This window comes from Euleptes europaea, chromosome 4 (genome assembly GCF_029931775.1).
Source record: "Euleptes europaea isolate rEulEur1 chromosome 4, rEulEur1.hap1, whole genome shotgun sequence".
Classification (NCBI taxonomy): Eukaryota; Metazoa; Chordata; class Lepidosauria; order Squamata; family Sphaerodactylidae; genus Euleptes; species Euleptes europaea.
In genome coordinates this window covers 90,296,109-90,362,649 of record NC_079315.1, presented here as the reverse complement: position 1 = coordinate 90,362,649, position 66,541 = coordinate 90,296,109, and the positions used below count along the sequence as shown (strand labels likewise).

Genomic DNA, 66,541 nt, shown 5'->3' with positions numbered 1-66,541 from the left:
CCTTGAGCTAGTCACACTCTCTCAACCTCACCCACTGCACACGGTGTCTGTTGGGAGGGGAAGGGAAGGTGATTGTAAACCGGTTTGAGTCTTCCTTAAGTGGTAGAGAAAGTCGGCATATGAAAACCAACTCTTCTTTTTCTTAAGCTCAAGTCCCTTGTATTATCGAAACTTAGCCTGGGCAATAAGAAATCCTGCATGGCAGGGATGGGCAGAACATCATTTGCAAGCGACCAGTCACTTGCTGGGCACCTCCTGGCCATTCTGCCCATCCCTTCCACCTGGTGCTACTGTGGTCGTTATTCTTATCCTGAGAAAGAAACATCAGCAGCTCTGTGCGGAAGAGGTGGAGATAAGGTTGAGAATCATTTGTGGAATGTGCTACAGCCCAAAGTCATCAGAAGGTAAGATATCAGGGTGGGCTTTATATTTTCCAGGTGGTTGTGAAAGGTTTCTTTAATGTGAAGCCTTCTTTGACGTGAAGCCAATATCCCAAGAAGAGTCTGATCTAAATGAGCGAGGAGATTTACATTCATAGTCTACACTGCATCCTTCCTAAAATAGTAAATATACTGAGGCAGGCCATTCCTGAGCTCTAAGGCTGAAAGAGCTCAGGAGGTGCCCAAGTGGCTGCGCTGGCGCTGTGCAATTTGTGTTGCCAATACTGGCACAGACACGCGTTGGGAAGCTTATGCCGGCCTCCCTGGACTGCTGCGGCAGTGTGGCCCTGGGGTGCCAGCTCGGCCTCCCGCTGGCGTCCTACATCCCCCAATCATGTGAAGAGAAATTGTTATGCTGGGGGTGGGGGGAAAGACTTCCCTTGCTGGGAAACTCAGACAAAATGTTCCCTGGGAAGAGCACCCTGGTAACTGGCTGTCACCCCTCAGGGACTTCCAGAGAAAAACAGTGTTGCTTATCTGTAACTGTTGTTCATCTAGTGATCTGTGCAGGCACACACGGGTACTGCGCACGCGCAGGCCAGCCGCGGAGATCTTCTGGAAAGCTCTAGAGCTTCGGCTCGCTCGCGTCCCCCTCCCCTTCCAGGGCCCTTCCCACCCTTCTGGTCATGTGATAGGGGAGGAGTGAGCGGCCGTCCCTCCTTTTCTATTTCGCCGCCGCGGAATTGTCCTGTAAGGAAGCAACCCACGGGATGGAGGGAGGGATGTGTGCCTGCACAGATCACTAGATGAACAACAGTTACAGGTAAGCAACACTGTTTTTCATCAGCGTGGCTTCTGTGCAGTCCCACATGGGAGAATAGCACGCTAATAAACCACAGGAGGCGGGAGTAAGGTTGCAAACTAACACCAATCTTTATTAACTCCCTACAGCACTGTGTTCAAGACTGCCGTACCCACTGCAGAATCACAGCGGGCACTGACATCCATAGAGTAATGGCGTACGAAAGTGGCCGGGCTGGACCAAGTTGCAGCCCTACAAATATCAGGCAAACTGGCAGAACCCCGGAATGCAGCTGAGGCTGCCATCGCCCTCGTGGAATGCGCCTTCAAATCGAGAGGACACTCCTTACCTCCCGCTTGATAAGCGATGGAAATGGCCTTGGTAACCCACCGGGCAATGGTCTGAGCCGAAGCTCTGCAGCCCTTCTTTGGGCCGAAGAAGCACACAAACTATTGTCTTTGCGAAACTGCCTGGTTCTGTGTAAATAAAACAGAAGTGCCCGTCTTACATCCAGTGTGTGCAGGCATCTTTCTTTATCCGAACTGGGATCGGGGAAAAAGGTGGGTAGCACTGTGTCCTGAGACGTGTGAAATTTCGACCCCACCTTGGGAAGAAAATCTGTACTGGTACGGAGGACCACCCGATCACTATGTACCTTCAAAAACGGAGGGTCATGGCGCAAAACCGATAAATCGCTGACCCTCCTGGCCAAAGTGATGGCCGCTAAAAACGCCACCTTGTAGCTAAGGTAATACAGGGGATAGGATGCTAACGGTTTGAAAGCCCTGACCATTAGTTGAGACAGAACCCTGGTAAGATTCCACTGCGGTAAGGGCGCCTTAACTGGAGGGAAGACATTAAGACCCTTCAGGAACCTCTTGCACAAGGGGTGAGAAAAGAGGGACCGAGTCCCCACCCCGTCATGTAACTCCGAGATGGCTGCCAGGTGGACCTTCACTGACGAGTTCGCCAATCCCTTCTCCTTAAGAGCTAGGAGATACTCCAGAACCTGGGGTAGTGGACATGAATTGGGGTTAAGTTTCCTGTCTAAGGCCCATATTTCAAAGTCCCTCCACTTACTAGTGTAAGATCGTCTAGTGGAAGGTTTCCTGGCCGCTACCAATACCTCAGTGACCTTACTGGGGATGTCTCCCCCTACCCGGTGAGCCAGGCTGTCAGATGGAGCAATGCCGGATCGTGATGCCACACACTCCCTATGGAAATCAGATCTGGGCCGACAGGGAGTTCCCAGAACCGCCCCCGGGCCAGCTTCCACAACAGTGGGAACCATGGCCTTTTCGGCCAGAACGGGGCTATCAGGATTACTTGAGCCTCCTCTGCCACAATCTTCCCCACCACCCTGTGGACCAACGGGATTGGAGGGAATGCGTACATCAGGCCCCCTGTCCACGGGATCTGGAAAACATCTCCCATTGAGCACGGATCCCACGCCGCCCTTGAACAAAAGATGGGGCACTTTGTATTTTCCCTTGAAGCAAACAAGTCCACCGAGGGAACGCCCCAACGGTTCATGACCCATGCCAGAATACGATCGTCTAAAGACCACTCGTGTTGCCTGTCCACTTCCCTGCTGAGAGCATCGGCAACTATATTTGACTGCCCTGCGATATGGATTGCTGTTAAGGAGGCGCCATGCTGAACAGCCCACTCCCAAATGAGGATGGCTTCCTCGCAGAGAAGGTGCGATCCCGTACCATCCTGTTTGTTTACGTAGTACATCGCGCTCACGTTGTCTGTGGCAACTTGAATCCGTTGTCCATGGAGCGGCCCTGCGAAAGAAATCAGATGTATCTTATAGCCCTGAGTTCTAGCAGGTTGATATGAAGTTGTGTTTCTTCTGGGGACCACCTACCCCTAGTATGCAACTGACCACAGTGTGCTCCCCATCCCATCAGGGAGGCATCTGTAAACAACTGGATATCGTGAGATAGTACCCCAAAAGGGACCCCCACCAGTAGATTGAAATCTCTTCCCCACCACTGCCCTGGGGATGAAAGCATCTTCATCTGGCTGGCTGTATTTGTCCTAAAATTTGTAAAAGCCACAATTGGAGTGGTCTCATTCGCAGTCGTGCCAGGGGTACCACGGCGGTGGTGGGGATGCCATTAATCCGAGCAGCTTTTGTATCCGGACTGCTCTCTGGAACATAGTACGCTGAAAGGCTTCCACCATGGACTGGATTGCCCGCACCCTCTGGATGGGGGGAAATAGTCTGGCCTGTTGGGAATCCAACACTGCCCCAATGAACTCGATGGTTTGTGTGGGTTCTAACCTAGATTTTGTGTCATTAACAATCAGTCCCAACTTATCTAGAAGTTGCAGAATCTGGGCCACACTGTCTCTGACTTGGTTGGGAGAAGACTCCAACTTCTTTTTCTTTTTAAAGGACGGAGTAGGGGAATCCTTAGCCGAAGTTGTCCCCAGCATAGGAAAGAGAGATTGCTGATATAAATGGGCTTTCAGCTTCAACTCTCTATCATGACGGGAAAGATGAGAGAGCGACCTGCAATGCCTGCAGGATGCGGAGTTATGGGTTTCCCCTAAACAGTAGATGCACTTATCATGGTCGTCCAGTTGCGACATTTTATAGCCGCAAGAAGAGCATTTCTTGAAAAGGGCCATCATAACTGAGTTGTGACGACGCAAGAAATACTAAGAGCTAACCAAAAAACCGTTCTAACCCCGCGGCGGCGAAGAAAGAACTGGAGGGACGGCCGCTCGCTCCTCCCCTATCACATGACCAGAAGGGCGGGAAGGGCCCTGGAAGGGGAGGGGGACGCGAGCGAGCCGAAGCTCTAGAGCTTTCCAGAAGATCTCCGCGGCTGGCCTGCGTGTGCGCAGTACCCATGTGGGACTGCACAGAAGCCATGCCGATGAACATCTAAACAGACCCACAGAGAAGGTCTCTTCTAGTGCAACACTAGTCTAATAACGAAGTAATAGGGTAGCAACCCTGGAAAATAACTTACAACAAACGACGTAGCACCTGTGCGAACTAGCATGTGGAAAACAATTGAGAACTTGGAATAGGCAAATTTAGGATCTCCAAGGCTTCCATTATTGGAAAGTCTAGGTGTAATTCAAGGTGGATGGGTTGCAGCCTCACAGCAGACGCTCAAGAAGAAGCAGCCATGTTTTCTAGATGTTCCACTAGAAGTCATTCCATTTCTTTTTGTAAGAGGTGAAGGTAGTCCCCTGTTATGTTTGCTACTTTTGTAGTATATATGGTATTTCCATTGTCTGTAGTCTCCCAAACCTGCTTATTCTATGATTGTTTAAACAACTGGATGGAATAGATACATAAAATATAGAACTGGAGCTAAGGCTACATTAATAAAAATTAAATAAAATTTAATTAGATATAGGTGTCAGTAGTAATGTGTAATAGCAATGATAAATACAGTAGCATACCATTCTTTAAACTACACAATGTAGCATTATAATACATAGCAACCAAAGTTAGATTCTGTTACAGTTCTAACAAAAATATAGCTTATACATTTCTCTGCATGGAAATTATATGAATGTTTTACATTATTTTACATAATTGGATACAAATCATTGAAAAATCTTGGCACATTATATAAGCTACAATCATGGTCATTTCCCCATCAGTAGTCATACTATACATTTACTTTGTCTGGTTTGTTTTCCTGGACTTAGCTTAAAACACTGGGTAGAGCCCAGATTAATATAGGTCCCCTTTAACCTACTTTGGTCTTAACCTTTAAAAAAAACCTGTTTGCCTACAGAAGCCAGATGAATTAAGGAGCCCTATGAAAGGGACTATAACCTTCCACTTTTTAAGGGCAATGTAGAACTTTCTGTTAAATCACATGTAGTTCAGTTTTTTTATAGCCACTTGTAATCCATGATGTTAAATATTAAAGGTAAAGGTAAAGGTCCCCTGTGCAAGCACCGAGTCATTCCTGACCCATGGGGTGACATCAAATCCCAACGTTTATTAGGCTGACTTTGTTTACGGGGTGGTTTGCCAGTGCCTTCCCTAGTCACCTTCCCTTTACGCCCAGCAAGCTGGGTACTCATTTTACCGACCTCGGAAGGATGGAAGGCTGAGTCAACCTTGAGCCGGGTACCTGAAACCAACTTCCGTTGGGATCGAACTCAGGTCGTAAGCAGAGCTTGGACTGCAGTACTGCAGCTTACCACTCTGTGCCATGGGGCTCCTAGGTGTTAAAAATTAGCAGAACAATTAGAAGGAGTTAGCATCTAATAGCCAAATAACGCGATGATGGTATAAGCTAGTGGTCTAAATAAAGGTACAATACTTAGAGAATGCTACTGTCCAAAACGAATAATCATGATACTCAAAATCAGTGGCACAATTTGCTAGAAAAGTCTCCTACATAAACCCTATTGAAAATGAATTAAGAATTGCACAAAAGTACGGTTGAAACCCTGCACAACTCCCATTCCTTTTGATAGTGAAGCCTGTGCAGATAGCATTCCCAATGAGATCAAAGGGAATACAAAAATATTTGTGCTTTGGTAGCTGCAGCATAAACGTAATACTTTAAAAATAAATGGAAAATGTACATTAAATGTTTCCCTTAGCACTGTTAAAACAAACTGTACCGTATTAGGGCTCAATTATTTTTAAAAAATTATTTATAGTTAGCTCTATTGCCCTTTAGCAGCATACATCAAATAATGGTACAATTGTGGGTTGTCAACATTACAGGTCTCATCATGACCTTGTGCTCCCAATGTTAAGGTCAATACATTATGCGTAATTGCTAAGGCTGCAATCCAGAACACCAAGGCACAGGGGTTTCCTGTCTCCGAGAGAGACAATGCATGTGCAGCTGTTTCCCTTCTCCTAGAGAGAGACTAGGAGGCCTCTGTATGGGTGTGGATTCGGGAGACCTTTTTAAAATATGGCTCATGTATAAGGGGTTTATTTTAAATGTATGGCTCGTATGTATTCTCTGCGCCTAGGACCTGTTGCACTAGTAAATTAAGTATTCTAAACATGTGTACTGAAGAGGAAACATGATGTTTTACTGCTGCTGCTGCAGGCAGGCTGTTTAGAATAATTGCTTGTATAAACTTTCACATTATGGCTCACTAGGTATGCCAGACTCCAGGTGGGATCTGGGGATCCCCTGGAATTACTGCTCATCTCCAGATTACAGAGATCAGTTCCTCTGGAGAAAATGGATGCTTTGGTGGGTGGACTCTATGACATTGTACCTCACTGAGATCCCTTTCCCCCTAGGCTCCATCCCCAGATCTTCAGGAGTTTCCCAGCCAGGATCTGGCAACCCGATCCCCCATCCCCTACTAGTGGCCAGAGAGGGACCTGGCAACCATATGGCTCACTGTCACCTGTTACAAGGCAGAGAAAAGTATGGATTGGATTACATTTGGAAACAGTAATGTTTCCTACTGTTAATTTTATAAAGCAAGCAAAACAGACAAATGCAGGGGTTTCTTATGTACCCAGAAACTCCACTGAGCACAGTGAGGACCCAATTTTCCAAGGACTTCAATTGTGGGCACATCCCTATTGTGCATACAAACAGTTCCCTGACATAGACTTCCACAAGGAAACCTGATAATATAGGAACTCAATAGTCAGGCAGATTTAGAGAAGATTGTGTGCAAATGAGACAGAACAAAGTTTGACATTATTGTGTGACACAACTGTTCTTACATTCAGTAAATGTTAACAATCTTTAATGAATGCTAGTTTAATGTGTTGCTTTTTTTCTAAAAAAATTATCTCCTCTCTCTCTCTCAATCACGTTTTGCTTGAGCTATCTGCGGCTTCTGTAAAATTGCAAGTTTTATCAAATGCTTTGGGCTGCCACTCCAGCTAAACATGTTTTTAAGATCATGCTGCCCTCAAACATGGGATTCATATGCATGACAAATTTTCGCCTGCAAACAAAATTATAACAGTTGCTGAATTAAAACAATTTTATAAAACTATCTTTAAAAGGACCTGTTGTGCCGCAAAAAAGACAGTAATTCTATAAAGCATTCATTGGTCTCTAGATTATCGTCTTTATAAAAGTAAAGTTTTGTTGAATTTAGTATTATTTAAAAGTGAGAAACTATTTTTCTCCTTGCTGCCTGGTTTGTTACTTCATTGTGAAGGATATTGTGTCCCACTTGGGTCCATACCAGTAAATGATTCACAGTGAGTGGTAGGCTATGATGTCCCATTTCTTCTCTTCAGCTTCCATTGTTGTTCTCTGAAGGAAGCCTGAGGCTTCTACATTTTAATTCATCCAATGTTTTCCAGTGTTTGTAATTATTTGCCAAGTGCTGCATCAGAACAGGTAGGTGTGCAAATGCTGAAAAAGAGAAGCAATGCCATTCTGCAAAAAGCTGAAGTGTACAGTGTAAATTTCAGGAAGCACGCCTTCCTATTCTCAGAAGGACCTTTTGTGTTCATCTGCAATTAACTAAAAATGGATTGTAACTGTGGTACCACACAACACATAATATAACCCTTTATGTTAATAACAGTCCTATAATCTCCATCCCCATATGCAAGATCTTAAGTACAACACCCCATTAAGCGACAAAGTAAGTATTCTTGGGACTATGCCTTCAATTAGAGGTCTGCCTGTTTAAAGCAGTTTTTGACTTTTCCAGCAGTTTATTGAATTTGGCTGTTGATTCTTGAAGTGTTTTCCTCCTAAATATTAGTGCATTTGAGGGAAAACTGATTATGTAGTTTTAAAATTATGGTCAAACCTGAGAGACAGAGGGGTCAAAGGACCCAGCATTTAGGTGTGCAGATGTCCAAAAGGCAGACCTATTTGAAAGAAGGTGATGGAACAAGAAAGAATGCTGGGAGAATGACATTTTCACAGTGGAAATGTATGATATACCATGTTTTCAATAAATAAATAAAATTGTTGTGCTATGTTATTAGGAAAGACAAGAGTTGGACTATATGGTTCATATACAAGAAAGAACCTCCCCAAAAAACTGCAACCTTAAAAAATGTATTTTAAGTCTCTGAAGAATCTACTGAAAATAAGAGTAAAAAGTAAACTTGTGCTGTGCTGAGAGAGTAGTAGTTAGGACAATTTCTGTGCTTTCAAGAGAATAGCACCATTTCTATTGTTTTACTACAGCTGTCATGTAACAGCAACCTAAAGCTATAGTTTGGGTATTGTATTTTACAGTAAAATCAGCAGAATGGCTCATCCTTAAGTGAGTATAAAATGTGATGAGGCTATTTTTTTTAACCTATAAAACCACCAGTAGGGAGTGATCCTCAGGTGTTCTTTCTGCCCAGTTGTATTCTCTCTACCATAGATCCTTCAGATTTGTTTGTGTGTGTGTTTTTGAATCTGGTTAGATAGAATTGTAGTCATATATACTGTTTCTATTTTGGGAAAGCTGCAAAGAATTAGCTCCTCAATAGAGAAAAATGGAACTTCTTACCATCCCAAGCATCAAACATGTCCATTATGAAGTAATCGATGAAGGATATCTGAGACTTAGGGATGCTACATGTGTTTCGGTCAAATACTGGCATAACAACTGGTAGTCCTTGCCTTTTTTCTTCATCTGTCTATAGAAAACAAAACTAATTTTAGCTGCAATAACAAAGTAAGTATTAGGCATTTGTTGAAGAATACAGCTATCCCATTGCCTAGTTAACCATCATGTTATAAACTGGCCTATGCACAGTGCATTGGTTTGGCTCATTCTTGGCAGTAAAACAAACAAACCCTTAACTAAAATGGGAGCCATGGTGTTGTGCTAATTTTTACGGAAAAATGCTGATTCAAGCCAAACCATGTAGAAAAGGTTTCACAGGGGTTTTTTTTGTTGCTATCTTTCACACATTTACATGGATAAGGCTTCGGTCCTAGGAATGAGAGCCAGATCACAGCTTCAGCCTCTGCCACTGAAAGAAAGTTGGGCAGGCCAAGATAAGGAAATGTGATTGCACTGGCACTTGAGCACTACGTAGAACCTTTGTGCCTTCACAAGCAGAGTACCTGTGAGCAACAGATACTAAGGGAAAACAGAAAGATCACATCCTAAATTAGAATCTTCCCAAAAGCAGCTCGTTGGCTACTCTGAGCAGCCAAATACTAGACTAAGTGGACCCTTGGTTACATTCAAAAGCATCCTTCCTACATCCATTGTGTGGGACAGCATTAAGATCGGCTGCAGTGAACTTCGTATGTCTGAGGCTGAATAGCTCAAGAGGTTAAAGACAAAACTCAGAACATTAAGTATGCAATTTGCTCTGAGTAAGCGATTATTTAAAATGGTATCCTCACCTACTGTTGGAAGATATAAGAGAATTATAATATGCCATTTAATTTTGCTAACTGGTCTAAGTTCAATGTTGCTTTCTATTATTCAGTTACAGAACAAAAAAAAACTTCCGTACCTGTGCAAAATATTCTTCTGAAATCCTGCCAGCCCATTCGATACACAGTTCTAGAGGTCGACATGGATTTGCAACATCTGCACATTTAATCATCATGCGCTTGATCAGTGTCTGATTATCTGGAAAATTCTTGAGATTGGTTGTACAGTCACAGTCGCTACCCTCACTCTGCAAAACAATAAAGTGGGACAGCCTTGCTGCTCACAGCCACTGAACTCGTGGCCATTACATGTTTTTAAATTATGCTATAATGTAATTTTTCTCCAAACTTGGGGGAACCTCTCAGGTTTGCAGAAAAATCTGAAAACCTTAAACAATTATATTGGGGTGGGATTTAAATCCCCCCCCAAATAATAAAGCTGTCTGCACAAGAACAAATAATTTACACGAGCAGCCTCCTGAATCTTCGCTGCCTGGGACCCTGCTGCCAATGGGGCAGCTCTCAGGGCAAGGCCCCAGCAGCCCAAAAGCAGGTCAAGATGCAGAGGGGAGAAAGAGACATTGCAGTATTTGAAATAGGGAAGGGGAGAAATAGAGGGGGGAAACTGACAGATGAGGGGGAGAAAGGAGTAGATTGTCAGAGAAGGGGAAGGGGCAGAAAGAGATGGGGGAAGATTGTCAAGAAATAGAGGGGGAAGATTGATGGAAAAGGAGTGGGGATGGGGTTGCCATCTCCAGGTTGGGAAATATCTGGAGATTTTGGGGGTGGAGCCTGAGGAGGGCAGGGTTTGGGGATGGGAAGGATTTCAAAAGGGTGTAATGCCATACAGTCCATCTTCCAAGGTATTTTCTCTGTCGCTTGGAGATCAGTTATAATAGCAGGGTATCTCCAGCCACCACCTGGAAGTTGGCAACCCTAAGTAGGGGAGAGAAAGAACGGAAGGTTGTTAGAGAAGAGGGAAGAGATGGAAGCAAAGGAGGGGATATGTGCACCCTCATATGTTTCTTCCGGGTCCCCACTTGTATGTTCTAATAGCAAAGTCAGCCAAATTTGGGGATGCTTACATCCAGTGATTGGAGTTGTGAACAGACAAGACAGGTCTTTCTACAAACCTGAAAAAAACTCCAGGTAAAAAAAAACCCTGAAATATTAAAAAATATATACACAATTTTTTTTTAAAACCCAGCATGATAAAAGCACATGTTGCTTTAAGAAACATATCTTCAGTGGCTGTTGCTAGGCAACCATAGCATTCCAGACTTGGTTTCTCTGTGTAAAAGGTAGGGGGAGGGGCAGGCCTTGGAGGGAGGACTCATTGGAGCCAGTCCTAATAGCAACCACTGGGTGACTTGATACCATTTGACTTGCTTGATTCACATAGGTCTGGCTGCTTGCTACTGTTCAACAGCAGCTACCCTATGAAAGCTAGTGTGGTGTAATGGTTAGAGCTTCAGAACAGGATCTTAGAGACCCAGGTTTGAATCCCCATCTTGCTGTGGAAGCTCACTGGGTAATTTTTGGCCAGTCACATACTTTTACCCAAACCAACTTCACAGGATTGTTGTGAGGACAAAAAGAATGAGAGGAGAATAATGTAACTGCTTTGGTCCAACTGTGGAAAAAGGCAGGGTATAAATGAGGTATATAAACAACAAACATAGCTGAAAATGAGAGGTAGATAAAAGGTAGGCTGGCTGATGGGTGGATGAGAGGATGAGGCAGGGAGAAGATATGGGTGTCGCCACAAGGAAGGAAAGAAGTTATAGTGATACAGGGAAATAAGGATACAGGGGAAAGTGAGGTACCCACCTATACAGATCCTGACCATCTGACTGCTGTTACAATACATGTGAACAACTACCATAGTAAACAGTAAATACATCAACTGAAACACATCATCTTTTTCAGCTTACGCTCCAGCTCCTCTTACATTGGAATTGTTTTCTTCTGAGGGCTTGATGATACTGTTCACAAACTTATTCACATGTTCAAAGTGTTTTGTCATTTCTGTTGCCAAAACCATGTCAATAATTGCCTGACGAAGAGTCCGATAATGATTTCTGGAAAATACAAAAGCAGTCAAACTATAATTTCACAGAACATCTATTCACAGAACTGAGTATCTTTCTGGATCTCTCATTACTACTATGTGTGTGTGGCATCAAGTCACAGCTGACTTATGGCGACCCCGTAGGGTTTTCGAGGCAAGAGACAGACATTCAGAGGTTACGCAAAAGTATTAGGTCTTTCTTCGTGTGTCTGTGTATGTCTTCTGTATGACTGCAGAGAGCCCACTTGAATAGTAGTTAGCAAGTGTGCAACTCTCCTACCGTATATACTCGCGTATAAGCCGAGTTTTTCAGCCCCAAAAAAGGGCTGAAAAAGCCGGCCTCGGCTTATAAGCGGGTCAATACGGTAGAGAGGGGGGAGGGAGGAGGGAGGGGGGAACTTACCGCCGCCATCTTTTCCAGTCCCGGAGTGGCCTCCAGAGCCCCCCTGCCGCTGCAGGGAGGGCACTCCGCCGCCCCCGCCGGGCCGCACCACTTCCCGCCGCCAGGAGCGGCCTGGGGGGGCCTCCTGCAGCTGCAGGAAGGCCGCCCCCGCCGGATCCGCCGCTTCCCGCCGCCAGGAGCCCAGAAGCTAAGTCTGCGGGGGGGGGGGTTATAAGCCGACCCTCGGCTTATACGCGGGTGCCTAATTTTTCCCCATTTTTGGGGAGAAATTAGGCACCTCGGCTTATACGCGGGTCGGCTTATACACGGGTATATACGGTATATATTTAGATAGAATTTGCAATCTACACTGTTTGTGCATTTACAATATGTATACCAGGTGCTGTAAAGTTCAATAGATATTTGATGGAAGTCAAAAATTCTTAAATCTTTTTCACACCAATCTATCAAAACAGTGGAATACTATTAAGATGTTATATACATAGCTACATAAATATATAATACAAGGTTCTTCCTTACTTGAAAACCGTCGCAGTCTTTAAAAAAAGAATATTGGTGTTTTTCCTAACATAATTTCTTAAGTGTCAACCAAGGGAAGGAAATCAGCCAATATCTTCGATGGTGAAGGTGGGGAGATAGCAAGGAAATATAAAGGAGAAGGGAAAATGGAGTAACGGAAGGTCAAGTAGAAGCAGCCATAGGCAAGGGGTTAAGATAAATTTTACTGAAGACACAGCTTTGAACTGGGATTTGTTGGCCACTGTGTGAACAGATTGCTGAACTTGATGGGCATTGGTCTGATCCAGCATGGCTTTTCTTATGGTCTTATGTTCTTATGATAGGGCTGCCAACCTGCAGGTGAGGCCTGGAGATCTCCTGGAATTATACCTCTCTGAGGTCCCTCTGCAGGCCTCATCCCCCAAATCTCCAGTAATGTTCCAACCCAGAGTTGACAGTCCTAGATTTGGAGTAAGGGGTTGGACCAAATGGCTTTCAGAATAGTTCCAATGAACTGAAGAGGAAAATGGCTTGAGGAAACAATAAGGCAGATCTTGTTTCAAGTGATCAGCACAGCATAAGGTATGGAGGTGAGAATGGGATATCCTGTTGTAGAGACTCAGATGTTTAGAACTGGAGTATCTCTCCTAACTGGAGATTAAAAAATATATCTACAGACATGGTCTCATCTAAGAATTTTTTGGTTTGGCAGAATTGCCAGTTTAAAGATGGCTGATCTTACAAAAAATACTATTCATATTTGAAAATATTCCTAAATATTTATCAAAACAATTAAAAAATGGCTGGCAAAATACATTATCTACGTTTATCTGGCAATGTTTTTAAAAAAGAAAGAAATTTAGCCAAGCAACAGTATGTTTTACTCTCTCCACCAGGCCATTCATAGATTTCCTTTAGAAATGAGCTATAAGATCAGGTCTCCCAACCCTACTTTGGCAATCCAGGCTCCGAACTCCACTGTGAATACATCCATTGTATTCAAATTCTCTTACTGGTTTAAGGTGAATGTTATCCATCTATGTAATTCCAAAGAACAGGCAATGCTGTTTCTCCTAGTATAAAATAAACCGATATCTCAACCTCCCATAGAAGAAAGATATGTACGAGTATTTTCCTCATATCTCATTAACTTTGAACACGTTCAGTACATACCACACGGTCAGAGGTTTTTTTTTAAAAAATATATGCATCTTACAGTGAATATATTTTGAATGATGTAAATAATTGTACAGTGTCTCTTAGTCTCAGACTTAAGAGGGGGGCCTATAAATGCAGAGGGATAGAAAGTCCATGTGAACTTTATTTCCTGAGCAGCACATAGACATGCGGTTCTGCTGTGTTAAATACATACTCTGCAACAATAATTACCTTTGAATGCTGACAAACCCAGATACATTTTATGATTGCCTGAAGATAGTTATGGATTTCCCCACTTCTTCTCACCAATGAATGCTAAGCAAGCACAATTAGACAACTGCCTACATTCACTGATGTATCTTTGAGATTTTGTTAGACATTTACTGCTTCCATTTTATAAAATTTTGGAGGAGTCAGATTTCACACACAATACACATGTAATATCTTCAGACATTCTTTACAGGCTCAAAACATGGAAGAAAACTGAAAATGCTAACCTGTCGAGATTTTTGAAAATGTTGCACTTGTTGTCTTTTGCTGTGAGCTGGAATGCTAGAGCTGTGTGGTGGCTTTCCAATACTGCAGTGTCATTGTAGAGAACAGCTAGCTCACTGCTTGCATTGCACAGGAAAGAGTTGGTCCGCCCTGGATGATCCACATCATGAACTGTTGCAGCAATTAATGCAGCTACTATGTCTAAATGATCAAGGCTTCCCTGCAATTAAGAGTTTTATTCACCAATATTTATCAAAACATCTTTGGGAGATCAGCAATTATGCCTTGTAAAACTAGTGTGTTGGAGCAGTTAAAGCGTTTATTTATCAAATTTATACCCCACTGTTCCCTTGTAAGCCACCCTGAGCCTCGCTTATCAACAAAGTAAAATACAATTCTACCAGTTCGTATGTATGCCTTGTTTGAAGTACTCTATGACTTCTCTCCTGTTTTGGTGTTACTATCAGTGAGAAGACTGCCTCCTCAAATGTCCTAAAGGGATTAAAAAATAGAACTTTGTTCAGGAATCTCCTTTGGTTTCTATCCGTGGCCCATGACTGAAACGGTCTGATGCAGACTTCCAAATCTGGCTGGTTCACCAGTGTGCTAAGCTTCCATAACCTGTTGCAGATGGTGAACTACCATTTGGGAATCACTGAACAGCTATTACTGTCCATGTTCTCGTGTTATGAATCTACAGATTACATTATGGTGTGAGATCCAAAAATACAATATGTGTCATACATACAGATTTAAGAGCTGAAAGAGAGACTGGGCCAGTTAATAAAGATCACACAATGAACTAACATGTCCTACATTGTATCACCTCAGAGCCAAAGGTGGAGGTTTGCATGTTTGAAGGCAACTCCATATTAAAAAACAACTAAACATCAATACTCCCTACACAAATAATAGCACTATGTCACAAAGAAGGATTCAACCTAACCTCCTTTCTCGTGGGCCATTTTTCAAATAACAGAGTTGTCTTTGTGGCAGAGCTTTCAAACATGCAGTCTCATCCGCTGCAGCCTGAAGGGATAAAATCCAGGAAATTTTTGTCACATGATGCTGCTGATGGTATAAATTGGCCTGTTGTTCCAGTCCTGCCCTGAGACAGATTATCATGTATGCAAATATTGCTCCAATTCTTCCTTGGAAGCTTCATCGCAAAGTGAAGTGACATAGAGAGCCAGTGTGGTGTAGTGGTTAAAGTGCTGGACTAGAATCTGGGAAATCCAGGTTTCAGTCCCCATGCATGCCATGGAAACTTGCTGGATGACCTTGGGCTAGTCACACACTCTCAGCCTAACCTACCTCATAGGGTTGTTGTGAGGATAAACCAGAGGAGAGCAGAATGATGTAAGTTGCTTTTGAGGGTTTTTTTCCCCAATGGGTGAATTCTCTTATATTTTCCCTAATGTAATCTGCTTCTATCTATCATTTAAAACCAATCCTGCTGGTCTTCCTTCCCTTTCTTCTTATAAGTATTCAAAATCATTATTTACAACTAATCCTGCTTTTCTTCCTTCCCTTCTTATAAGTATTCAAAAATCGAAGAAGGGTTAGTAATACACCAGAGATTGTACCTTAACTCTGTCTTTCCCCAGAAAGAACGCAGTAGCATGCAAGACGTCAGCTGCATGGGTGGAGTTATGGTAGGAATTGGAGGAATGATAGTTGGCTTCAATCACCTGGAACCAGGCTCGTAGTGTGGCTTCCGAACAGTTTAAAGACTCGCAGACACCAAAGCAGGCAAAAACTTTCATCCCTAGATAAACCAGTGGCCTGAAACACAGCAAGAAAACAGTAAACCAGGTTAGAATAGCCAGTCTCTCTCCATCTATCCATGTTGTCGTCTTTGGCTGCATTCTCATGCCATGACAAACAGGTTTGTCTATTGGAATGAGCACCATTTGCTGAGGTGCTTGTGTATTTCCCTCACTCCTCCCTGGACAGGTGAAGACATCACTCAGACTGAAATTCACTATGACACCCAAATGGAGGCACCAGAGTGATCTGGAGATTCCTCCCACGTAACTCAGTTGTCTGCATTTTCTAAAATGAGATTTTTAAACTGAGGTTTAGAATGCCAGCTTGTGGAGAAGAAACAGACTCTTATTCAACCACATGACTGCAGCGGGATGTTATGGAGAATTAGGGCTTGATTCAAGGCTTCCCGGAGTGTTCTGTGCATAAAGAAGGAAAGGGAGATAAAGGCAGAAAGCAGCAAGGGAAGCACGTGAGCAAAGCAACAAGATGTGTGCGTGCCAGTCATGGACACACCTCTGTCATGACATCTGAATGCAGCCTTTGAAGGAAGCCTTAGGTTATTAAATAATAATGTCATCTCTTTATTATAAGCAATAATGCAGAAAGCCTATAATCTAGGTTTTTTTACCATTAATAGACAAAAAATGGCTGGGAAAAGCATGAGCAGTAAGGCTAAAAGGGAAGAGTAACTGCAAATGTAGATACATATTCTTGGGCTGGGTTTCAGTGTTGAGGGATATACGCCAAAGTCTTCATGAAAGAGGTGGATTTTGAGGAGGACTTTGAGGAAAGCGAGGTAGGTGACATTATGCAGGTGTACTTGGAGGGAATGCCGGGCATACAGGTAACAGCGAGTGGGTGCATTATACCCAGTTCACGTTAAACCAACTAGTAGTGAAATGTATATGGAATAAAAATAAAAAGGTATTCCTGGCAGCTTCAGAAGTTATATCCATTTCAAATATTACAGAGTAAGTACAGAGAGTGGAAGCATGAATTACTCCAAATTACTCCTACATCAACATTTATCATTGGGCAGGGACAGACTGATAGATCCAAGCAAATTATTCACAGGCTTCTTTCATGTCACTACTACTTCAGTGATTGCCCTCCTCTTTCTGTTTCTATCTATCTACCCAGGCTTACCTTTTATGTGTGACAGCTTCCAATTCAAAAATATTAAAGTCCCAGCTCTCTTCATTTTCTAATAGGCGTGCAATACAGGGTGGAACATCATTGATGGTAACGGGCACTGAGAGGTGACCATGGCTCTGGGTCATATCTGCCCAAATGACAAACAAACTAGTTATGGTTATTTAGAGTTATTGCACCACTCAAATAATATTCAGTAAAATTTAAGACTGCGCCAAACAAGCTTTGACCATGGAAGTTTCATGGTTAAACATGGAACCACCCAATCATTTATAAAGAGGAGAGAGGGTGATCTTAGTGATTCTAGGGCCCTGGGCAAAAGTCCAGGGTGGGGCTCCAGAATCACTGCCATCCCCCTGCCCAGCCTGCTGGGGCCAAGCAAGGGGTGGCCCTTATCCTGTGTGAGGTGGGTGGGAACCACTGCTGCCACTGGAAGCCAGTTACCTGAGCCCCAGATGTGACAGGTACAAGTGGCAGCAGAAGCCTGTTCTTATTATTCTTTCACCTCCTCCTTTTGGGGGTGGGGCTGTGGGCGGTTGCTCCCCAAGTGTGGGGCCTGGGGCAGCTCCCCTGTAGCCCATTGGCTAAGACTGAAGCATAATTATTGAAGACTCTAATTCACATCAATAAGTCGTTTATGTAAATAGCTCTTAGGGCGAAAACGCATGGTCGCTTTAGCCTCCTTTATTCCCTGTTTCAGCCAGGATTCAGCCAGGATCGAACGCATGTTTGGCAAAACGCATGCGTTTGATCCTGGCTGAAACGGAATAAAGGAGGCTAAAGCGAGCATGCGTTTTCGCCCATAGTTTCATTTTTTGTGCTATGACAAAGATGTTTCTCTGTGTTTCCACCATAGGTTGAGTACATTTTTTTAAATAAGGAGATGGCCCAGGCTAGCCCGATTTTGTCACATCTCGGAAGCTGAGCAGGTTGGCCCTGGTTAGTGTTTGGATAGGAAACCACCAAGGAATACCAGGGTCGTTATGCGGAGGCAGGCAGTGGCAAACTACCTCTGAATGTCTCTGGCCTTGAAAATCCTATGGGGTCACCATAAACCGGCTGCAACTTGACAGCACTTTCTACCACCACCACCATGTTATTTTGGCGTAGTTTTAATGGTTGTAAGGTTGTGTGTTTCTTTCATTTTAATGGTTTTTAAGATTTGCTTTTATTGGTATGTTTTAGTTGGTTAGCTGCCTTTGTGGCCCTGATGAATGCAGAAAGGTGGGGTATACATTTTGTAAATAAAATAAAATAAACTTACTTTTAGAAAATACATACTCATTTCCTGAAAACTTTCTCAAGCCATCCTACAATAAAGCAAAAAGATATTGTCTGTGGTAGGTTTTTATATGGCAACGAAATAGGTAGGAAAATGCACTCTCAAAAGCTGAAACAGAAAAGGGCCAGGACATCCAAAAATAAACAATCCAGAGTATTACTAAATCTGTCAACTATGCAATTTAAATAATGACCTCCAAAATATTATAAAACCATATACGGTTCTTTCTTATATAAATACTCTTGTTTCTAGAAAAAGCAGACTGTTGATATACATAAAATCAAATACATTCTACGGATAATACAATGCAGTTTTAGGGCTGTCCAGTATCCAATCACTACTATTCAAAAATAAAGTCAAGCTTCTCTGTGGTCTGATGTTCAGTAAGCTCTGTATTCTTCTCTGGGTGCCCATCCCTTTGCTGTTGTATTTTGCAGCCTAAAATGTATAGAAAGCTTTGTATGGCTGTCATGTAGCAGGACTTGAGGACTCTAAGCTGGTACTAGGATCCAGTCTCTAGAATTAAATAGAAGCGATACTGAATTTTTCAGCGAAAGTGAGGAAGTAGCTAGCAAGTAGCAAGTAGCTATTACATTTTCCAGGTTTGATGGATCTCAAACTGACTTAGGAATTAATGGAAGGGACACTATGTCTTCTTTCATGGTTATGTACTGAGATAATAGCAACAGTTACTCTGAGCATATTCTTATGGTACGTATGCACAGAAATCCACTTTGGCTTAAGATATTCTTTCTAGTGAGTCTGTGTGTTCCTCATGGTGCTTATATAAACATCATCATATAAGCAGAGGTTCAAGTGTTACAATTCTTGCCTGTGTATAGCCTGTTATTTCCCCCCGCATTTCCCCCATTTTCCTCTGTTGCACTGTACCCAGGAATGTTATAAATAAATTAAGAAACTGAAATAAAATGCAATTAAGAGATGTAGGTTTTGAGCAGAACCTCAGGGCTATCATTACCAGTGTTCCTTTATGTAGGAAAAGTCATGTTAAGACTGTGTATCATTTGTGAAAACTCACACTAGTGTCTGTTTTCTTGTGAAAATCCTGAGGTGTGAAATGTAATCCTGGGATATGAAATCCAAATAGGGAGCCTCTCTTGCCTTACCGAAATGGCCTGGAGCCAGGCATGGGCTGGGAAGTTTACAATGGCTCTAGTAGTGCTAAGAAAGGCTACTGGGACTTGGCTCGGTTTGCTCCCGGTTGCCAGCAGCCCTCCAGTAGCTCACCAGGAATTTCTCTGTAAATTAATTGGCCAGTCTGCTCTTGTCTGGAGCTATGCTCTGAATCTGACACTTGAGTTAACCGCCTTGTTTTGCTTTGTAGTAGATGCTGATCTGGAACAAGAGACCCTCCCTCTTTAGAGAGAAAAAAAGAGGAGTCACTGTAGTTGTTGGTTCTCAGTCAGAAGAATGTGCATTTTCAACAAATAGTTCTATATTGTTTAGTGAAGTTGATTGCTTGAATATTGCCTTTGTACTCACAGTCATCAGACCTCCAACAAGATCACTAGTGTGAGGATCTTCATCTTTACTACCTAGTTGAGGAGAATAAAGTTCTGTTGTCCGTAAGATTTCCAAAACTCTATCTAAAGCCTCTGCAACAGTTACAGGACTGTTCTCTTGAGCTGAATTGATTATATTAATGACCTGTAGAGTTACAAAGAAGTAAATTGTATTGTACATAAAAAACTTGTTGTTGATTTCAGACATTTCTTATATATAAACAGAATGTAAAAAGGCTGCCAACAGCTTAAGTGATTGATCGCTTTAGTTCTTTATTGTGCCTCAGGCAGATTCCCTGGAAAGGCAGCATAATTTTCTACTCAAACAAATTAATTAATTATTGTGAGCAGCTTTGAGCTCCCTCTGAGGAAAAAAACAGTGTATAATTTTTTTACAGAAAATCTTTAAAATATTTCTGTCCTTTCTGAGGATATTGAAAATGTGAGGTAATTTAAAGTTTAACAAAGAAAATTATTATTCTTAGAGAGAAAAGCCATATTAATATTTTCTTTCCTATTTCAATGAGAAGCAAGAAAGCTATAAAACATAATCTAGTGTGTCCTCAACTCAGCTCCACTGAGGATGAGAATTTGCTTGAACAACTAAAGGTAGGCCTTGTCAATCAACCATTTGCTATTGTAGGAACGTGTCAGCTGCCTGTTTCCTGTGAGTTTACAGCCAAAGACATTTGAAAAATAAACAGCACTGCCACCTTTCATGAATCTGGTAAACAAAAAGTTCAAATTTCCCTAGCTTCGACTTTTTTACTACTTTCATCCCTCTGTTGCTAAGAAAGTGAGGAAAAACATATTGGGTAAGTTCACATGTAATAATAAACCATGGGTTGGATGTCATGGATTGCTTGTAATTCACAGTGGATTGCTTGTGCAAGTGAAAATGCAAAAAATGAAGTTTGTAGTCTGCTTGCACTAAGTGTAAGCTATTATACAACTTTCCTTTCTACATGTGCAAAACAAAACCAAGGTATCTGGTGGAGTCAGTACTGTATATTCCTTTCTGTTGTGAGGACATTGTTCTGGAAGTTACAGCAATCCACTTCATCATGGCCCCCAGAGAAGTGTCTTGGAAACAGAATGAAGTTGGAAATTTTTCAAAGCTTTTCTGTATTATGAAAACGCACTTTGCTTTTCTGTTTAATTACTAATTTACATGGAACACACAAGGCAGTGCCAATATATGACTACACAATGGTACAGCTACATGCACACATTCTGTGCCCATTAACGGTGGCAGACTGATATACAAGATGGGATTATCGCCTGAAAAATCATCACTGTATCTTCCTTAGATGCAAATGTATACGAACTACAAATTCACAAGAGAGGCAGCCAAATATAACCTTTTTGGCTGAAAAATTCAGGACTTCTTTTCTGTCGAGCTGTCTGATATGCCTTGTTATGCCCATTCTTAGAAAAGGCTCAGAACAGCCTCAGAAAATATGTTACTCCTACCTTTGTAATCGGAGCTTCTATTGTCATGGAGTGAATTCTTGCCACAGATGAATACCGACGATTCTGTAAGCTTGGGGCTGCCATTAAGTATAAATATTTGGGTTTTGAGAGCAAATAAAAGCTGTATTTTCATAAATCCATAGTTTCGATGAATGGGACTTATACATTCAAGCACTTGTTTGAAAGCAAAGGTTACCAGATATGGGACAAGATCTACACCCCGGACCCCCACACAATGCATGATCAGCAAACACTCAGGAACAAAGGCAACATTTTCTTATCAGAGGTCACTCTGGCGGCCCCCAAACCACGTTAAGAGCCTCAGGACGGGGAGAAAGCTACCACTTCACAGTGGGACCCCAAATATCTTTGTGCACAAGTGCAGCAGCTTCTGGCCCTGATTTGATCTCAGCCAGTCTTAAGTAGCCAGGGAATTCCAAATGGTTTTACCACCAAGAGGTGATCTGCAAAATGTTTTCTACTGTTTATTTAATTGCTTACTTTATCTTCTTACTTCAATACAGCTCAGACAGTAGGGAGCTGATTGTCAGGAAAACCATAAAAGACTAATCAAATGCCACTCTCTTGGATTTTAGCAGTAAAAAAGTTTGCTGCTGTTACAAGATCTCTGGCTTTCTAGTAATATGTATTTTCTTACCATCACTGCTTCGAGAGGTTATTGATTTGACATCAATGGATTCTTTCCTCCTGTTCTTGCATCTGAAGGAGTGAGATTCTATAAATATTACAGGAAGCATTTTAAAAGTGGTCAGATTGGGTGTCAGCCACATATGCCCTTGATTAATAGTGTAAATTTTAATTTTCTCACTTTTACAGGCAAATAAGTTTATATCATGAAAATATCATGATCTACCTATGATTAGAAGGTGTGTGTGAGGAGGAACCAACAAGAAATAGAACTGAAACAATTTTCTTTTAGTTCTGAGCCTTAAGTCTTACCATATACGAATCTTAATTTGATATGTCAGTAATGTGTAGTAGTTGCAGGAATAACTATTCTCCTTTACAGCTGGTCACAACACAAATCAAAATTATCAGGCTTCAGGATTATTGCTTCTATATAACTACTGTAATCTCTGCATCATGATCAACGGAACTCACTTATCTCATAAGAATTATTACTCCTCAGCATAATGAGTTGCTTCCACACTAGGACACTTTTGTCTCAATCATTTCTGAGATCAGCCTCCAGTGAAACTAAAATACCACTTAATATAATGCAATAATCTTGTCCCTACGGGCAAAATTCTACTATATGCTTACAAGAAAGTAAGCCTCCTTCATAAAAGGTTCTATTTCTCTCTGCAACTGTCCATTTATATTACACTCTGTTGCATTAACTGTCACTTTGGTTTCTCTCCTTAATTAGTTACCCCCTGTTCTCTTACACTCCATGATATTTCTGTATTAATGCTTAATTATTGTTTCTTGGGAGGGAGGGTTTTAATTATTACTTTTCTGTTTGCAGCCAAAGTATTGCTCATTAATTTTTATTTCTCATGATTGCGATGTTGTTATTTTTTTAATTCCTATGATTGCAATTAAGAAAATTAAAAACTAAATCTGTGAGCAATCACTTTCCCTGCAAAGGGAAAACAGTAATTAAATCATGCCTGTGACCATGGATCAAGAACTCATAATTAAGGATTGCTCTAGGACTGCTATGGTCAGCATGAATGAAAGGAGATAACCAATGAAGCAGTGAAAAAGAAACAGCTAAACAGAAAATGTACAATCTCCATTCAATTGTCCTCGGGTTTTTTCCCATTATTTTAAAAAACTGCCTCTTTCTTCCAGTCTGCTCAAACGATATGTATGAGTGCACGGACAAGGTTGAATCAAACAGTGTTGACTGAGTTTAGCAAGGCTATCAAGAAAACCTTCTGTATGGCCAGCTTCACACTAGAAGAAGAACACGTACACAGAGGTTTATAAAATTATGCATGGGGTGGAGAAAGAGGATGGAGGAATCTTCTCTCTCTCTCTCTCCAGTTATATTAGAGCTTGGGGGCATGCAATGAAGTTGATGTACAGGACAAACAAAAGGAAATACTTATTTACTCAACATGTAATTGAATTGTGGAATTCACTGCCAGCAGACATAGTGATGACCACAAGTACAGTTGGCTTTAAAATATGGTTAGAGGGATTCATGAGAGGGAGGGCATCTTGGCCATCTTCTAGGCATGGAGTCGGGGTCACTGGGGGTTTTGGGGGGAGGTAGTTGTGAATTTCCTGCATTGTGCAGGGGGTTGGACTAGATGACCCTGGTGGTCCCTTCCAACTTTCTGATTCTATTATTGTATGATTCATGGATAATGCATCAATGTTGTGGTGAGTTAAGGGAACCTCCACATTCAGTGCTAAAAGGCAACACCAGGGAAAGTCTTGGCAACCACGCTTTGTTGTCCCTCCAGAGCAACTGGGTGGTCACGGCTCTTTTTTTTGTTCTAAGCATTTTGTCATGTGGACAATTTCCAAGCAATAGAAACTACTGTCACACAGAAGGGCTTCTCAGCTGTCTCTATGGAGGTGCCATTCAGAACAAAAGCAGGTTTTTCATTTTCCACTGAGGCCATATAAGGAAAACCCATTTTCTAACCTGGATGAAACTGGTCCCCTGAGCACTTCCCATCATGATGGATCTTGTAGTTCTGGTATTACATGAAAACGGAAAACAAACACATAATCATCTAAATCTGCTAAAATTGAACTCCACAGACAGTCATATATCTACAAACTGCCTACTATGTGTGTATGTATATTGACTTCCTATGCCTCTATTTGCAAATATAAACAATTTAATTATCTGCAGATCCAAGAGATAGTTATTTTTCCATTCCTCTGAATGATGAGTTCCATATAATTGTAAAAACTGCATAACTTTCAACCACTTTGGATATCCCCCTTCACAGTGTCAGCTATAAACCAAAGTGGCACCCTTGAACTTAGTACCAAACCATCTTGCTTGACCAACTAATAGGGTTGCCAGGTCCCTCTTTGCCATCGGCGGGAGGTTTTTGAGGCGGAGCCTGAGGAGGGCAGGGTAGGGATGGGAGGGACTTCAATGCCATAGAGTCCAATTGCCAAAACGGCCATTTCCTCCAGGTGAACTGATCTCTATCGGCTGGAGATCAGTTGTAATAGCAGGAGATCTTCTGCTATTACCTGGAGGTTGGCAACCCTACCAACTAAATCAGTGGTTCTCAACCTTTTTTTGCTCCATTCCCCCCTTTCACCATTGTTCAGAATATAATTCCCCCCTTCCCAAGATAGTCTAACTCAAAAGGTGCATCCCAAATAATATGCATATTTGCTGAACAGTGGTCTCAACTCCCCCCCCCCCCCCGTAAACCTAAAATCCACCCCGGGGGGGAATTCCCATCTTGTTGAGAACCCCTGAACTAAATGTTTATCTCACTTGCTGAATTTTCTCAAAATAACCTGACAACATTTAGATTTAGAATGTTTATATATACTTTGTTGCTCCAGAAGAAAAATTGTTAATGAAATTGGCAGGTTATATAATGTAAAGTGAACATGGTACCTGTTTGTTGCTTTCATTGGTGGAGCACAGCTTCTTGATAGATACGAAATGTCTGATTTTCCTAGCAATATAAAATAATCCATTGTTACTAACAGACATAGTGAGCCCCATGGCGCAGAGTGGTAAAGCTGCAGTACTGCAGTCCAAGCTCTGCTCACGACCTGAGTTCGATCCCGACGGAAGTTGATTTCAGGTAGCCGGCTCAAGGTTGGCTCAGACTTCCATCCTTCTGAGGTCGATAAAATGAGTACCCAGCTTGCTGGGGGTAAAGGGAAGATGAGTGGGGAAGGCACTGGCAAACCACCCCGCAAACAAAGTCTGCCTAGTAAACGTCGGGATGTGACGTCATCCCATGGTTCATGAACGACCTGGTGCTTGCACAGGGGACCTTTACGTTTACTTTTTACTAACAGACATAATGAGATTAGAAATGGTGATTAAATTAACTTGTGGTTAGCCATTTGTAAAAAAAAATTGACTGGATCACTTTTCATTATTGGGTTGGATCTAGTGACTTCCACTAAATAAATACTTTTCCCATTGAAGAGTGTCCAGCCCCTCCCCCCCCCCCGCCAGCGTCTGTGCCACCCTGGGCAGTGTAAGTGGCACAGGTGCCGGGGGCCTGAACACCAACACAGCCCCTTCCTGGCCTCCTTTCATCCTTTAGGCTCAGGAATGGGCTGTGAGTGTGGAGCCTTGTAATAGTTAAGCCTGCCTTTAAAATTCCTGTGTGCACTTCTGCTCATTTCACCTGAGTGTAGCTACAGAAGTCACGTTACATGCCTCCATGTCTTTGCAGCTCTTCCCCTGCATTTACATTTTGTATTATTGGCTTTCCAGATGTTTGGGATTCTTGTCTGAGGATCTGGATCTCTGGAACTGCTTGGATAGGTGCAAGCCCTGCGTCACCAAGCCACCATCCTGCGTCACCATCTTGCTTTTGTCTCCCCTTCTTGAGTGATACATATTACAGACTGTGTATAAGTGTTTGAAATTGTTGTATCTTACTGTGGACATTCTAGTGCTAAGTATTCTCACTGTACCCAACAACGCAGTTCCAAATATTTAAGGAGCACTTCAGTTTTCTTAAGAGGGGAGAAACAACTTATACTGATTCCACACTTCTGCTGCAGCCTACTGAGACCCACAAAATTGTTCCTAGCAGACTCTCAGAAACAGCACAGAGGGCAAAGCTAGGAACTTCAGTGGGAGGAGGGAAATGGCAGAAATTGTTGTCCCCTCTTCAGAAAGCTTAAGCGCCCTTAAGGCTTCAGGATGTGTGGTTGGGTACATGCCATTACTGTGACTCACTGTATGTGCTAATCAGTTGTCTTAGAAAGCTATCACTGATATTACTGTAATCAGGACCTTAGTACTTAATTCAGACTTGCACTGGGAACTTTGTTACTTAGTAAAAAAAAAAAAATCCCTTGATAGCCATCTGAGTATAGCATTGCTCAGATTGGACATATTCTCTTAAACCAGGTATAAAACCTAAACTAAGAACTCCTAGGAGTGAGAGGCAGATGGTTTCCTTCCTTAGGGTTTCCAAGTGTGATATTGGTACCAAACTGGAAGGGGGGCTCCATTCATATGTTTGTATGTCTAGGGTACAGGTTCTTCCCAATCATACGAACATTATGATGTGATTGACGTTAATGGAGTTGCACTGGGCTTAATGGAACTTCCTAACTCTTCAGTCAACATGCAAGGAATTCGCAATGCTTCTTCTACTTCTTACTCAATTAGTGATTAAAATGTGGAATTCACTGTGAGAGGATATACTGATGGCCACAACCATAGAAGGGCTTTAAAAGGGGACTAGATAAATTAATGGAGGATAGGTCCATCATTGGCTACTAGCCATGGTGACTAAAGGGAACCACGTGGAAAGGCAGTAAACCTCTGAATACTAGTGCTGGGAGGCAACATGGGTGGAAGGTAGGGTTGCCAGGTCCCTCCTGAAAACTGGTGGGGGATGGGGTGGGGACTTACCACCTGCAAAGGGAGGTTAGCGCCAACGTCACTTCTGGAAGTGACATTATCACATTGCCGAAGTCGTGAGAGATGCTCTGGTATTTGGGGAAAAACTGTTTGAAGCTATTTTTACCATAGAATTTTGCCCAAATACCACAGCATCTCCCATGTCACACGCAACATGATGATGTCATTTCCGGAAGTGACATCATCACATTGATGGTGACCAGGTTGAGGCCTAAATTTACCACTGTGTCGTGGTCAGCAGGGACCAGGACACTGAACAGACAGAGCTCCCGGATGAGTTGGCAGCAGAGGCAGAGGTTGGGCCCTCTACCTCCTCGGAAGTTAGCAAATGGTCTCTATCAAAGGCTGAAGCCCCCACTCCTAGCATGAGTAATGAGGAGGAGAGACAGCTGCAGCTGGTAGAATCACCCCCGCCTGTAGCTAGGCTGAGGGAAAGACTACGCAAAGATTTAGACACCCACCGCAGGAATGCACGGGAGTATAGGCTAACACAAAGCCCTGAATACTGACAGAAGCCAGGCTAGGTAATTAGTGGGGCAAAGGAATGCACCACCAGAGAACCATATATTCCAGGCTGTTGGGAGGTTTCTCTGTGGAAGCAATGATTCAGTTTCTGGACTGCTTCGCATCCACTTCGGCTCCTGACCCTTCCTCCGACTGGCTTGAATTCCTGGAACTCCGACCCCCGGCTTGATTCACGACTCTTCTTCTGGACACGTTTGGACTCCTGTTTTGATCTCCACTGACTCGACCTTGGACCGCATGACTACTCAGCCTCCTAGCCCTGCCCGGGACCTGACACACTGTTAAGTCCCCTGCTGGCTGGCTGAATGGCATTGGGGGAAGGGGGCCCAAAGCAGGGAACCCCCTGCGAGGGCCTGGCAACCCTAGTGGAAAGCCTCAGCCGCTATGCCCTGTTGTTGGTCTTCCAAAATAACTGGTTAGCTACTGTGTGAGAGAGGATGGACCACTGCTCTGATCTAGCAAGGCTCTTTTTATGTTTTAAGTCCACATTAGTAACACAGTGGTGTTTGTGCATGCGTGCGTATTTAGTAACAATTGGTGTTTGTGTGTGCATATTTAGTATGTGTACGCACACACATTGAACGTTGATTAGCTAAATAGATAACACATATATACACAGAGTCTGGTTACCAGAGGAAACAAAATACAATTTTTAGTTAACACACTTACCCTCCTTGGCCAGTCACAGGAGTTATTTTCACATGTTGTTGAATATTGTCCCCTGATTTCCTCCGTGCATAATAAACACCTTGCCATTCCTAAATAATCAAGTAAAAGCAACACACAAGGCAGCTCACAATTCTGTTTTTAAAAAACGACAAAGCAAATTTGATAGCATTTAAGATACTACATCCTATTAGCTCAGCCCCAAGTACCAGCCAGTTTATGAACCTTTTAAAGATTCCTAGCCATAACAAAGAATGGAACATGAAGACCTTTAGTCTGTCATGTTCTGTCATAAATTTCTAGCAAAAAGAATGGGTGAATTCATGCTATCTTATGGGATCTTATCACAGATATCACATTTGTGCTCGAGCTAATTACTTATCCCTCATCTTTTAATTTAGGTAACATTTACTATATGGAAGGCTATATGGTGTAGCCTTTAAAATAGGACTTTTAAATCAAATCTGATGCCAAAAAAGGATACTGATGAGATTAGATGAACAAGAAACCCCAATTTCCAATAATAGCAGCTTCATGAATAAGGGTGTGCAAAACATTTTGCCCCAATAAATTTCAGGTTTGAGTTTATTTGCCCCATTTGGGGTGGGGGGCGAAATAAGCTGAATACCAATACCAGTAAATGAGTATTTGGCTTTCTCCCACAAAATTGGATCCATTATAGCCTATGGAATTTATTTTCGAGGCTCGGGGGGGGGGGTGTTTTTTAAGGTAGAGTCATCAAATTTGCAGCATAGCTGCAAGGGACTCTCCTTAGACCGACAATGAAGTTTGGGGCAAGGGGTCTAATTTTATGAGCCCACAAAGGGGTCGCCCCCATTCTCCAGGCATTTGTGAGAGCTGAGCTGTCATTCGGTTTTCAGGTTCAGAAGGTCAGCGTTGATGAGGACGGGCAGAAAGATCTGACTGGCAGGCTGGCACCTTTGAGTCTGGGGGCTCCATTTGTATCTGGGTTGCTTTGCATGATGTCCATGCAAATTAGTTTCCAAACTGAGGGAAATGGCTTAAATGCAAGAAAAATAAGGCACAGAAAACATTTATTTTGGTGGCAAATGACATTCTGTGAACAGTCTTTTAATATAGTCATCAAAATCTGATTTCAAGAGATGGTCGCAGTGTGGGTAAACGAAGCCACTACTCATGGCGACCTTCAGTTTGAGAGCAGGTTTTCATAAGAAGGGGGTGATATCAGAGCCAGCCGAAGTCTCGACCAAGGCGACTCTTCTGAAGGAGATTGCTTATCTGTGTGGGTGAGGGAGTCCTTTAGAAGCCTGATCAGCAGCTATTAAAGCTGCTGCTTTCATTTGGGGGGGGGGGTTATCCCTCCAGATGGGACTGGGTGAATCCCATCTTTTAAATGACCCTTCTGCTATCCAGATTAGTCTTCTGTTGGGTGATTGATCTGGATAGTTGGTTAGACCAATTTGGCTTCAATTACACAACCCCTACCTCAAAAGTAACCCAACTATTGGGTCCAGACAAGGTCCCCTCCCAAACAAAACCAGTCAAAGATAGAAAAATGGAAGAAGACACAGAGCCGTGCATCTGAGCAAAGGCGAATTGTCCAAACCGGAAAAAGCCGAATATTTTTTTGGCTATTCGGGAATCGCCTATCCAGCTTTGTTCAGCTTCCCAGTTTTTAGTATTCAGCTGAAATTAAACCCCATAAAAGCAGTTTATTTTTGGTTCGGGTTTACCGATATGTACAGCCCTATATGAACCTCCACTGGCTCTTTAAGTCTACAATATTATGTTATGATCGCCAAAGATAAAATGGGTTAGAACCAGGAACGATATGTCCCATGGGTGGTCCACCCATATCATGTAGAATGAGGATATCTACTTGGCAGGTAGAATCTAATTTCCAGATTCCATGCAAAAAAGCCAGGTTCTGTTGTAAATCTCAGTCTTGCACATTTCAGAAGTATAACTATTCAACTTCAACGTGTACAATGTGTTGCATTATGTTGGTTGGTCTTAATCAAAGGTATTACATGGTTTCTGTTTTCAGTTTGACTACGGACCAATGTGGCTGCTTTTTTTGTTTTGTTTACTATAACCACTGGCATTACAGAACAAGTAATGGACAATGTCTTCCATCTTCTCTATAACAGATCCAAGGCCTAGCCACTTGTATGTGCCATCACATTGATAGAGCAATAGCTAAGATGAAGCCTCGTTCTTAATTTGTAATTTACCAAAAAGGAACCGAGGAGGAATATTTTCAACTCCAAAACAAAACACAGCTTGATAGTTTAAGGATACAGGTGAAATTTAGTCACCTACTTTTCCTCTTTTGATACATGTGTTGATTGTGTCCAGTAGGTCTGCACGGTTTTTGTCACTTTTTGGAAGCTCAGTAAGCTCCTTTCCTATTAGCTCTCCTTTTTGATAGCCCATCATTTGCTCAAAAGCTGGATTAACATACTGTAAAAACAACAAAGTCATGTCAACAAACAGGTAAAGCTCACAGCTTAGAAGTGAATCCAGCAAGTGTATGCTATGTTCAGTATCCAGTACGCATCCTATGTGCACATTTGATTGTAAAAAACCCTTCCCAATAGCTAATCAAAGAGCAAGGTGAAGACATAACGAAAACCTAAAGAGATGACAGAAACATGGGGCAACAGATAAAAATTGTGCCTTTTCCATACCTGAATTACATGATCATCACTGGTTATTTCTATAGCTTCATGACAGTGGTCTAGAGCTGTAAACACTGAATTACAAGCCCTGCAATTAACAAATGATTATATACTGTTAATATTGGTAAATATACAGGACAGAGTTACATTAGTGCATGGATCAGATAGAGGGAAAACATGAAAACCTTTTCTATTTTTTTAAAAGTATTTCTGTTTAGAAGATATTGGTTTAATGCACACTCTTTAATACTTTTTGGTAACTCCACTTCCAGTAAACTTTAAATAGCTACAGCTGCATCCTTCTGAAAACAACAACAACAACCCAATTGTGCAAGACATGGGTCCAGTGGATTTCCTTTGCCTAAAATGTTTCCACATATGCTCCTATTCTTAACATTATCAAACCTGTTTTTCATGTGAAGCTTTCAGAATATACTGGAAACATTCAGTATGTTTTAATTTATACTGAAGCTTTTCTTTAAAAAAAACATTATTTATCTGTCTATCTAGAGAGTAATCTACATTAACAGGAAGGAACTAGAATTTATGAAGGAAATCTGTCTTGCTTAACCTTTCCTCACCTCCTGATTCTTCCCTTCAAATGTCCCCCTTTAATTAGTTTTTATCCCCAGACATACTCCAAAACCATACCTAAGCTTGGATGAGGTAAACACAGCAGGGAAAAAGGAATCTGCAGGGAGAAATGGAGTGTACAGGGAAAAAATAGCCCCCCCCCCACACACTTTATAAGTGACCTCTCCTGTTTTCCCATTATCATGGCACAAACAAGTTTCAGATTATGTAATTTCTTAGATAATGCTTAGTTTCAGCCCCACATGCTTGTTTAACACAGATTCTCTACTTAGGCATGTAGCTCAGTTCAGGAAAAAATATAGTCCAATCCTGGTAAGTAGAGTTGCCAACCTCCAGGTGGGGCCTGCAGATCTCCCAAAATTATAACTGATCTCTAGATAGAGTTGCCAGATACCAGGTAATGGCGAGCAACTGCCCGTCAATTAAGGGGGTTGCTTGCTGTGTCTCAGCTGGCCGGCAGGAGGCATGGACATTCTTTAATACTTTTTGGTATTGGCCAGTTGAAGGGGGGTGATTAGCGTCACTTCTGTGGTAAGCCCAGAAGTGATGGGGACGCTCTAGCACATTTCTCCAAAAACCTCTATGATTTCCATAGAGTTTTTGGAGGAATGTACTAGAGTGTCCCCATTACTTCCGTGTTTACCCTGAAAGTGACGTTATTGCACCGATCACACCCCCACCAGCACCGCCACAACAAAGCTCCCGCTAGTGGCGAGGCGGGACCCGGCAACCCTATCTCTAGATGACAGTGATCAGTTCTCCCTGAGAAAATGGCTGTTTTGGAGGGTGAACTCTATGGCATTATCCCCAGCTGAGGAGCCTCCCCTCTCCTCCAAAGGCTCTCCCCAAAATGTTCAGGAATTTCACAACCTGGAGTTGGCAAGTCTATTGGCAAGTAAGAAACAAGAGGAGGGGTACGTGGTGTTTTATTGTAGTTTGTATTTTTATCACTTGAATTTGTAAACCGCCTTGAACTATGAGAAAAAGGGGTATAAATATTTTAACAAAGTAGATGGGCATGGGAATTGGAGGAAAGACATGAGGGAGGGGAAAGGGGAAGCCACCTGAGGCCTAAGTCTCCCCCAGGACCATAATGCCAGAATGGTGGCTAATTATTTACCCATACCCCTGCCCTCCAAATCCTCCAAATATATACATACAAGGGCAGTTCTACCCTGCAAGTTCCAATTCTCAGATAAGCTACATTACACATTGAGCCTGTAGCCAATATGCAAGTCCCACAGATAAAAGCATTCCCATTATGTATTATGAATCTGGTGCTTCCATGAATTTCCCCCCATATATTTTGACGTACCGTAGTTTGAATTGTGACCGTACCTCACCATATTCTATTTGAATCAGTTCATTGTAGCACGCAATGATGCTGCTATTCTCCAAAAATACCTGGGGAGGGGGGAAGAACGGGAAACAGAAGAAATTGATACACTTGCCTTTTAATCAAGTATGTGTAGTATTAAGTTTCCACTTAGGATCAAATGAAACGTTTAGTGTTTTTAATGAGTTTGGTTGGAGTTCCTGTGACCTGACTCCCATTGTCCTCAGTCAGATGGATGAATCTGCCGTATATTGAGCCCAAGCCATTGACACGTGTAGCCCAGCATCACATATTGCAAAGAGGCAGATGACTTTCCTGTCCCCTACTACCCGAATTCCTTATAACTGGAGATGCCAAGGAGTAAAGCTGGTGCTATAACCACTTAGTTATGGCCTCTCCTGGCACAGTACATTGTTTTCACGAGCACTTTGCAAGCAAATAATATATGCCACAATCTAGTATATAAAAATATAGCTTATCTGTAGAATGTTCAAGACTTTTTAATAAGAAGAATTTCAAAGTGTGAGTGCTAATCACAGTTTGACTGACGTGTTTACATGAAAATCACACATTGCGTTTGCCGAAGTGGGATACTGAGGGACAAACTAAACATGGTGGCAGAAGCAGACCATACTTAAATCAGAGTCTGCCACAATCATGTATTAAGCACGATTGTGTGTGTGTGTGTGTGTGTGTGTCCAATTTAAAGAGCAAAACAGACACGTAGTGGGAGAGTGTGCTGAACTCTCTCTCTCTGACTGCTGATTACCTTCCTGCTGTCAGTCCCCAGAAGTGATTTTCTCCACAGCTGAGTTCTGATACCAAAAGTGAGCCTGATGGGATAAAATCACTGCAGGGAACAATCTGAGGGGAGATAAGTAATCAAAGGTTCAGCACCCCCACCTATGTGCCCATTTTGCTCTTTAAATTAGAACCTCTATTCCCTCCTTTATTGGGGAAGGCAATTTAAAGAGAGAGAGATTTGCCATCATCCCATGCAGTCTGGTCCTCAGAAAACCAAGTATGCTACAAAAACAATTTTACTGTACTGCCTTGCAAAATATGATTATTTTTTTGTGTGCCTGGCATTTGTTTAGTAGAACCTCAGATCACTGGAAATACTCAGAATATGTTCTGAACTCTTAAGTTTACTGCTATTTTGGGGGCAAACCAGACAATACATTTTGCCATGAGTAGTATCAGGTTCCTGACTGCACAGAATACTGCATGTGCAGCCCGCCAAAAAAGGGCAAATAATATCCCTGAGGCTATTTGGGGTTAGGAAAACAGTGCACTTGAGGGGGGATGAAGCCCCGTCTCCCCCCAAATGCTGTGAAGCCAGTTCGAATTGTGCCCTGGTGTGCTTGGGAACATAGTTCCAAGAAGCTGTTGAGAATCCTGACCCAACTTGTGGCAAAAAGTATCTTCAAGTTTGGCCCTTGGTTCATCTGAAGATGTAGGCGCTCTAGTCTATGAAAGCTAACACTGCAGTAAATTTTGGTAGTCTTTAAGGTCCCACAAGACTCCTGTTTACTTCTGCAGCGGCAAACTAACTTGGCTTCCCCTCTGGTATCTCAGTGGTTTTCAACAGAATCAGTCCTATGCTGGATTTTCTTATTGCTCTCTTTTTTGCAGTGAGCAATCCCCTATTCCTCCAGCATTGGGTACTACATTCCAAGTTTTTGCTTAGGATTGTACAGCATAAATCACAGCTTTGAAGAGAGAATATAACTGCACAAATGTGCCACAATTCTGCGAACGTAGAAGCATTCACAGCAGCAATAAAGCATCCACAGGATCATTTGTGCAGTGAATCTCCTCCCTTCTAGCCATCTTGCAGCCTCTCCTCCCCAATTATTTCCAGAAGATCTGGACAAAAAAACGGCCTGCACCTTTTTCCTTATATCACCACAGCAAAAAGGTCTATAGACCTACTCTAAAAATGAAATACAGGAATTCAGAGGAACTAGATCATAGCAATAGATCATCGTAACATCATTATGCTACAGCACTATAGCAACTACCAATTTAAAAAAAATAAAAAAACCTTCTGGTGGTCCGGCAGGGAAAATGGTGGCTCTGAGGCTGACAGAATGAAAATGGTGCCAGCGTATCCTTTGCAGACAGCATGCAAACTCACTTGGACTGCATACTTTCAAAAAAGATTGGGGCAAAGCAGGTTTGGAAAGAATTGGAGCAAACCAGGTAAAAAACTAGAGAGTGGATGATTAGAGGATAGTGTCATGTGGATTATAAGGGTGGGGGGAAGCATTCCAGTCTGGAAGCAATGGCAGAGCAAAATATCCATGTGGAAGCAGCCTTATTGTAGGGAGGGTGACTGTGAGAGAACAGGATCAATCTGAAGGGCTCTTTTTCCTTCAGCAGGATCTGTGCATGCTGGCACATAGCGACTGCAAGAAGAAGCAAAAGCCTTCAGCTACAATCCTGTCCCCCCCCCCCACACACACACACACACTCCCAATACATGTGCCTTCCAACATTGACATATCTGGGGGCTCTGTACTTTGTGTGTGTGTGTATAGGAGCTGACCACCTTTGGTTTAATAAATGCCACTGACCATCTGAAAGGTGGACGCTAGCCCAAGAAAACATATTCTACAGTAAATCTGTTAGTCATTAAGGTGCCACAAAACTTTCCCTTAGTAATAACCATTTGGAAATTCAATGTATTCCTATGGTATTTGGAAGAAATAAATGCAATGTAATAATCCTTTGGTATCTTCTGGGGTGGTGTAGTAGTTAAGAGCGGCAGACTCTAATCTGGAGAACTGGGTTCAATTCTTCTGTTCAATTCTCCTGTGCCAGGAAAGGCAATAACATATAGCTTGCTGGGTAATCTTGGGCCAGTCACAGTTCTCTCAGAACTCTCTCAGCTCACATGGAGGCACACAATGGCAAATCACCACCGAACATCTTGACAGCATGCATACACACATCCTCCTTTTTTTAGTATCTCCCAACGGTAACGGGTGAGAAGATTAGGAGGCTGTCCGCTGCCGTGTATGAAAGGCAGAAGGGTCAATTGGAGATCTGTGGCAGCGGAAGGGAGTAAGCCTAATTCTGCACTATGCTGTTATATACTTTTTCCTCTCCTGTTGTGGGTTTGCCCTGGCCAAAGCACTCTTGCTCCTACTTTCTGTAAATATGATATTCTGGAAAACTGATCTTTTCATAACTAAGAAGCCTTGCATTAAAAATGGGAAAAGGAGGTATCACACTTCCATCCTGAAAACCCCAACACATAAAAGAACTAAGAATCTTCAGAAGGATAAAAGCTTCAGTCCTGAAATCAGTCACTCGTTAATCAATTAAATCTGTGAGATTAAACTATTGCTCTTCACCCCACACGAGGCCTACAGCTACTGAAGGCTTGAAAAGTCACTGAAAATACTCTGGAAACCCCCACACGCAGATATTATGAGAAATCTAATCTTTTTTTAAAAAAAATTATTAGAAAAAAACCAATGACAATAACAACTAAAAAAAGCAGAATTACTGACAGTCTTCTTAATTTAAAATACAATATATATATTGTTTCCTTCTTTATATATATATATATATATATATATATATATATATATATATATATATATACACACACACACACACACACACACACATATATATACACATACATACTTACATACATACACATAATAAAATAAGATCAAGTCTCCCATGCTACAGCTTATTTCTGTGTCTTCATATTCATCATTACGCCCTGACTGAGCGCAACACATTCCTCTTTCCCGCCCTTATTTACCTTGGCTGATGGTCTCCTTCTTCTTTGCCTACCAGCATAAGATTTTCTAAACTTCCATTTGTTGGTGGCCCTTATTCATTCTTTATTCTCTTCTTCACAAGTTTGGTCTATAAGGTATACAGGTATATAGCAACACTGGAATTTGGGCTCCTTTTGCTTACTAACGCTATTTTCTGGGTTTTTATATTATTATTTTTATAGTTGATCACATTGTGTTTATATTATGTTGTAAGCTGCTTTGGTTTGTTTTATATACCGGATATGCTATTTAACAAAGCCACATCTTGCCTTCGAGGCAGCTAGCGTGAAAACAGCAACTTGGTGTGTCACACAGAAACAATCCCTGTACACAAACCTGAAAGGCAGGAAGTGCCTCTGGAAAAGGCAGGCCGCTTCTTCCCCTTGCACTCCTCTGTACTGGCAGCACACATCAGCTTAAACATATTGAGGAGTTAATTCTGTGTTAATCTTGTGAGCTGGTACAGGATCAGCTAGGGAAGAAGCCTCTGTTCATATGGAATGGAAGGCATCTGGACACACCGAGCAAATCCTTAAAATAAATGCCACGCAGATTCCCTCGTAATTAAAGTGCAGGTGACAGGATGTGCCACGTTTGCCATTCACAGCGACAGTTGCATTCTGCATCAGGGCAAGTAAGAACCTAAATAAGGGCTCTAGAGATTAATTTCACCTTTCTCAAACAATTCTTAGGCTGTCAGATAAAAATGATACTACTTCCATATAATTAATGCTGTAGAGTAAGTCCCTTTCTTATAAGAATTCCCTTTCTACTAAGGAAATGAGGAAAATCAGATAAAGCAACTGCAACCGCTCTGAGCCCAGTCTCAACCGGGGACAGTGGGGTAGTAAGTTGAAATAATAATAAATAAATCCGCAGCAAAAGTACGATGCTGTCAAAACATGTTCTACCAAGTTGATGAGGAATGGTGGATAGAAATGGAGACAAGAACATACCTCTAAAGAAGAGTATCAGAGGGTTGAAAGGCACAGTAGGTCAACCATCAGAGAGGCCAAAGCTCAGAGTGAGCTGAGGTTTGTCAGGGAGGCTCATCACAACAAGAAAAGCTTCTTCAGTTATGTGAGGAGCAAATGCAAGGTAAAAGAGGCCATAGGCCCACTCTTGGGTGAAAATGGAAACTCTGACAGAGGACATAGAGAAAGCACAAAGGCTCGATGCCTATTTTGCCTCCGTTTTTTTCCTGAAGAAGAGAACAGGTTCAATAGGCAAGCAACGGTGTCTGTGCTGCTGGTTAACTGTGCTGCTGGACAAAAAGATTGTTGAGAGGCACCTGGCTGCATTGATGTGTACAAATCCTCTGGGCCGCATGGTATGCACCCAAAAGTGTTCAAAGAACTTTCTAGAGAGCTTGCAGAGCCATTGTCCATCATCTTCAAGATCTCTTGTAGGACAGGAGATGTGCCACAAGACTGGAAGAGTGCTAATGTTATCTTCAAAAAAAGGAGGAGGGATGACCCAGGCTACTAAAGTCTGACCTCTGTCCCAGGGAAGATATTGGAACAGATTTTAAATGGATCAATCTACGAACATCTGAAGGACAACTTGGTGATCCAGGGAAGCCAGCATGGATTTGTTCCTAACAGGTTCTGCCAGACCAACCTCGTTTCCTTCTTTGATCAAGTGACAAGCTTACTGGATTGTGGGAACACCACTGAAACAAAAGGGAGATGGGAAATGAAAGGATAAATCCAAAACCTTTGGGTCAAACTACACAATCCAGTTTTTTAATGAGCCAGGTCCCCCTGTGTGCAGCTCCAAAATGGGGCAAATAACTCTACCCTGGGGCTATTCCAGATTGTGAAAATAGCATCAGGGTGGGAGGAGCCACTCCTTTCCTGATGGCATCGGCCTGAGCTGAACTGGGCCCCCACAGACTTTTAAAACATCATACCCCACATCTGTTGTGTGGCTCTGTGTGTATCATGTAGTTTGGCCCTTAAAGAGCAACTGTAAGCAGATCTATTCAATGAGGCTTACTCCCAGGAAACTGTTCTTAGGACTGCATTGTCGATCTTTTTGTGCCACATGCTAAATAGGAGTTTCTCTTTGTTAAAAAAAAGTACATCATTCTACAACCATAGTGTGAGCAGGTCTCTCCTATGGACCACAGCAGAGCAGGCGTAAGCTTCCTCCCTGACCCAGTCCAGTGACCCTGAAGGAAGCGTGCCAGCCAACTCCACACTCCTCTTCTTCCCAATGCTGGCTAAAGGCCACCCTCTCCCATCAAGCATTGAAGACCTGGCAGATGCAAGTTTATTATGACAACATTTGAGAACCCAACTTCAAAAAGAACACATCTATTTCTTGGCATCTGTCACAGGGAATCATGCCTAGGCTTGTAGAATTTTATTTGCCAGTTATTTCTACCCACTGAAACATTGATCTACTTCAGTATAACAGGTTTTCCTCTGTCTGCTTACTGCTCAAATATATGTAGTTAAAATGCAGAGGAGCTCCCAGCTAGCACTTGGCACGGATTCATGGTTGATAACACAAACAATTGAAAATGGAAAGAAAACAGCTGCTGAAGATTAATGAATTAGTTATCGCTTAAAGAAAGTCAGAATAACGTCTACATACCCTATTAAAACCTGCATGGAGATGGGGGAGTACAGATATTTCTTCTTGGTCAGCTGATCTACAGGAAAGCAGAACACATCGCCTAAGAGACCTGAAATGTTGTGGCACTTCATTGTGATAAACTTACTAGTTATACATATTAAAGCACAAAATATATATTTACAGTATTTCTTTTTTCCAGCTAATGCCAGTTTTGTGGATGTAATGTTTCCTGTTATAAGTGCTGCCATAACAGGTTTACCAAGATTAATAAATCCAGGTTGACTGCGTATGTGAGCTTGTGCTGAACACCTTGAACTCTACACAATGCCAAGAGCTTCTCTGCGTTGTCCGGCAAAGTGTCCCAATTGCATTTTGGCCTTTGCTTCCAAGTTTTTTTCAAGGACAATAGCATCATAACCTATAAAGGGGAATTTCAGTCATGTAATATTTAGGGTTGCCAGTTTCGGCAATACCTGGAGATTTGGGGGGTGGAGTCTGAGGAGGGCAGGGTTTGGAGATGGGAGGGACTTCAATGCCATAGAGTTAGGGCTGCCAACCACCAGGTACTAGCGGGAGATCTGGCTATTACAACTGATCTTCAGCCGATAGAGATCAGTTCACCAGGAGAAAATGGCCGCTTTGGCAATTAGATTCTATGGCATTGAAGTCCCTTCCCTCCCCAAACCCCACCCTCCTCAGGCTCCGCCCCCAAAACTGCCCACTAGTTGTGAAGAGGGAACTGGCAACCCTACATAGAGTCCAATTGCCAAAGCAGCCATTTTCTCCAAGGGAACTGATTTCTATTGCCTGGGGATCAGTTGTAAAAGCAGGAGATCTCTAGCCACCACCTGGAGGTTGGCAACCCTAGTAATATTCCTTGCACATTCTGAAATTTAAAAAAAAAATGCTGAGCGTTTAACAGTGTAATCCTAAGCAGGTCTACTCAGAAATCTCCTCAAGTCCACCCAATAGGGTTTATTTACTTCCAGGAAAGTTTCAGGTGAGGAACCATGTTGGTCTGCAGTAGACGAGTAAGATTTTAATCCAATAGCCCCATAAAGACCAACAAGATTTTCAGGGTATGAGCTTTCAAGAGTCAAAGCTCCCGCCTCCTATACCCTGGAAATATTGGAGATTACCGCACTTGTATTCCCAGCGATGTATTGAGAGCTTTAAAATGTTATAAAAAATACTGTTCGCACTTTATTTGGCCCCTTTAGCTGTGAAGACGTCTTCCAACGATTTATAAGCTGTGGTATCCAAAAACCCTTTTAAAGCGATGTTTTTTATAATATTTTCAAACTCTTAATACATTGCTGGGAATACAAAGTGCGGTAACCCCCATTATTGCTCTTTAAGGTGCTACAGGACTCGAATCTTGCTCTTCTACTGCAGAAGTGTCTGCTGGGGTATCTGATGAAGTGAGCTTTGACTCTCAAAAAGGTATACCCTGGAAATCTTGTTGGTCTTTAAGGTGCTACTGGACTCAAATTTTGCTTTCCCAGGAGAGTGTTGTTAAGATTGCTCAACCTGTTGATTTTTATTTATTCTTTATTTAAAAAAAATATCATATTATGATTCTCTTCAAGAAGGAAATGTAGCTACTGTTAAGAGAACTTGTGAAAATTATAATTTGGACCATACACAAAATTCCAAGTTGTAATATAATTTTACTCCCATTTATTTCACAGATGGTATGAAAAGTAGCTTTGTGGACATTAAGTCCAACCTTTGCAAAGATCACTTTAGATTAATACAACTAGATAGTTAATAAGGTAACAAAGTTTTCAAAACTACTTACGTATGTGGAATAACAGATAATATTACAGTATGTTCGGCAGGCTTTGTAGCACGGATTGCCCTAAAATTAGAAAACTCCATGTCATAATTGAGGAAACAGTTTTCAGCAACATACACTATTAGGCCAAACACCATATATAGAACTGGGATCCTATATGCATAGGGAAGGAAAGCATTCATGGTCAGAGCTTTATTTGTTATTTTCTCTGCAGATTTTATCCTCTCTAAAGAGGCAAGGCACATTTTATGCAAAACCTTTTCTTTCCTCTTCAGCAACAAGACTAACAGGAGCCGCCGTGACCCCTACACCAGCATCTATGCCACTTGCGCCATGCAAAGTGGCACGGACGCCGGCGTAGGGTGACTTACGCCAGCCCCAGGAACAATGTCACAGTGTGGTCTTTGGGTGCCAGCACTGCCGCTTTCCCGGAAGCAATGGCCTGCGCCAGCGTCAAAGGGCATTCCCAGGGGCAGAGCTGACATTAGTCCGCTCCCAAACTCCTTTGGGCCCGGGAACCACGAATATTCATATTTGATAGACTGGTTCTGAATGTAGTTGCTTTATTCTTTCTCCCCCATTATTGACCTCCAACAAAAGTATGGTTTTTATTTGCTTCCACAAAGAACCAACTTCCTTTTTGTTCTTGTCATGGGCCTAATTCTCACTAATATTGTAAACCTGCACCTGAGATTATGATTTCAGATGTAACGACAAGATTGAATGATCCTTCAAAAAAAATTGTATCCATACAGAAGCTTAGGAAAATGGTTCTAGCCTAGTCTTCTGTTTGATATTGAGCTTTCTAAATCCAAGGACTATTTTTATATAAAGAAACATTTGAGAATGTGGACCCCATCTGCATTCTGGAGTGGTGAAATGGTTTACCATCTTACTAAGAACTAGTCCATGGACATCATACTACTACATAACAATATTTCCATACTTCAAAGTTCACATGAAGCATAACGATAATTACCGACAGACGGCTTCTGCTTCGAAGTATCTTGAGTTTCTATGATCCAGCACAATTATTTCATGATGTTTATCAAGAAAACATTCAAGTGCTGACTCTGGTGTCCGAGCAATGTTACACCTATATCCAGCTCTATCACAAGCCCACCAGAACCCATCACTCTGTTTGTCTTCTTTTGCAAAGATCAGCAACACCTATAAAATACAGAAGACAGTCTAACATTATGCATTCCGTCCTGGAATTCAAGGAGGCATAAACAGGGTTCCCAGGAGATCTTCCATGCAGACATTAAGCAGACTCAGATATGTTTAGCTTCAGCAAGGTTACTCTGTTATGTGTCCTTCAGTCATACCCTTGGGAACATTTCACTATCTTTGACATATCTCATTGGTATGGGATCTCTCATTATAAACTAATGCAGATGTTGAACCTGTGACATACTGTAAGAAGCCAATGGATGAACCAGCCTGAGAAGCCATCCAGCCCTCAGAAGAAAACATCTGTGTCTGTAATTGTGGGTACAACGTTTTCCTGGCAGGGAAAAGAATAACAACAGTCTGGGGGTGAAAAGCTATAGCCAAGTACCCATGTTCCAACCCTGAATGCCATCAGCCAGCTCCCACTGCTCTGGTATTACTTTATTTAGGAGGCAGCTACATAGGCAAGATATAAACAAACATTTTCTTGTAGGGTCCCTCTTAATGTTTCCTCTGGGCATAGAAAATGCTAGAGCTTGGTGCCTGGGAATGAAAGAATAAGATGCCCCAGGATTCCCCAAACAGTGATTTTGGAAGGGGAGCCTAACTTATTCCCTGTACTAAGGAAACATCTTGTGAGCATAAGGAAATATTATCCTCGTCTCTGGGGCTCTGCAGCACCACTCTTTATATTGCCAGACAGTACACTACAGCTTTTTACCTCAAGTAACCTGAGAACATCCCATCAGGCCTTATAAAACAACCATCTCTGAGTTTAAACAAGGTTGCTTAGTCTGGACTGAGTTGTTATAGGCAGCCAGAAAATCCAATAAAACACCAGCCTACCATGTGGCCATCCGTCCTCCTGACACTCATTTATTAAGCAATGATCCATTTATCAGACTCCCAGGGACTTCTCACACATGTGAATTACATAGAGAGATTCAACAGTATCTTTTGAGAGGGACAAAAATGGCTTCTATCATCTCATACAACTTGCCAATTATGCAAGTCATGCCACTGGCCAAAACAGGCCAACTACAAAGCACAAAGGACTTGACAGTGAAAAATCTGACCCACTCAGTCTACTTTTAGTTGTGCCCGGATTGCCCTTTAAATAACATTCCAAGCCAAGCCCTTGTCCCCATCTGTTCCACTCAGTGCAATAAAGTCAATGCCAAAAGGCCCACTTTACATTTTTTGTGGGCATTCAGTTTCCAGGAGATACCTTGTTCAAGCATCTTAAAAGGTCCTATAGGCTCAAATACCTTCACATCTCTTTTTTTTTTTTATCTGCCTTCCTAAAGATAGTGATGAAAGTTACCACTGACTGCTCTTTCATGTGCTCGGTTAAAAAATGTTGCTGTAGATCATGTTTTTAATTACCACTCTTTAGAAAAGAAAAATATTTGTCCGTTTTGTAATAAATATTAGCAATTTTCAAATTATACATCCAATGACAAAGGTTGTGTAACCACCCTGCTCTTTAATTGTCAAGAATTAATAGTAGTAGTCCATCATTAACCAAGTTGCAATTTAATAAACAGAGAAAACAAACTTCCTTTAGTGGAAATATAAGCAAACAAAGAAAAGGCTGTGTTTATAAGCTTTGCCAAGAACTGCTCAATCTACTCAGCTAGAACTCCTGTTGTGTGAAAGGTCAAATGTTTCAGAGACCTCTCTGTTTCAAATGAACAGATTGTCCTGTTTATTTCAATACAACATCCTGTATAGGTGAGGTTAGGAAGATTTGTGCTAAAATATGTGAGATGTCATTTAATAAATAATGAAGGTAAGGGGCAATAAAGCTACAAAAACATCTTGTTAAAACTGTAAAATAAAATATATAACAATAATTGTAATTTTTTTCTTTCTTGTTTCTTCTTAGTTGTTCTTTTGTTCTGGTTTTGTATTTCTTGTTTTTTTTCTTGTTGCTTGTTATATTTTATTAATGTATGGTTATGGGTATTTGTTGTGTAACTGAATAACAAAATTCTTTTAAAATTTAAAAAATACAATGTGTGAGTCTGTTAAATAAAAAGTAGTGGGAGTCAGCATCTTCATCTGTGTTTCTGTGTATATTCATGGTGTCGCCAGGTGAAAGTCAGAGAAACCCACTTGGAGGGTTGGCAGGGTAACCCTGATTTTGTGTTATCTAAAGCTATATGAAGAGCTGAACTCCCAATAAGTGACATGATGATTAATTTTACTGTTACAGAACAGAAACCGCCAGCATGTAACTAATCTAGTAAGAAAACTAGGTGCTTGTGGCTTAGGGTTGCCAGGTCCACCTGGCCTCCGGTGGGGGATGGGGGTTATCAGATCCAGGTTGGGAAACTCCTGGAGATTTGGGGATGGAGCTTGGGGAAGACATGGACCCCAGTTGTTACCCTGATCAGGCAGTCTCCACTTAAGCTGGGGGAATTATCTGGAGACAGAGAGTGAGAGGAGGTAACTGGTTATCGATAACCTATGTATACCAGGATCATCCTGGGTGAGAACTCATTTAACAGGAGGAGGAGTCTGACTGCTCACACAATAGGGTATAATGCCATACAATCCAACCTCCAATGCATTCATTTTCTCAAGGGGAACTGATCTCTGTAGTCTGGAGATGAGCTGCAATTCCAGGGGATTTCCAGGTCCCACCTGGAGGCTGGCATTCCTGTTGTGGCTGTACATGTTTATTGTGTTGCAAAGCTCTAATTCAGGACAGAGCCTCAGAAAAGGGGAGTTCTGTTTTGTAAACTATGCTGTAACATGTTCTCAAACTAGTGCTTCCTGGAGCACTAGTCTGCACACTTCGATCATTCCTGGAAAGTAATTCTTCATGCTGTGTAACTAGAGTTGTCAAATCTGGCTTGGAAAATTCCTGGAGATTTGCGGGTGGTGCCTGGGGAAGAGTTCTTCAGTTACTGCTAGACTCAGTAGTAGAGTACACTCTCCAAAATTGCCCTTTTCAACAGGGGGACTAATCTCTGTGGTCTGGAGATCAGTTATAACTCTGGGAGAGCCCCTCCTGGAGGTTGGTAACCCTATGAGTAACTGCAGAATACTTTTAGAAAACTTTGGTCACTGGTTAGAACCAGGTCCCATTTAATTTCATGTCAAATGCAACCACCTTATTTTCTTACAAGTATAAATAACATCTAGCTAGAAACCTTCTAGTTGCTAACCATATGCCTTGCATTCCACCCAAAGCCACAGATCAGAAGAGGTGAGATAGAGCTCCCTAAGGAGACAAAAAATGTTAAGAGAGGTGTGAACTTTTTTTTTTATCTGTCCTCATAGATTTGTATGTTATAATGTCTTGGCCAAATGATTAAAGGGTTAAAGTTGGTGGACTGTCGGTTCCTTCCCAGGTAATTAGTGGAACTAAAGTTCAGCAAGGCCTTATTTTCCAGAATGCCTTCATCATTATATGTCAATGTCTGTGCAATATTGATTTCTTCAGGCTGGGTATTCCCAGACATGTTATGAAAGTTACAGTTCGCTCTTTGAAAAATAATTTGATACAATCTTCCTGCAGGGTCTAACTACATGATACAGGGTCATGCAAAACCTAACACCTTGCTCTTGGACATTAATTTTGCCTGTAAATTTTGTCAATTTATATTTCCAGAGTGATGCAAACTGGTTCTGAATTTGAATTATTAGAATTGTTGAATATTTTTGACATATAATTAAAACATTTCTATCCCATCTTATCTCCTTGGACTCAAGATGGCAAACAGCGTACCAACCAAGTAACAAGGGCATACATAATAGTCCAATTGACAACACTGAAATAGATTAAAATACACAATTAACAATTTAAAAGCATTCAGACTTAAAACACAGCACCAGAAAACTCACAGCCTAATTTGTTAGAAAAATCCATCATTAACTCAGGCATCAAGAATGTTTATGCTGAGCACCCACTGGTCTCATCTCTTCTGTCCTTGTATTTGTGTCTATATATATGTCTGTTTTACTTCAGCTGGAGAATTTTAGTAGTTATTTGAACGTTTACATTGAATTTAATAGCTACTGCTAAAATGAAACAAAATCTTACCTGAATAGGATCTTGTGTCAGTCTCATGGGCCCAATTTGTATCTCTGTAGTTGAAGCCTGCTAAATGAGAACAATGTGTAAGTGTCAAGCCATATTGCTTAAGAGATTAAATCAATGAGAACATGATTTATCTAAAAAAATTCACAAGATTAGCTTGGTTTATACATAATCTGGGAGCATAAATTATCAATGAGGCAAAGCACTGGAGAAGTCATTGTGCGTGTGCACCCATTCCCACCATACTCACAACTTATAATGACCAGAGCCAATTTGTGTAGGCTCAATATCTGTTTTATCTCATGGTAGAGGAGGATGTGCATGCCCAGGGCTTACAAGAGAGGACTACATAAAATGAGAGAACAGAATAACTGCAGCAGGCATGAAAAGCACCCAACTCCACAGCACATGCTGCTACAGTTCAAGTAGAAAGGAGCTGTTCCTTGCGCTGCAAGTACAGCTTAGTACAGGTTATGCCCAACCATGCTCTCAGTGAGCCACCACCACACTAGCTCATTGACTAGTCTGTTGTCCTTCTGAATCTGTGGTTGGTTAATGGACAATCCTATCAATCTTTCTTTAGCTTCCCCCTAGGACTCATCCTCTTTCAGGGTTTCTTCATGGCTGAAGATTATTTCCACCGAGAGCCTTCCCTATGCCTTTAAGGGGGGGGGGAGCTGTTTTGTGGGTGTTAGTAGGGAAAGACTTGCCTGAAAAGTTCCACAAAAACAACACAAGGTGGAGAATGACTAAGGAGAAGGCTTACCAGCTGCCACCACTTGGACTAGTGGTAAGAGGTTGGGAACAGGGCAGTGCCTCATTTGCCTTAATGGGCCAGCATTCCCTGACAATGCCAAAATTAAGAAAGTTACATCAGTATAATAAAACCCTTGTACTGACAGGAAACATCTGCCACCATAAACCAAATTCCGGTGGCATTCTACCCACCTAAGGAGTAAAAATGAGCATGATAGATAAGAAATGGGCCTTAGTTGGAATCCTATGCTTGCTTGAACATTTTCCTATCCTTAACAATACCATAATTTTATTCTTGCAAAAAAGATGACATATGCAATACTCTTCTATTAGTGTAAAAGGAGAGTTCAAGATGATCTCCCTCTTCCCCATAATCAAAGTCACAACAGTATTCCAAGGAATCCTGAAACCAATCATAATATACCACCAGGTCTCTAGCCCAGCTAGAGAGAGAGTTCTAATATATCAAGATGTGTTACATGGAGTTAATCACTCTGATACCCTGCCTACAGAAACACGAAGCACACCAGTAGGGACTTTGGTAATGGGCATTTTGTGCAAAATGAATATTGATGCCAACATTCATCATCTAAGGAAATGACAAGCTGATAAATACTGAATTTAAAATGTATTATGGAGTTTAAAGATATGTTACATTTAACAAATCTAAAGATCTTGCATTGCAAAATTATTTATTTTGCTCAACTTATATTCTTTAAAATGATACCACATTTCCAGTGCTCTCCTGTTCAAAAGAAATGGATCCCGTAAAGGCCCTTTACTAGGGAATGTGCAAAAAAGAAAGCCAGTACTGTCAAACAGAAAACTTGTATCTCTATATTGTTAGTTCATAAATCATGAGACAATTAAAGACCACTGAACACACGCTACTTCAGCAACACCACAGTACCCTCGGATGTCGCTCCTGAGTCTAAGGGCTAACCAGACATGCATTGCCTGTGAGTTTACAGCTTTAAAGAGAGATGGAGGTTGGGGAGATCAAGGAGAAGTAGCAAGCAGGAGAGTGCTGCTGGCCTCTTTCCAGGCCTATCACTTTTCCCCCTGAAGCCTCATCCATTTCTTTCAGTTGGATTTATTTCTTGTTTTTGGGCTCAACCAGGCAAAAAATGACTGGGGGAGGGCTTGTAAGAGTAAAAGCAGTGGGCAGGAGAATTCATCATCCCTTCCTTATCTGCTGCTTCTCCTTTTTAATTAGCCCCATCCTGACTTTCAATAGTTTTGCTAACTATTATGACTAGACACATTATCTTGTTTGCTCGTTTTTTAGATCTGTATCTTGCTCTTCCCCCAAGAAGTTCAGAGTACCGTATATACTCGGGTATAAGCCGACCCGAGTATAAGCCGACCCCCCAAATTTGAGGCCAGAAAAGGGAATTTCTTATTGACCCGCGTATAAGCCGAGGGTCAATAAGAAATTCCCTTTACCGGCAATGCTGCGCTCTAAAATGCCGGCCGCCATTTTAGAGCGCAGAGCCCCTGCCCCAGGTCGCCCTCCCGCCGCCTCCCAGGCCCTCCCGCCCCACCCCACCCCACCCCCAGTGCCATCCAAGGGGGGGAGGGGGAAGAGCCCCTGAACCCCCTACTTACCGGGAGATGCGGCGAATTGGCGGCGTGGCCTTCCTGGGCCGGCAGGAGGCCTTTCCAGGCCCCTGCCGGCCGGAGGAAGACGCTTGGGCGCGTGGGTGGCGGCGGCGCAGCCGGCAGGGGCCTCCTGCCGGCCCAGGAAGGACCCTGCAGGCAGAAGAAAGGCGCCCGGGCGCCTGGGCGGTGGCGGAGCAGCCGGCAGGGACCTCCTGCCGGCCCCTCCAGGCCCCTGCCGGCAGGAGAAAGGCGCCCGAGCGCCTGGGCGGCGGCGGAGCTGCCAGCAGGGACCTCCTGCCGGCCCCTCCAGGCCCCTGCCGGCAGGAGAAAGGCTCCCGGGCGAGGCGGGATGGCAGCGGTAAGTTCCTCCCTCCTCCCCCCTCCCCTCTCCTACCGTATTGACCCGTGTATAAGTCGAGTTCGGCTTTTTCAGCCCTTTTTTTGGGCTGAAAAACTCGACTTATACACGAGTATATATGGTAGATATGGTTCCCAGGTGAACTCCCACGCAGGCACTCCTTTGAACCAGATCCTCTTACTGTTAACTGCTGAACTATACCATGTACTTTTGTATAATCTTGTGACTGTAAGGCTTGATGAATGTTTCTGCTCCTGAGAAATTCTGGTATTGCCAAGACTGTCCCAGAATCTGGGACATATCCACGAGTTAGTTTGTTTCTTTGTTGTGAAGTTGTAGCAAGACCATTTTTAGCAATACAGGCATTGTAGATTTCCAAGGAAGAATGTGACTATACTTTTAAATATGTATGTATGTATGGATGTTAAGTGCTGAGAAGTTGCAGCTGACATGGCAACCCAATAGGATTTTCAAGGCAACTGACTAACAGAGATGGTTTGCCATTGCCTTCCTCTGCATAATGACCCTGGTATTCTTTCGTGGTCTCCCATCCAAATACTAACCAGGGCCAACCCTGCTTAGCTTCTGAGATCTGATGAGATCAGGCTAGCTTGGGCCATTCAGGTATACCTCTCTTATTCAGTGAAAAAATGAAACATAGAAGAGGGCAGACGCTTACAGTATAAACTAATCAGACACAGTGAACCACTTTGTAAATGGTTCTTCGTAAATCTTACAAGGTTTAGGACCTTTAGACCTTTACTTCTCCTTCCTCTGAGGACAACAACATATTACATGCAGGCACAACTTTGGCTTATGATCTTTCCAGATGATCAGTTTTAAGTGCAATACTTGCCCTCTCGTTATATATTTATTGCGAGTTTCACACAGCTTCCTTCAAGACTGCAATCAGCAGGGCAGTGGATATACATTTTGTGACTATGGTACTTCTCCAGAGAGTATGCATTGTTATTATGATGGCTGTACTGCATATTATTGCATGAGTGTCATTGGCACATACATATACTGTCTGTGACATTTGTATACACACAAGACCCCCATTAGGGTTGCCAACCGCCAGGTACAATCTGGAGATCTCCTGCTATTACAACTGATCTCCAGCCGACAGAGATCAGTTCACCTGGAGAAAATGACCGCTTTGGCAATTGGACTCTATGGTATTGAAGTCCCTCCCCTCCCTGCCTTCCTCAGGCTCTGCCCCCAAAACCTCCCACCGGTGGCGAAGAGGGTCCTGGCAGCCCTACCCCTCATTCCCATTCCTTCTGTGAACTTCTTAACATTTCAGGACAAAACTGAAAGTGCTTTTAGACTTTAATCTACCTGAATCTCATTGAAAGAGGGCCATGGGCAAGATCTGTTTTTGACTATAAACATTGCTGAGAAGCATAGAGCTACCCTCTGCAGACCCATTCAGTTTTTTTGTCAGCCAAGCACACTTTCCGTATAGGAGCTCAGCTAAGGGTGGATGGAGACTGCATGGAAATAAGTTGCAAGTAGGGAGAAAATTCTGTAGTCCTTGCCTATGTTGCTCACTTGGTTTTAAAAATGGACCCTCTAGCTCCAGTTTCTACGCAACTGGGACAGATTCCTGTTTAACACACAGGGGTGCAGCTGTTACGTATAGTTTAACCCTAAAAGTTTCTATCTTAAAAAAAAATAATCTTTTGATCCTTTGCGTGACCCAGATTGTACATACAGAACCAGATTCTGAGAACTCTTTATGAAGAAGACATAGGGATTCTTCTTTCAAGATTACTGGAGATCATGAAAGTTGCATAGAGGTAAATAGTGACCCACACAGAAGATGGGAAGACTTTCAACCACGCTACATCTTTTTGATCCCAACCTATAGTGCCAATAGAGAACTGCACTGCAGTTCCCATGTCAGAAAGAGGACCCTCATCCAACCCTATTTCTGAGTACTAAAGAGAAGCAAAGACTAACTACCACTGGTCTGCCGTTAATTTTTTAAAAATCTGTTTTTCCCCCTTAATATTTGTGAGTCTTTGCGTTGCTCCTAACCTGTGCTGAAGCATACAACTCCATATATTAAAAACCTGTCTAAAATACAAAGGAATTTCGAATAGGCAAGGAACATCTAGAGTAAATTGCAAGCAATTTAATGCAAAAGCCTGAAATAGAAAGCTAATATCTGTAAGAGAGCTCTAATAGAGCCGATGTGCTCCTTTTTCATAACTGACACGAAGTGACAGAAGAAAGAACACAGCATTGTATTGAGGGCTTTTGTATTAATTTCAAACAGCAGGTAGAACTTACTAGAAATGCATTATCATAATACTAACTAGACATTTCATGGTGAAAAATTACTGGTATTATTGGGATGTATTGTCCTTTTAACGTATTAAAAAATCCATCATAGACATGATATTTCCATGATGCTGGCTAAAACAGTAGGGTATTCTCAAACAAGCTACCTTGGCGGGAGCTATAGAAAGAAAAATCTTTCTACACTTTTGCATGCCAGTTAATTTAAATGCTTACAAACTCAGATCTGCCTGTTGTCTGTAAATGAATTTGAATTTATATAAATCAGCTGCCAGTTAAGTTTAAATTTTTCAGATTAGAAAACCTTCCCTTCCATCCTCATTATGCTCAAAGTTTAGTGATAACACACAACAAAATTATCCTGTTACAAATGGAAATCATACTAGATTCAAAAAGACCTACAGACATCACATACATGCTAATACTAAATTATTATTACACTACACAATCATAGCAATATAAAACGTCTCCCCAATTCCAATTATGCATTTTCAAAGCCATAATAACTGACATGGTCTCTCCAAATGGATCTTAAGAATTCTAAAGGTACCTACTCTAATGTTAGCTTTTCTCTATATCACCAAAGAAGTAAGTTTCTTCACTTCCCATAGACTCTTAAGCCACCTTTCTTCACTTCTAGGACTTCTGTATCTTCCAACAGCTTTGTTCTGCATATGCTTGCTGTTACTGAAAGTTAATGAAAGCTGACCATGAAAGGGAGAGAAAGAAACAAATGGGCACCTCTCCATTGTATACAGATGCGAGCATTATAGAAGGCAAACTCTACCACTAAATTATCTGATAACATAAGAAATTAATATTCTCAATAATACAGGAGGAGGTACGGGTACCCTTACTGGTCAGTTCCTTTTACATCCTGTTAAACATTTGATTATCTGGAGTGGCCTAAAATGTTTAAAAGCTTCATTTTTATTTTAGAGGTACATGGAAATAATATAAAATATTCCTTCTACTAAATTGGTGATGGATTCTAATTTAGACTTGAAAGAGGCATAAGAGAATGATGCCCTCTTTCCCTTTATCCTTTGCTCCTGTGTGTTACGACTGAAACAAAATTAACAGTGCATTCCTAAGGAGAGTTACTCCAGTCTAAGCTTATTGAAATGAATGGGTTTAGACTGGAGTAACTCTCCTTAGGAATGTATTGTAAAACTACATCGGGGATTTGGGTTGGATCTTCAAGACTCATATTAACTATGGCTTGGATACAAAAAACAATGGATGAAGTTTCACTCAAGCAGAAGTGCTTTCCCACCCTCTTCTTACTGTAGCTCCTTGCATTTCCCAGAAAGCCAGTTATGAGGTTTTAAGGACTCTCTGAAATGGTGTGCAATAATGACAGAGGATGCATCCCGGGAGGGGTATTACTAGGGTTGTGCAAAAAAAAAACCACGATAAATTTCAGGTTTTGGTTTATTGGGCCCGATTTTTTTTGTAAACCCGAAATAAGCCTAATACCCATACTGGTAAATATGGTATCTGGCTTTACTTCCAGGTCCCCCCCCCCCCCGCAAAATTCGGTCCATTATAGTCTATGGAATTTTTTTCAAAGCTCCTGTGGGGGCATTTTTGGAGGTTGAGTTCCCAAATTTTCAGGGTAGCTTAAAGGGATTATCCTTGCATGAACCCTGAGGTTTGGTGAAGATTGGGTCAGGGGGTCCAACTTTATGGGGTCCCAAAGGGGTCAACCCCCTCCTCCATAAAGTTTACAATGCTTCTCTATGGAGGAGGGGGCGGCCCCTTCAGGACCCCTTAAAATTGGACTTCCTACCCCAATCTTCACCAAACTTTGGGGTTCATGCAAGGAGAGTCCCTTGAAGCTACCCTGAAAATTTGGGAACTCTACCTCCAAAAATGCCTCCCCCAGAGCTCATTAAAAAATTCCCATAGGGAATAGCCTGGGAAAGCCGAAAAAAGCCTAATAATTATTCAGCTTTTTTGGGAATTGCCCATTCGGCTTCGGGAAGATTCCCAGGTTTTGGAATTAAGTAAAACTAAAAACTGAATATTGCCGCAACGGCTAATTTCGGGTTTATTTTCGGTTCGGGTATATCAATATTACAGAAATTGGATAGCCCCTGCTGTATAAACAAAAGAACCTTCTGCTCAAAGTACTTATTAGAATAAAGGCTCCATATTAAAATTTCATCACACTCTTTTTTTTAAATGGCTTTGAATTCATTAACACAGATTATGAGGATTAATAATCAACACAGTCAATCCCCACCTATACATGAATTAAGGACAAATAAAATAATTAGTAATTAATATTTCAGATAATCTTAAAACAGTATTTTACACGTGGAACTAGACCATGCAACCAGCTAACTATCTGTGGATAAAGCTTCTAGACTAGCAGATCACATTCAGTTATACAGTGGGAGGCATCAAGACAAATCTTGCTAACTGGATTCAACTGAAATGTCCTTGGTTTGTACAAAATTCCACAATTAAAATGGTCAGTTCTTCCTATATTTTGGTTTTGTAATTTCTTGTACTCTCATTTTTAGTGTGTAATAAAATCCTAAAGAGCAAACAGGTTTACATGGGAACCATAACTGCCAGCCTCTAGGTGGGGCCTGGAGATCTTCCAAACTTACAATTGATCTCTAGACTGCAAAGACCAATTTCCCTAGGAAAAATGACTGCTTTGGCGTCTAGACTAAGACATTATACTCCACTGAGTACTCCCCTCCCCAAACCCTGGCTTTCCCAGGCTCAACTCCCAAATCTCCAGGAATTTCCCACCCCAGAGTTGGAAACTGTAATGAGAACTGAGTCTTATTTAAAGAAATTAGATAGACCCCTAAAAGTACTGGTTGGATTCAGAGGTGTTTTTTTTAATGAATTTTTTTTATTGTTTTCTCATTTCATACATCATAAATCACTGTTTCATTTTAAAGATTAACAGATGTAAAATAAAGTCTAATGAGTTTCTAATTAAAAAAATAAAAAAATAAGAGAAAGTGACTTCCCCTACACTCTCTTCTGTCCAAAATTAAATTACCGGTATATATACTTTTGCTAATTTGGTAATTTTGATAATTTCCACTGACAGAAGGGATTTCAAGTCAGTGGAGTGGAACTTTCTTGCTTCTCCCATCCCACTGCATCCTGAAATGCTCCCCAAAATGCTGTTTCTGAGGGACAAGAACAGCATAAATGGAGAGCTGGAGGTCTGCAAAGGAAGGGAGAAAGTAGTAAAAAATCACTTTTCCTTCCATCAGCAGAAGTCTATCACTGGATCCAACTCATTTTCTTCTGCTTATGTTTCTCCTCTATGATGGAGTGAATCTGCATGCGTTGTTATTAAAATGTTAAGAAGCCATTTCAAAGAGAGATGCTAATTACTGTTTTAAATTGCATTTTCTATACTAGTTACTTCAGATTTATAAAAATTATCAGTTTCTGAAAGCCTATGTTTATGACAAAAAATTCTTGTAATTTATTCTCTGCAAGCAAAAGAGGAAAACATGACCCCATACAAAACTGCTTCCCCAGAACCTGCTATGCGTAACACACACAAACACAAACACACACACAAAATCTAGTTCATTACATTTTTATGAATACCATTAAAAACATTTTTTCCAGATAATTCCCTAAGTAGCACTGAAAGGAACAGTCATCACCCATGTAATGGATTTCAAACTGAGGATGGCACCTGGAGTACTGTGTGCAGTTCTGGAGGCCTCACTTCAAAAAGAATGTAGACAGAATGGAGCAGGTGCAGAGGATGATCAGGGGCCTGGAGACCAAGCCCTACGAGGAAAGGCTGGGGGACCTGGGAATGTTCAGTCTGGAGAAGAGGGGGGGGGACACACGATTGCTCACTTTAAGTATCTGAAGGGCTGTCACTTAGAGGAGGGTAGGGAGCTGTCCTGTTGGCAGCAGAGGATTGGACTTGCAATAATAGGTTTAAATTATAGGTGGAAAGGTACTGGCTGGATATTAAGAAAAATGTTTTTACAGTAAGTTGTGCAGCAGTGGAATTGGCTGCCTAGGGAGGTGGTAAGCCCCCACCCCCACCCCCACTGGCAGTCTTCAAGCAGCAGTTGGATGAACCCTTGTCAGGGATGCTTTAGGATGATCCTGCATTGAGCAGAGGTTTGGACTTGATGGCCTGTATGGCCCCTTCTAATGCTATGGTTCTATGATTCTAACCTACCCTCTTGCCCCGGTGGTTAAAATGCTAGCCTTGAGTGTAGGGCCTGTGGATTTGAGCCTGGCCTCTCTTTTTTTTGTCCTTAAAAAAACACCATTTTTATGGGAAGTGTGCGTGTCTCAGAGCGGGGATGGTTGCACATGGGGAGCACTTTTGCTTCCAGTCAGGCTCTTGCTTGGGAAAGGGTGGGTGTCCTGATTGCTGCATGTGTGCTCTTCCCATAGCATTTGGGGGGAGAAGTGCTTGGGCCACATGCCTCTGTGGAGGTTGCACTGTTGCTGGATCTTTCCTCTCTGCCTGCTGGCTTGCCAAAGTGGGCAAAGTGACACCAAGGGGCAGTGGCCAGGTTGGCAAGCAGTGATTGGCTGCACTTGTGTATGCCACTCACAGGGACGTCATTGGCTGCCATTGTCTGATTGGTGGGTGTTGTCAGGGTTGCTATGGACTCTGTTGTGCTCACTATGCTGTCTATGCCTTGTGGAAGGGCACATATTATTTCCCCCTGCAGAATGTCCATGGGAAGCGGACCAGAAGAGCTACTTTTCTGTCAGCAGCTGGCCAACTCTTATATTACGGTTGCCTTTATTAAGAAAAGAGCCCATAATATAATCAAACAAGAATAATTCAAATACCCAACTGGTTTCTTTATGGCAATTCATGGCCCAGTCTAAATAAAAGTCAACCATTTAATATACTTTAGTTTATGCATGGATGTTTTTGTTTGATCTCCCCAGAAATCCAGATGATTCAAGGAGCCCAAGTTGAATGATAAAATATGACTGATAAAGTCAAATTATCACAGAAACAATATACATTGGTTCCTTCTTTCTTTATGTGATTAAGTCCCCCTTCCGGTTCACTATACTAGAAAACTTTGTAATCTAGATACTCTTTTTTGCAACTGACGGGGGTGTGCATAGCTGTCAGCCCAAAAAGGGGGGGGGGGACTGACGAGTCCTCCAGGTGCCTATAGGAGCTTGAATATGTTGAAATATGTAGTGAGGTCTTTCTCTCTTTCCCATTCAGCTCACCTTTCTTTTGCTTATATTTCTGTTAATGAATTTATCTTGCATGAGCCCAATTCAGGGCATGATGCGGCCAAAATTAAACACTTTGATTGCAAGGGAGAGATAAGTGTGTGCTTAAATCTTTCCCTTTCAAATCAAAGAGAAAAAAATATTGTAACAGATTAAAGGCACAATCCTAAAACCATCTTGGACTTGCTACGGGTGGCAACTTGGTCCCTATGCTAGTGTAATGTGGAGATACGTTGGGATATTTCCATGTTATGCCGGTGTCACAACACACTTGAACGAATAGCAGCTGGCAGTGATAATTAACCTCATGAATTCAGTGGAGGGATGATTAGATGGAAAAATGCTAAACAAAATTAATGGAGCAGACAATCAGCATGAGCATCCCATCCCCATTGACTGGGCATGACAGAGCAAACTCTCAGCAGTCTAGGGTGCGAAAAGGGAACTTCAGGCATGCTAAGCCTGTGCTTTCTGTAGTCTTTCCTGCCCTAGTATATTTGGTTAGTTTTGAAACCAGGGCCAAAGGGTTTCAAATACTCCAAGATGTGTCTTCTTCCTCTGTGCCTAATTATGTGTTTATTTTTTAAAAATGCTCTGCAGGGTATGTGGATTCTAACAGCCCATTTCTGAAAACCGCTGCATTTGGGGATGGCGTGGATGTGGGACCGCTGTGGTGCCTCCACATACGTCTCACAGCCGCTGCGGGGGGAGGGAAGGGGTTTTAATTTTTTAAAGCCCTAAAATGGGGGGGGAGGGCCCCATTGGTGATGCTGCACCACCAAAAATGGTGGCGCAGCAACACCATTGTGTTAGGGGGCGTTCCCAGCGTGAAAAGGGTTAGGAGGTTGCCTAATGGCAGCTCCGCCCGCCCAGAACACCCCAGGAACGCCTCCTGGGACACCGGCATGGGGACTTGTGCCGGCGTAAGTGGCCCAACACTGGTATCCATGCCATTTTGCATGGCGCAAGTTGCATGGACGCCAGTGTAGGGGTCACGCCGGCTCCTAAAAGCATTCATCCCCCTGTTCAGGAATGCACTGTGAGCCTGCCTCTTCCTTCTCTTCTGCTGCTGATTGACTTGTTGCTGTCCTAAAGGTGAGTTTTGCCTCCTTCCCATCTTCCGCTGTAGTGACATTTGAATCTCTCACCACTGTTTCTCACGCAAATGCTTTCCCCCATTGAGCTATCAGGGACATGACAAGAATTCCTTCTGTGAATGTGTAATTGTATGCTCTTTTGTTGCTTGTCTTAGTGGCTGTATCCCCCTTCCATTGCAAAAAGCCACTCCTTAAGACATTGTTCCCAACCCCCCAGGACTTGAACCCTGGTGCAGTGGTTTCCTTCCCCAAATAGGCTCTGAATGTGTCTTGGTGATATGGTTGGCCATAGTTATTTCCTCTGTGTCTGCCTGTCAGAAGGCCATGAGTTTGCAGTAGGGCTTTCGAACTTCCATCTGCAGAGCTGCCTGGAGTGTGGTAGTTACAGGGTTCCTACAGGGAGGACCATAGTCCTTTGTTCTTTTCCTTGTTGTGCTGTTTGTGTGAGTATGGACAGCGCTCAGTCCATTTGTTGGCTGGGTGCTTCCATGTATGGCTGATGTGGAGGTGTCATCAGCATGCAGGTGAAGAAGAAGAGTTGGTTTTTATATGCCAACTTTCTCTACCACTTAAGGGAGACTCAAACCAGCTTACAATCACCTTCCCTTCCCCTCCCCACAACAGACACCCTGTGAGGTAGGTGGGGCTGAGAGAGCTCTAACAGAGCTCTAACAGAGCTGTAGCTCAAGGTCACCCAGCTGGCTTTGTGTGTAGAAGTGGGGAAACAAATCCAGTTCACCAGATTAACCTCCGCAGCTTATGTGGAGGAGCTGGGAATCAAACCCAGTTGTCCAGATCTGAGTCCACCGCTCCAAACCTTGCTCTTAACCACTACACCACGCTGGCACTGGTGTTGACAGTGTTGCTATGGATTCCAGCACAGCTGTTATGCTTACAGCTCCTTGGGTTGGGTCTCTGAAATTTCTTTCTTCTGCTGGGAAAGCAATGCATAATGACTTGCTATTCCAGCATTGCACCAATATCAATGACAAACCAGCATTGTGGGGTTTAGGACTACTGTGAATTCCAATATAGTGATCGCATAGTTTCACAAAACACTACTTGAACAGATGACTATGTCTACTATAAACATATTTCCATATTTACATTAGATCAGTTGCTTTGTGCCCTATTTCTAATAAGTCAATAAATTTATACACATCAAACATGTTCCTTCTTAATCATGTTTTTACTACAAGAATCCTTGTTCTACTAGACTTTCTCTACATAGAAAACATACCAAACTGTACTTTGTTGACGTTTACCGTACTTTTCTTCAATGAACTGTATCATTTTAGAATGGTATATCTTCTCTTGCACACATTTCCTGTAATGTACGCAGAATTATATTAAAGGAATTATCAAACTATTGTTTTGTGGTGTTGTTATCAGACAGTGATTTAGCATAAATTGACTACAGCTACCTTGCATGTTGCTCTGGCTTAATATTAGAGCATAATATGGCATGGTACGCTTTCAGATTGCTTCCAGCTATATTGCTGCAAAAATGACTTTAATAGAAGAGTAAAAATAGAAAAAAAAAATCCTTATAAAAGACTCTGCTATTTAGTTATATAACTGGTGCCTAGATATGTTCAAAATGAAGATAATCAGCAATACTCCAGTAGAACTATTTATGTAAATCCCATACACAAAGAGACTGCTAAATCAGGAAACAGCTTACGGTACATTCTCTCAAAGCAAAAGCATGAAGCTAAAATTAGAAGTTTTGGGGGAAATCTTTTTAGTTAAAGTTCTAAGCAGCATTTTAATAGTATATCTAAGGGGATGCCATTAGCCATATCGACCTGCCTATATCTTAAGATTGGTGTGTGTGTTGCCCTTCTCTGCATGCCTATCTTAAGTGTAGTGAAGTTTGTGGGGATGTGGGAGAGGGATTTCTCCTCTGTGGGCTTTGGAATCTGGAATTCCCAGCCTCCAGAAGCACTGTTAGCCCTCTCACTATTCGTTTTCCAGAGGCTGGTAAAGGCAATTCATTTCTCAAGGGCCTTTGGTGATAGTTGGATAGTTGTATTGCTAGACTTGTTTTACTGTGTTTTTCTGCTTTTTCTCTTTTTACTACAATTTATTGTGTTTATTATTTTTGAAATTCTTTTGGTTTATTTTGTTTTAAATCTGGGTTTTATTGCTGTGGTTTACTGAAAGGTTTTTATGCTGCCCTTTGGTGTTTATTTTTACTCCTCTGTGATATGTAGGGTTGGATCCAGAAAGCCTATTTTTCTGGACAATTATTTTTCTGTGCCATTGTGACATAGTGGCTACAGTATTTGACTTAGGAACACTTCATGTATTCTGACATGAAGCTTATCGGGAGCCCCTGGGCAACTCACGATCTCTCAGAACTGGTATGACGATAAAGGAAAGGAAGAGAAACTATGTATGCCACCCTCAGAAGGAAGGACAACATAAAAATTAATAGGTAATTAACCGTTGTGAATTTACTTGTAGCATTTTTAAAGGAGCCAGAGGTCAACCCTGTTGTGAGCCTGATTCACAGGACCATCAGTCTGATGCAATTACTGTCAGCCTCTGCAAAAATAAAATATACCATAGGTTCCAACTTGCATCAGGATAATCATAGGTTGTTACTTACATGATAGCCTTACTTTGTCAGGCATATGGCTCTAAATATCCACCTATTTAATGCTTTCATACTTACAAATAGCATTCTGAGTTAAGCAAATAAGCATAAAGGTCTCTTGCGCTGTCTGGGGTACCACTGGTTTGTCCTTTCTGCTCACTCACACCCTACAGCAAAACACCATATCTACACTACACTGGCTCTCATAATAGACACTATGCCATCGACCTTCATCTCCAAAAATGCTTAAATTAGTTCATGCTTTTGCCCTCTTGGAATGCAACTTTACAATAACCATATTTTTCTCACTATAACTTGGAAGCCTATATTCAAGTAAACATAGGCATATCTAAGGCACATTCTCAAAACTGAAATAAAACTGAAGAGGTTATATACAGTATAGTGAAGCCTCCAGGATGTTCAGAACCTTGACCCTGAACTGCCTCCTATATACAGGGTTGGCAGCAAACTGAACTCTTGCTGCTTGCAAATGTACGTGAGTGTGGTGACCGGTGTGCATGTACCAGAGCCTGGCCAGAGTGGGTGGGACCCACAAAGCAGGAGTGAGTCACTGGGCGCCATGGCAACAGTTCCTTTCAGCTGCATCCCATGTGCATCCGCAGCAGCATCTCTGTGCATGTACCAGAGCCTGGCCAAAGTGGGCGGGACCCGAAGCAGGAGTGAGTCACTGGGCGCCATGGCAACAGTTCCTTTCAGCTGCATCCCATGTGCATCCGCAGCAGCATCTCTGTTCCACACCAGCCACAGCTTTTTCAGCCGCACGCTCCTTCCCCCCATTCCCTTCTGTTGAGCTTAGGAAGCTTTGCCAACCAAAACAGCACCATATGGGAGACAAAACATACAGAGGAATATTGGGGCTGCCTTTCCCTTGGTCTCTCATCCCTAGCTGCTCATCTCTTGGGAGCCAGATGAAGAGGCAACATCCTCTTCAGCAGCAACCCCTCCCGGGCCATTTCCACACTCGCCTTCATTTCCCTCTCCACCTTAAGCCTTGGAGGCTACCTTGGCAAAAAGGGATCATAGGCTATTTGTGCACGGGAGGTTTTGCCTTGGATCTGCCACTCTTTAGATGCACATTTCCCCCATCCGAATTCTCAAAACTCAACAATAAGCCCCCATGCAGAGTTCTGAGAATTCAGATGAGGGGAAAATGTGCATCTAGAGAGTGGCAGGTCCAAGGCAAAAACCTCCCGTGCACAAATGGCCTTTGAAGGAGCTGCCACAGTGGGACCCCCTCAGAGAAAACAGTGAGGGGGTGGTGGGATGGGACGGCTTGACCCAAATGGCTGGGGGTTTCCTAAGGGGCTCCTTCAGGGGCCCAGTGATTGGGGTCCCACTGCAGCGGCTTCTTCAAGGGATTAACCTTGCCCCAGAAGGTTCAGCCCTGGCCATTTACGCAGGGAAGGTTTCGCCTTGGGTTTGCCGCTCTCTAGATGTACATTTTCCCCACCTGAATTCTCAAAACTCTGCATGGGGGCTTATTGTTGAGTTTTAAGAATGCGGATGGGGAAAATGTGCATCTAGAGAGCAGCAAACCCAATGCACATTTTCCCCACCTGAATTCTCAAAACTCTGCATGGGGGCTTATTTTTGAGTTTTGAGAATGTGGATGGGGAAAATGTGCATCTAGAGAGCGGCAAACCCAGTGCACATTTCCCCCACCTGAATTCTCAAAACTCTGCATGGGGGCTTATTTTTGAGTTTTGAGAATGTGGATGGGGAAAATGTGCATCTAGAGAGCAGCAAACCCAATGCACATTTTCCCCACCTGAATTCTCAAAACTCTGCACGGGGGGGGGGGGGAGTACCTTAAGCCAGGGGCCATTTACCCATGGGAGGTTTCACCTTGGGTTTGTTTGCACATTTTCCCCATCCGGAATCTCAAAACTCAACAATAAGCCCCCATGCAGAGTTTTGAGAATTCAGGTGGGGAAAATGTGCATTGGGTTTGCTGCTCTCTAGATGCACATTTTCCCCATCCACATTCTTAAATGAATGGATCCTCTCGAGAGGAGGAGAAGGAAGCCCCCCTCCCCGCCGCCCTTCAGCCTGCGCTCCCACCTCCCCCGTCCAGGGGCCGCCCTGCCTCCGCTCGCCTTCCGGCCGGAAGGGGCTCTGCGCGGCGCCCCTTTACCTTGACGCTGGCCTGGCTGGTCTGGGTCTCCGCCTCGACGCCGCAGCAGTGTCGCCCTCCGCTCCCGCCTCGGCGGCCGGCCGCCTCCCTGCGCTGCTGGCGCGCCGGGCAGGCGGGCTGCGGCTGGCGGCTCTGGTAGGCGAGCACGGCGGGGATGGCGTCGGCCGCGTCGGTCTTGACGAAGAGGCCGTGCACTGTGGCGGCGGCGCCCTGCGAGAGGGCGGCGGCGGTCTGGCGGGGGGAGGTGGACTCGTCCGAGTCGCGGCAGTAAATCACGCCGCTCTGCGAGACGTGGATGCTGGGAGCGCAGCCCATCCCGCCCGCCGCCGCCAGCCCCACCAGCGCCTCCCCTCGGGCCAAGCAAAGCAGCCCAGGCGGCGGGGCCACCAACCGCCCTCACCAACCGCCGCGGCCGAGGACGGGTGCCGAGGAGGGCCCCCCCCCAACGCCTTGCGCCAGGCTAGGGGGCCGCCGCCGGCCCTGCGCCGCCGCCGCACATCGCCTGGCTCTCAGTCGGCGGCAGCAGCAGCAGCTCCACGCGCTCCCTGCAACGCCTCTGCCTCCTGCTGCGACAGGAGCCCCCGGCCGCCTCCTGCCTGAGCCCCATCAGAGCATGTTTGCAGGCTCCTGTCAGGACGGGAGGAGGAGGAACCCGGAAGGCTCCCCGGGGGAACCTGGCGCGCGGCCGCCTGTCTGTGCGGCGGCCTCGCGCTTCCAGGATCAAACCCTCCCCCCTTTCTCCGCCTGCCAAAGTCCAGGCTGTAGCTGGGGAGGGGCCGTGGCTCAGTGGCAGAGCATCTGCTTGCCGCGCGGAAGGTCCCAGGTTCAATCCCCGCCATCTCCAGTTAAAGGGACACTAGGCAAGTAGGGGATGGGAAAGACCTCTGCTTGAGACCCTGGAGAGCCGCTGCCATGCTGAGTAGACGATACTGACTTGGATGGACCAAGGGCCTGATTCGGTATAAGGCAGCTTCATGTGTTCATGTATAGCTCGTATTCATGCCTTGTTAAGAGCTTTAAAGCAGTGGTCGTTTTTTTTCCCTTGTGTGTGTGTTAAGTGCCGTCAAGTCGCTTCCGACTCATGGCGACCCTATGAATGAAAGTCCTCCAAAATGCCCTATCTTTGACAGCCTTAAAATATTGTCGAAGGCTTTCACGGTCAGAGTTCATTGGTTCTTGTAGGTTATCCGGGCTGTGTAAATACCAAGACCACGGTTACACAGCCCGGATAACCTACAAGAACCAATTTGACAGCCTTGTTCAGATCTTGCAAATTGAAGGCTGTGGCTTCCTTTATTGAGTCAGTCCATCTCTTGTTGGGTCTTCCTCTTTTCCTGCTGACCTCAACTTTTCCTAGCATGACTGTCTTTTCCAGTGACTCTTGTCGTCTCATGACATGACCTTTTTTTCCTTATTAGTCTCCGAAATATTCTTTTTTGGCCTCCTCCTCTCCCCCCTCCTCCAACATATTTGCCTCAGTTTAGACTGCGTGGGGCAGTTTACACAGAGGCAACTTTGAAAAACAGTAACTCCTAAGTGAGGGGAATCCTGTCCAGTTCCCCCATCACCCGACCCCCAGGACAACATTATATCTTTGTACCAGGACCCACAACATATGAAAATAGGGCTGGAGATCTCCCACTATTACAACTGATCTCTAGGTGACAAGAGATCAGTTCCCCTGGAGAACATGGCCCCCTTGGCAATTGGACTCTATTGCATTGAAGTCCCTCCCCTCCAAACCCCGCCCTCCTCAGGCTGCACCCCCAAAATCTCCAGGTATTTTCCAACCCGGAGCTGGCAACCCTATACGAAAACAAATGGCACAGGATGTCTGTTGGCATTGTCAGTTTGTTCTGAATGACTGTGGGAACTCATTGAGTTTCCCAATGGCTGTGTTCCCATTGGAACTGGTCCTAATACCTATACATACAGAAAACTGCACCAGGAAGCCTCCTGCCAACTTGACCCAGCAGGGAGCCACCTGCCTCCCACCGTAGGCAAGGGTGATGCTGGAGGCGCTGCATACCTTCTTGTTTACATCTGTTGCTTTTTGCTGGGCTAGAGTGGCTAGAGTGAGCACAGGGTCAACATACTGCCCCTTTTATTTTCTCTGTTCTAAACCTTGTCCATTCTTTCAGTGCTTCCTTATGTGATTTGGTTTCTGATTGCACTATTGTCCTTAAATTATTTATTTCATTGATTCCCACTCTACCTCTCTAAAATCTTCAGGAGCAGGCAAATCCTACTGATACCTCACCTGTATTCCCACCATCTTGTCAACATGCAATTTAAACTGCAGTACTCCAGATGTGGTCTTTCCCAGGACTGGGTTATGATTTTCAAGTCTTGAACAATAATTGTATTTACAGTGTTATTATAGACTAAAATGGCCTTGGTCTTTTGAGCTACTTCACTTCACTGCATCATGTTCAATTTCTATAACACCTAATTTTTCTCAGGAAGGCTGCAAACATGCCCATTATTATGTTTGTGTGTCTGGACCTTCATTAATACATTTATTAGGAACACATAGTACTTATTTGGCACTTAGATAAAAGTGCTTTTAAAATGTGCGTAAAATAGTAAAGAGGGTGTCTCTTGTACAAAGCTAAGCGAAGGAACAATGAAAGAAGACACTTGGTGGCATTGTTGTCAGATAGTGTCATCACATTTTCTGTTATCGCTGCTGAGAAGTTGAAGCTATACATCTGGATGTGCATTCACCAGGTTATCTGCTCTAGATTATCAATCTCAGAAATGCCTTTTCATATTTGAGGGTAAGGAACAGACACAATTGAGTTGTTTACCTGAGAGCTGGACTACTGGGAAAGATATTAATTAGCTACAAAGAAAATTTTATGTTGTTCGCTGGCCCAGCTATAGATATGCAAAAGACAAATATGTGGCAGCTTTTCTTCAGACAATGGTTTCAGAGAAATACAGACTTGTTTGTTACCAAATATATATACCCTTCGTTTCAACCAAATAATCTCCCAAACAGATTACTCCTGATTAAAATAGTAAAGTAAAATTCAAAGCAATTAAACTCAACAGCAGAACAGTGTCTGCATAAAAAGCAGATAACCTTTGAATATTAGATTAAAAGATTGAGCAAATAAAACAGCTTTTCCAGCAGCTGTGGCAGGCATCTTCAGAGGAGTAACACTGAAGACAGTGTCTCTCAGTGTCAAGTGTGTAGGAAGAGTAATATATAGTCAGAAAGGGGGGTTTGAGCTGAATCGTTGTCCTACAAAAAGTGTCAAAGGTAATGTGCTAATCATTGTCCTGTAAGTATCAAGATAATGTGCTAATGAGGGTGTGGTATGTTAATATGGACTGTCCACAATAGCCATGCAGATTAGCTTTGGATTTCACACATTAACAATCACTTCAGGATACAATGGTTCCATATTAACATACCACACCCTCATTAGCACATTATCTTGATACTTACAGGACAATGATTAGCACATTACCTTTGACACTTTTTGTAGGACAATGATTCAGCTCAAACCCCCCTTTCTGACTATATATTACTCTTCCTACTCACTTGACACTGAGAGACACTGTCCTTCAGTGTTACTCTGAAGATGACTGCCACAGCTGCTGGCGAAACGTCCGGAAAGAAAATACCAAGAACACGGTCACACAGCCCAGATAACCTACAAGAACCAATGAACTCTGACCGTGAAAGCCTTCGACAATATTTTAAAACAGCTTTTGCCTGTTGCCTAAAAGAAAAAGTTGCCAGGTCGTCACATTTGGGGAGGGTATTCAATATCATACCTAATGCAGCATGGGGAGAAATGCCCTCCACCTTCAAATTCACCTCAATATTTCAATAAGTGGGGCTGTCCTCTACACATTCTCCAGAGGCTGCAATGCCGAAAGAAAAACTCCAGAAGATGAGTCATCTTCCAAGCACAGAGCACTTCAGTTATGCAGATAGACCTGGCTGGAGTGGAACAAAAGGTTTACCATCTAACACCTTAGCTGGAATGTCACACCTAAGGACTGTGACAGCAGGTAGACTTCCCCTGACTATGGAAGATCCACTGATTTAGCAATTTGTAATAATCTCTTTTCCTTTCTGTAAAATGTATTAGGACAGCCAGGGAATAGCTTGTTGCTGGGCAGAATATCCCTGTATGTCTGTGTGCTAAGGAAGTGGGTTAAGAGTCATGGAGAGTCAGAGTGAACTATAACATTGATAGGAGAAACTGGATAGAACTGAACTGTACTGCGCCGCCTCTATGTCTGGAGTGCTATCAGCCTACCCTGAATGTTGATGGGTTGTCATATCTTGAATTTGGATAAATATCCCTTCCTCAGTA

At 42.8% G+C, this 66,541-nt stretch overlaps 1 protein-coding gene across 1 annotated transcript; it reads right to left on the bottom strand.

Moving 5' to 3' along the window:
* Positions 1-7,296: 7,296 nt before the first annotated feature.
* PDE8B (phosphodiesterase 8B) lies at positions 7,297-62,519 on the bottom strand. Its single transcript, XM_056847937.1, has 22 exons — positions 62,205-62,519; positions 46,108-46,167; positions 41,860-42,050; positions 40,884-40,943; positions 39,101-39,158; positions 32,676-32,764; positions 30,776-30,854; positions 30,408-30,548; positions 28,107-28,195; positions 24,909-24,969; positions 23,964-24,015; positions 21,999-22,076; positions 21,341-21,417; positions 19,848-20,012; positions 18,327-18,372; positions 17,057-17,192; positions 15,727-15,925; positions 14,143-14,360; positions 11,467-11,596; positions 9,596-9,763; positions 8,632-8,761; positions 7,297-7,526 (listed from the first exon to the last, which is right to left on the bottom strand). The coding sequence occupies exons 1-22, from the start codon at positions 62,517-62,519 to the stop codon at positions 7,405-7,407; spliced, it is 2,664 nt and encodes an 887-aa protein (XP_056703915.1). The 3' UTR covers positions 7,297-7,404.
* Between the last annotated feature and the right edge of the window lie 4,022 nt (positions 62,520-66,541).

Bases quoted from the DNA above. Each gene is read 5' to 3' on its own strand.
- PDE8B (XM_056847937.1), bottom strand. From the start codon at position 62,519: ATGGGCTGCGCTCCCAGCATCCACGTCTCGCAGAGCGGCGTGATTTAC. The intron at 22,077-23,963 runs GTTAGAAAATGG...TAATATTTATAG, and splicing joins AGGGGACCAGTTTCATCCAG to AATCTCACTCCTTCAGATGC. The intron at 21,418-21,998 runs GTAAGAAAATAC...ACTTAATGGCAG, and splicing joins AACCTCTCGAAGCAGTGATG to CCCCAAGCTTACAGAATCGT.